We start from the raw sequence: 52,797 nt of genomic DNA, 5'->3' as shown, positions 1-52,797 counted from the left end.
TAATTAATAAACTCATTATTAATATCAAAATCCGAGATATTTTATTTTGATAAATATTTTTAATATTATATATGTAAATAATGTATCAAATAAATAATAAAAACAAAGAGAAATATCAAGAAAAAGCAAAAAAAATCACAAAATTGGAATTGTTTTTGCGTCGGTGTAATGTTTTTTTTTTTTAATTTTTTTTTTACTTGTTTTGTCGGTTGTGTAAAACGCATTTATATTTCGAATGGCTTATTTATGTCTTCTCTTAATTATTTCACTTTTTTTTATGTTATTTAAATTGTTTAATGCTCTCTATTTCAGAAATCTATGACAATTTTTCTGAAACCATGACGATAATTTAATAACTAAAAGTTACAAAGTTGATGATATATTTAATGTGGAATCAATGATTATAAAAATTATTAATTATTAATTAAATTCACAATAAAATGCTATAAATTAATTAATGATAAAAAAATCTAAAATTTGGTAAATAAATATTACAAAATTAATTAACAACAAAATATTTGTTTTATAGTAAGTCGAATCATATAGTGTGCGATTGGTTTGAGTTTGAGTTTCAAATGTCGAAAATGTCTGAAAGTCTTAGGTTCGAATTCAAGGACAACTAAAAATTTCTTTGTGGCATCGGATGTTTAGATGTGGTGACTCCGAGCTACCTACAAAACGGGTGGTCGTCATACGATTAATCGGTTTATATAACGGGTTATATATCCCGATTAATAAAAAAAATATGTTTTATTTTAATATTAAAAATATACGCGTTTTATTTTGTTTTCTTTGGAAATTATCTAAGGAAAAACATAAAAATGATATAAGCCATACTGGCCTACCGACACCCTTCGGCTATAATGCTTGGAGGTTAAGGGCTTTGGCCCATACTATATATCACACACTCTTCCCTTCGTTCCAAATAGAGATTTTGGATTGAAGGGTCTCTCTGCTTTGTGGTCTTCTCTATTTCCGTTCACACTCTCTCACAAACACAAATAGATCGAGATCGAGATCAAGATCAAGATCAAGATCAAGAATCATGGAGCTTTTTTACTTGCTAGTGTTTGGTGGTCTAGCTGTTGTCGTTGCAACAATGGAGCTCAGTAAAAGCAACAAAGATCGGATCAATACCTCTTCTGCTTTCAATTCCTTCAAGAACAATTACCTCCTCGTCTACTCTCTCATGATGGGTATCATTTCTTTCTTCCACATTATCATTTTCTGTGTATGTTTGATATCAATTGTTCTTGATTTGAGTTGATTACCACTTGTGGTTTGACATCTATGAGGAGGAATTAGATCTGGGTTATTCAAGATTTGTGTCAAATGTTGCTAAATTCTCAACTTTTATGGATCTAGGATACTATTTAGCTCTGTTGAATTTTGATATATGTTGAACCTTATCATGGGTTTTTAAGATCTCTTCTTCACATCAAGTAAAATAGTTAGATGTATTATTTGGATCCATAATGGGGAGCTGATTTGGGGAGAATCATGATCCATTACAACTCACTGATTACTTTGATGAGTGATTATGCTTTAATTGTGGATAATAAGTTGTTCTTCCCCACTTTGATCATCTTTGACATTGCAACAAATTTCATGGTGGTTGTAGCTGGTGATTGGTTGCAGGGACCATATGTGTACTACCTTTATACCACATATGGTTTTGGGAAAGGAGATATTGGGCAGCTCTTTATTGCTGGATTTGGATCTTCCATGCTCTTTGGGACAATTGTTGGATCCTTAGCCGATAAACAGTAATTTTCTTTCATCTTTTAAGTAAAAAATGTTTAAAGTTTAAATGACAAATGTTGTGACTTAACTTGTAACTTGTTGTGGTAAATTCAGTGGTCGGAAAAGAGCTTCGGTTACTTACTGTATAACTTACATTTTGAGTTGCATCACCAAGCATTCACCTCAGTACAGAGTTCTGATGGTGGGACGAATATTGGGAGGGATTGCCACTTCTCTCCTTTTTTCAGCCTTTGAGTCATGGCTTGTTGCTGAACACAATAAGGTGGGATGTAATATATATATATATATGTATATATACAAATATGCAAATTTCTTTTATCGTAAATACCAAAGATCTGTTATCCTATTGATGCTCGCTAACTAAGATGTTTAATTTGATCTGTTGGCTTTATATAACTTCAATGGTATCTAGTCTGATCCCTAGGTGGTTATACTTTTAGAGGTCAGGGTTCCCTTTTTTCCATTGCTTATTATAAAGATAAAGTGACAATTCTAATTCTTCTTGCCTCATCAGATTCAAGATTTATGCCATGAGATGATTACTTGATGGAAAAGAGGGAAAACTGATTGGTTCATATGATCATTCCATTGCATCGTCTAGTAGACCATAATGTGCATTTTTGTTGTCATGTTTTGTGTATGGTTCTAACTTATCTTCTATTTGTAGAGGGGTTTTGAGCAACAATGGCTATCGATAACATTCTCCAAGGCAATCTTTCTTGGGAACGGTTTAGTTGCTATATTGGCTGGTTTATTTGGCAATCTATTAGTTGGTTCATTGGCAATGGGACCTGTGGCACCATTTGATGCAGCTTCCATCTTTCTTGCCATCGGCATGGCTATCATTATATCATCCTGGACTGAAAATTATGGTGATGCATCAGAAAGCAAAGATTTAATGACCCAATTCAGGGGAGCTGCTGTGGCAATTGCTTCTGGTCTGTCTCTCCCCATCTATCTTACACACACACACACACATACACATATATAAGGGAAGATCAAATTGGAGTCATAAATATTTTGAGAACCGGTATATGCATTGATGCATATATAGTACATAGTCATTGATCAATATACTAATTGACAGATACATATTTATGCATCGATGCATATATACAGGGTTGGGTTCTTGTGAGACCAGCCTGTTTTTGTGACCCGTGAGACCACATTTTTACACTTGAAACTTCACAGCAAAATATTGTGAAGATGAAAAAAATCTAAACCTTCACAGCAAAAACACTTGAAGTTTCAAATGTAAAAGGGTGGTCTCACATGATCCCAAGTCTATATATAGGATGCGGGCACTCAAGCAAAGCAAAGGGCCCATTGCGCACAAAACACAAAATAAGGTGAACGGTAATATATATATATATATATATATATACTGCCTCTCACGGTTCTCAAAATATTTATGGTTCTCATTTAAATCTCCCCTAACATTCCTTCCTCTTAACTAAATTTTCACCTAATATTTTTTTATAAAATCAGATGAAAAGATAGCATTGTTGGGTGCAATACAATCCCTATTTGAAGGATCAATGTACACTTTTGTGTTCTTGTGGACTCCTGCTTTGAGCCCAAATGGCGAAGACATTCCACATGGTTTCATTTTTGCTACTTTCATGTTATCCTCCATGTTGGGAAGCTCTTTGGCTTCTCGGCTGTTGGCCCGTGCATCAATCAAAGTCGAGAGCTACATGCAAGTTGTTTTTGTCGTCTCTTCTGTCTCTCTGTTGCTTCCCGTCCTTACAAGTGTATGCAACACCTTCTTTTAACCTCATTTTTACATTCATTCGCCGAAAAAGATGAGATTTTTTTTTTAATATTTTTTCTTTCTTTTCAACAGTTTTTGGTGGCTCCTTCTCAAGAGAAGGGTGGAAGCATCAAGTTTGCAGGGTGTATTCAGCTGCTTGGATTCTGTGTATTTGAAGCCTGTGTTGGCTTATTCTGGCCATCTATTATGAAAATGAGGTCTCAATTCATTCCTGAAGAGGCTAGAAGCACCATTATGAACTTTTTCCGCATTCCTCTTAACATCTTTGTTTGCATCGTGCTTTATAACGTGAGTTCTCTCGGTCTCTTTCTCATTTTTATGCACATATATATACATTCGAGCTTTCTGTTAACCACTCTGTTTTACTTCTATTGAAGGTTGATGCATTCCCAATTACCGTAATGTTTGGAATGTGTTCCGTTTTCCTCTTCATTGCATCTATGCTGCAAAGGCGCCTCTTGGGTGTTGCAGAAAGATCAAGTATGTTCTATGTTTGCTTTTAGGGGCTGTTTGGCAGTTACTAAATGGTTTGGTGCAAAATGATTAAGTGGTCAGAATGATTAAAAGACTCTCATGATATAGTGCAAAATGAAATATAATTATCTGGTAATTATTTACAACGAAATTAGGGCGCTGAATGGTTAAGAGAGGCCCAAGATACAAAATCATCAAGAGGATTTTTAAAACTATCAAGAGGCAGATTTTGTTTTTGCCAAACAAAATTCACCTCTTAACGATTCAGAGGCTGCCTCTTAATGGAACTATTAAGAGGTAAATAAACAACCCCTAGTTTCTGCCATTAAAGATGTATAAATGTCTTAATAGACTACTTTGATTTATATACTTTTGGAATAAAATGTTCTACTAGCTAGAACGCTTTTGAGAAGTGCCTTATGGACACATTTTTGTAGGACACTTTTTAAAATAGTGTCCTAAAAAGACTATTAGGACGTTTTATTTCAAAATTGTACTAAAAAACTTGTTAGGACGTTCAAAAGCGTCCTATCAACTTATTGCAACACCTTTACATTGGACAGACAATTATTGGTCCTATAAAACAGTCTATTAAGAAATTTGGACATATTTGACGTCCTGTAAAACAGATTTTCGTAAGATTGGATGAATATATTTATTACCACAAGCGTTTTCTCTCCTTTTGCTTAAGTTGTTCATTTTGTATGTTCTGTTTCAGGGCAAGACAAGGTGAGGGAATTGGAGTCCGAACCACTAAACATCGAAGATTAAGAAACACATGGGGATTTATAGAAAACGGTTAAATTCAAGCTTCATCATTCTTGTTAAAGTTGTGTGCAATATAGTTTACGTATTGAGTTCTTGGAGATCGATGATTTCAAGATGAAGAACACGAAGAGAAAAGAATTAAAAGTTGGTTGAAGAATAAGGAAACGAGTATACTATTAAGATAGCGTAGTATGCGGTTTTCGTAGTCTGATACAAGATTCAAAAAAAATGGTTATTTCTAACTTTCCACATTTTGTAGTATCACAATGCTATTTATGTTTGTAATGTATCAACATTAATGGTATTATTCATTATGAAGCAAACATTGTTGGTTACAAATATGTGATTAGATCTTTTATTGTCTGAAAAAATATTTAGTTTTTGTTGTTGAAAGTTGGGTTAGGTTAGGTTATGTTTGAGAAACTAGATAGGGTCTGTTGGTTAGCAGTTTAATGAGGGTAATGAGACTTACAGCTTATTCAGTTTTTCTCAATAAGTTAAAAAATAAGTTAGCTTATGGTTACGAAACATGACATTGATTTTGTGAGCTAGAGATCACGTGGCTCAATTGTAGCATAGCGCGCGACCTAGGCTCATTGGCATAAGTAGTAATTATTCGTGAACTCTCGATGTATGATTTGCGACACAAGAAAATCGACCTCAAGACATGGGTATTGGTTGCACCCGCTCGCTTATTACCATTTTTGTGACTAGCCACCGATGAAAATCAGATTAACTTTTTTATCAAAAAAATCATGCTAACCTTCCATTTTTGGCAAGTTCATCATATTGGAGCCATTTTCTTGCTAATTTCTTGGATAAGTGATCCTCTGAGCATCTACAATGGAGGTTTTTGTGGGGTTTTTATAAGAACCCCAACTTTATTGTAGGACAAAGATTTTTCTCTGGTAACAGGTTCTTTTTGTTAGATTTTTATTTTATGATTCCTTAACTATTTTTTTTCTTTAATAGATTTATAAAACATACAAGTTATAAATGATGCAAGAAATATATAAAATAATTATTATAAATTTTTTTAATTTTGTTTTATTTATTTTTTCTTGTAAAATCTTATACAAATTTTTTGTATTAATAAGTTTAATTTTTAATTATCTCATTGTATTATTATGTTTATATTATACTTATATATATATATATATATATATATATAAATTAAAATAAATTTATAAATCGGAAATTAATAATTATAAAATATCTTTTCTATTTGTATAATATTTTGTACATTTTTAATTGTAATATAAAATTATATATTAAAAAACTACAATAAATATAGAAAAGTGAAAATTAATACAGAAAAAAATAATAAATTATATTTGAACTTTTTTTAAATAATTCTAGAATATATATTAAATTTATATATTAATCTATAAATAAAATTACATTTTATTACTTAAAAAAAAAAGACGAAAAGTGAGGTTTTTGATCACATTTTGCTAGACCCGTAATCATAAAAATTTGTTCACATTTTAATTCTGGTTAATATTTGGGATGAGCAATGCTATTTATATATAAAATTATTTAACAAAACATAAAAAAAAACCTGATATAACATTATTAATCATAAAAAAAAACAAATTTCTATTAGACAACTATATACAACTATAGATATAGATTTGTGGCATGCCTGTATGGATTATTCTACTCATGTCATTTATACTCTCAACTTAACCTTAGACCACCCTGGCGAGCCAATTGATGATCCATTGTAGAATAACCTTGAACTGAGTGATGTTTTGACCTCAATCGATGCATGCATTTATTCATTTCAGATGAGATACATTACTACTGTATCTAGAACTACCTTTTTTAAAGTTTACACGTAAATTTGAAAATTACACTTACGCAATTTTTTTCCAAATGGAGAGATCATACAAACGAACAAGTTCCCAAAGACCGATTTCAATCGCAACCCAGAACTGGTTTTAAAAGGTTCGACCTTTTAAGCATCTTCAATGAATTTTCTAAAAAAGATCTTAATCAATTGTCAAATGATTTTATTTTGTGAATAATGAAAATCTTATCTGATAAATTATTCATATATATTTTGTATAAGGGGTAGATTAAGAGGCCGTTTACCAAATGTTTACCCGAGTAAGCGTTTACCAAATCACATTACATTATTGGATGAATATGGTAATGATCAAGAATCTTACCCGGTAAGAGCAAGACAAGGACCAAAGAGTCTTACCCGATAAGTGAGGCAACGACTCTTATCATGGTAAGTGCTTATCTGGTAAATTGTTGCATACGATGTCGTTTTGATGGACTAAAATCTTACTCGATAAGTAAATGATTATGTTATTTTTTGCCGGTAAGCACTTACCAGGTAAGTGTTTGGTAAACGGCCTCTAAATGTACAAATACCAATTAATTTAATCCTTACATACATCGACATCAAACTTGTTTTTTACATATTTAATGTAGGGGAATTAACTCAAATAGCCATTCTACTCACCCAAGTTGGTTTTTCTAGCAATTACTCTCCTAGGTTGACCCAAATGTCACTACCTCTACATCCACGAAGACACATCTGCAATATTGCGGGCGCACCACGTGTCAGCACCCGATCATAAGCCACGTCCGCAATTGCAGTCGTAGGTCCGTCACATCATCGCCAGCGTAGCGGTGCTCGATCGTGGTGGTTTCACGCATAGATAAACATCAAAACAGTAACATAGAGGGAATAGCATTCAGTTTGATCGGGTGATGACACGTGGCACGTCCGCAATATTGCGGATGTGGGCCGCTTATGTAAAAAGATTTGTCGTTTAGCTAGGTCCACAAGTTACGAAGCTGGATATTGCTGATTTAGTGACATATGGATTAACCCGGGAGAGGAATGACCAAAAGACCAACTTAAGTGGGTAGAATGACTATTTGAATCAATTTCCCTTCAATATATTATTAAACCTAATTTTGATAGAAATAAGTATGCAATTAGCCTCCCCTTTAAGATCATTTAGTTGTATATATGGTTGACATTTTCTCATACAATCATTGTAAGTTGGGTTGGAATAACCGAGTGAATAAGCCACTGACCTAATGAATAAGCACTCATGTATATCTTACCGGATAAGTCTACATTTCCCATTAAACCACCATCAAATAATAGTATAATACCACATAAAACTTCTTAAAATCATTAAACAAACACTGATACATGACTTACCGAATAAGCTATACAAACTATTGAATATCAAAACTATCAATAAACCGACACAAACGTATCTCCAAACCCGGTTGGTTTAATACAAGACCTACCGACAGGTTGATAGGAACACGGAGAAATGGATCAAAAAATGAAAACGTGTGAGAAGGGTGATGGATAAACACCATCATAATTGAAAAGGGGGTCGGCAAACAAAAAAAGTGATTAGAAACCCACTTAAAATCCGACACTTCTCATCCAACTCCAAAACAACAAGAACCAAAGAAAACCCTACCATCTCTGTTTCATCATAATTCTGAAAGAAATCCAAATACCCACGTCACGGATTTGCAAGTTTCCGTGTAGATTAGCATTAATCAAACAAAAAGTCATCATTTTTATGCCATAAATATATATATCTTATATATATATACACATACGAATACAAGAAGTCGAATGTCATCACACCTTGGATCCTCATGTTCTTCACTTCAACTACTTTCAGTTACTGGGTACGCTTCATTTCCATTCTATCTTATGGTTTCTTCAGCTTAATCATGTGATTACTAATTTACCCACTTCAATTTTCATCGTTTTATATTAAAAAAATAATACTTTTGTTTAAAAGCAGATATACTTGGTCAAAGAACTGCGTACAAGTTACGTATCAAGATTTCTTGTTGATAGATGGTGCTTTTGATTTGAGTGATCATCTGATTTTTTGGGTCTTTACCCGATTCTGCCAACAGATTTGATATCGCTAGAAAGGTAGTTGAGTGAGATTTGATCGTCATCAATGGCGGAAATGGTTGGTCCGAGGTTATACAGTTGCTGTAATTGTCGAAACCATGTGGCCCTTCATGATGATGTCATTTCTAAAGCTTTTCAGGTGAGTTTTTTTGTTTTGTTTTGACAGAAGTACTGATTGAGTTTATTTAAGTATCTTTGAAATTGTTCATAGTTCAATTCTTGATTTTGCTTGTTTGATGATATATCAATGAAGTCCTCTCTATATCAATTGTGGGTTTTGATTTGTAAATCCCAAATCATAGTTTTGTGTAAACAGAAGATGTTTCTTGCTGAAAATAGAGTACAAAAAGGACATTTTCTTGATCACTTGATATTTGGGAATAAATCCTATTCTCAACTTTGTTTTGCTCTTCCTCAAAGATCAAGAAAAATGGTGGCTTATGTTGTTTGTGTTACTGAAATGGATGGTGGAAAGTGGAAACAAGTAATAAGAGACGAAAAGGGGGGTAAAAATGCTTAGCAGTAGATGAATTGTATGCATACAATACAATAGTGTTTGAGAGCTCAGCTCTTTAACAGAAGTTTGCATATTTATATGATTGTTATATAGAGGAAAGTCTACTTTTTCGATTATAACCCAGGAACTGCCCATAGCACACCACCTGTCCCTCTTCAGGATGAATATATATCATGAATAACATATTCATGATGAATATGGACGAGTTATTCTTCTTGAATCACACATTCATGATGTATATGTTACAACATTCATGATGAATAACACGTCCATATTCCTGATTAATATACCACGTGTCACGTTATGGGGGTGCCCTGCTTCTTAATGAAAATTAGGTTCCTAACAGAACCTACCCCTGTTATATGTCATACCATCACCTTAGCCATATGCGAACATATGGATGCGTATATATGGCAATTTCTATGCTTTTATATCAAGTTAAATGATGCATCTTTGTTCTTGATTTGGGTTTGTGGCATTAAGTTTCAAGGAATAATAAACCATGCTAAAGGCAGTTTCTTGATAAAAATCTATTTATATTGCAATGTGGGAAGATTGTTGGAAGCATGCTAACCACGTTTTAAGGTCTAGGAGGGGTCGTTCCTTCTACTCTTCTAGGATGTCTGTTAGGTTTCAGAAAGAGGGGCTTCTTGCTATTGTTTGTAGCATCTCTAATAATGCAGATATTTGAATTCTTATTCTGGACTATAAGAAACAACCTCTTTGTCTCTTGGAACAGAGGTAAGGTCCGCATATATCTTACTCTCAGACCCTACCTCCTGGTGGGATGAGATATAATCATATAAGGGTTTGTTTGGTTTGAGATGGTTTAATTGCGGATTATAAGAACCAACCTCTTGGGACAGAGGTAAGGTTTGCATACATCTTGTCCTCATACCCTACCTCCGAACGGGGCAGATATGCAAGGTCTGTTTGGTTTGATTTGGTTTAATTGCAGACTATAAGAAACAACCTTTTAAGACAGAGGTAAGGTGTGGGTACATTTTACCCTCGTACCCTACCTCTCTGGGTGGGATGGGATATACTAGGTCTGTTTGGTTTGATTGCAGATATAAGACACAGCCTCTTTGTCTCTTAAAACAGAGGTAAGGTCTGGGTACGTTTTACCCTCATACCCTGCCTCTAGGTGGGATGGGATATATTGGGTCTGTTTGGTTTGATTTTGTTTAATTGTGGATTGTAAGGGTAGTTGATTTTGCATTGAAATTGGGTCGTTTTGATTGATGTTAGGGAAGAAATGGTAGAGCGTTTTTGTTCTCCCACGCGATGAATGTCTCAATGGGACCAAAAGAAGACAGACACCTGATGACTGGTCTCCACACGGTTGCTGATGTGTTCTGCTCTGATTGCCGTGAGGTGTTGGGTTGGAAATATGAACGGGCGTATGAGGAATCACAAAAGTACAAGGAAGGCAAGTTCATTCTTGAGAAATCGAAAATTGTCAAAGAAAACTGGTAGTAAATAGTAATAACATATGCTGCAAGTGGATGAAAATGTCTTTTTTAAGTGTTGATGCTATCCAATAATTTCATATTGGTTGGAAAGTGTTTCTGTTGTTACGCATTGTCGATTCTGTCTCTCCCATGGAAACCTGCCTGCATTTAAGATTAATGGAAACTTATGAATAGCTTTCTTGTTATTCAGATGTCTTGTAAATCAGTTATCTCAGAATTTGGCTTTGTGATTCTTTATGTATGTAAGCTGTAGAATATTTGTTCACTAAATTTTAGATCTTCTGTTGGCTCCTGTGGTGGAGGTCATATAACAGCTATTCAAGCTCTTAAAATAACAAACCAAACAAACCCCAATATCGCACTCAAAGGTAAAGTCTGGAGGGTAAGATGTACACAATCTTGGCAATAAACCAAACAAACCTAGTATATCTTACTCAGAAGTATTGAATGGAAGGTAAAATGTACACAGACATTGCTATTAAATCAAACAAATCCAATATATCCCACTCAAAGGTAAAGAGGTAAAGTTTAGAAGATAAAATGTATATAGATATTGCCGTTAAGCCAAACAAACTCAATATATTCTACTCAAAAGCAAATAACTGAAGTCCAGAAAGTAAGATTTACAATGACCTTGCCACTAAACCAAACAACTCAAATGTAACTCACTCAAAGGTAAAGAGGTAAAGTGTAGAGAGTACACAAACCTTTCCACTAAACCAAACAAACACCTAATATCCCACTGAAAGGTAAAGCAGTAAAGTCATGTACGCAGATTTTGCTACTAAACCAAATGAATCCAGTATGATTTTGCTGCTGAACCAAACAAGCCCAGTATGATTTTACAGCAAAACCAAACAACCGTAACATGATTTTGCAGCAAAACCAAACAACCCCAGGATATCACACTAAAAGGTAAAGAGGTAAAGTCCCGTGGAAAAAATGAACATAGACTTTACCACTAAACCAAACGAACCCAATATATCCCACTAAAAGGTAAAGAGGTAAAGTCAGGTGGAAAAAATGTACACAGACTTTATCACTAAACCAGACAAACCCAGGTAAAGGGGTAAAATCTGGATGATAAAGATGTGCAAAGACCTTACCAGTCTTATGCTCTAATGGAAATGTATCAACCAGAAAGCACCTTCTATCAGATGTGGGATCCATATTCATTTCTTGCCACATCAAGCAACAAACACAAAGACACAAGGAACGATGTTCAAAAATTTGGAATTCAAGATTAAATCAATTATGGGCAAATGAATTCAGCATACACAAATTCTAAGACAATCATCTAAATTCAAAAGGTGAAACAAAAGAAAAATAGAACAGGTGAAATGAAAGAAAAAACTGAACAGCCAAGTTAAGAACAACCGCGACTCAAAAAACAGAACTACAACGAAAAAATGATTCAAATCTTAGCAGCTAAGCTTTACACTCAGTCAGAAAACCGGCACCTTCTTCTTTGAGACCCATCTCTTCTTAGCGTTTTCAATTGCTGCTTCTCTAAACTTCTGAAGTTCGCTACACCATTGGCGGTATTGAGCATCAATTGCATCAAGCTCTAGCTTCAAATCTTCGGACACATCTTTCTCACCTTTTTCAAGATTTAGACACGAGGAAGAATCATTAGACATGTTTTTGTTGCAAGAATCATTGGAAGAGGCTCCTGAGCTCTTCATCCAATCACCAGAATATGTAGATGATGAATTGTCTGACCCTTTGCAGCCATGATTCTTTGCTTCTGCCAATTCCTTTCCTAGAACCTTTGCTGATGAAACCAATGCAAATTGCCCATTTTGAGCCATTATAGAACCTTCAGTTGAAGTAGATCCTCCACTAGAATTAGATTTCACAAATGAAGGTTTCCAAGCTGGCACAAATTTCATGATCATATCATCAATCAGCTGTGCTATGACAGCAACATCTTCGTGCAACAGGTCAAGTTGTTCAACCATCTCAAGAGCTATTGAGTGCACAGTATCAATGTCCACATAAAATGTGAATTTAATGTTCCTCACTTGACCTGTTAAAACAAAACAATGGAATTGGAACAAGAAGAGCAATAGAACAAATAATAAAGAACAGGTTTACATAGAAACAAAGTTCTTACCAGTATAATCAGCTATCTTCAAGGATAGCAAGATTGAATTTTCTTGATCCTTCTCCCCTTTCAGTCTGATTTCGTTTCTCTCATTGACACACTGGATTTCAATTGATGGAAAACGGGGGCTGCTATTGTTGCTCCTCACACAGGAGCTACCAGATGACATCTTATTGTCATTACAGTCTATGTCCATGGGACATAAGTTGAGCTTTGGCAGGATGGATTTGGGCTCAGATACACGCTCCTTTGTACTTTCTAAGGCAAGAAATGGATCTTTAAGAAGCTCTCGTGCAGGCAATCTTTGAGACACCGGAACCAAACACTTCTCTATGAATTGCTTGACTTGTGGGTCTTTTACTTTCGAAAGACCAGCGGGCTTTATACCCTGCAACAAGGCAAGACCAAGAACACACATCAACATTGTGGCATAATACAATTCAGACATTTATCAGTTTACAAAAACAGTGTTACAATTACTTCAGCACCACTTCTTATCGATAAGAAGTGAAATAAGTCTTCAGAGTAAAAACACCTCTTCAAAAGAACAGCACTTAAGTAATAGAAGGTAGTTAACGGTCAGGAAACTTACTGAAGTAACCTTCTTATATATTTGTGCTTGATTTCTGCATTCACTATACGGATATTCACAAGTAATTAACTCTAATATACACATGCCAAATGAATATATGTCGACAAGTTCGTTATATTCCTCTTCATAAAGCTCTGGAGCCATGAATTCAGGGGTTCCTGCAATCCAATGAACCGATTCAAGTTCTGCTAGATTATGATTAATCAAAGCTATAACACTTCCAAATGCATCTAAATGAATTACCAATCAAACTTTTGGCAGTGGGACGCAGCATCAGAGTTGCTAATCCCAGATCTCCGATTTTCACTTCTCCGTGATTTCCGTTGACAAATATGTTGTCGCATTTCAAATCTCTATGAATAATAGGCGGGTCATGACTGTGGAGATAAGCCAAGCCTCGAAGGATCTGCCTGGCCCAATTCTTGATAGCCTTCAAATCAACACTCTTATGCTTCTTGCGGTATCTAAATACAAATGCAGATGGTTTAAACTTTATTCCAACGGAATTTAATTACAGGAGTAATAACAGGGACGTACTGTCTCAAACTCCCAGAGGTGAATAATTCGGTGATCATGTTAATGGTTTTCTTCTCATCATCCACCCAAGAAACATATGACTTGATTATGTTCTCATGCTTCAATGTCCTCAATAAGTGAACCTCAGAATAAACCCTCTCCAGATGTTCTGGAGATTGCATAGCATCATCTAATCTCACTTGGTTCCAAGCAATTTCAATTCCTTCAACTTCATCAAATCCCTTATATCTGTCCATACCAAAAAAAGAGCATAAATAAGTATCCATCTTATGTAAAAACAACGATCTCGTATAAGCTTAAATCAGTAAAATAAAGTTATATATACAACTAAAATATACAAATTTAAAAATAGGGAAATAGGGTGCAAGTGCAGAAAGCATACACAGTCTTGAATGCTCCTCTCCCCAGCATTTCATTATACTGAAGAAAAGAAACAGAAAGAACTAAGAAACCAGTAAGAACATGACTAGGGCCAATAAACCAAACAGTAAAATCTATACTAGTTGATATATGTGCAATGCTGATGAAACATCGTATTTTTTAAAAGACCAATGTATATAAATACACTGCAACATAACCATACAAAAATCAATTTAAGCAGAATTATCGTCTTAAGGCTTATTATGTTCCTTCAAATCTAGTGATATCATATGTAAGACTCCGATCTTACTCTGCAGGAGGGGTATCTTTATAATAACAATGCAAGCAACATAGCTATATAAACGTCAGATGATGAATATTTTTTCCCTTAAAGATAACTGTTTCGCAACAGATATTGGAATAGTATACATTGAAGTTTGAACTTACCCGGATGTAACGATCGTTAGGGCATCTTTCTACAGCATCAGCATCCTCAAGCTCTGGTCTTACTTTCGAACTCAGTTTCAATTTCGCAAGCAAATCATTCTCAGGCCCCAATAACCCCACTTCAGAAGCCATTAGTACCAACAATTACAAGGCGACGGATCCGAATAACGTAGAGGACAAAAGAAGCTACGAAGGAAAGAAAAACGAATGGAAACCCTAGAGTTGACAACGTTCAGAAAACGCTTCACAAGCAACGGAAAAAGAATCGATGGATGATCGGATCCTGAAGTAATTTCCAGCAAAACTCATCGGCAATAATGTGTGTGAATTATTCGAAAGAATCAAAATTCTATCGACCGTACGTACTTGTTGTCCAATTACCCTATCCATAACTCGCAATCTTCAGATCCCCAATCATGCATATATACATATGTGACGCAATTGCTTTAAATGCAAGCAAGACGATGGGGGCAAGAATTAAGGGAACCAAAAACCCAGAAACCAAGCCCCCCCTATGAAGGACGGAGAAGCAGGATTTTAGATCGTGTAGCGACTAGTAGGAATCGAAAGGAAGCAATGTTTGAAAATCGGGAGGCAAGCATTGACAGATTTACAAAACCCTAATTACAATCCTACGATGAAACCATCTTTCTAATCTTCAACAAAATAAACCTGCCTTTTCTAAGGAACCAACTTACATAACTAGTCCCTCATCTATTGCACAATCTTCATGTTATATCCAATTACTTTATTTCTTTGTATTTTTGTTTCAAAATAGTTGTTCTTATAACATTTTGGTCATAATTAAACTTAAATCGAGGGACGTAGAAAACAACTTGGCATAAAAGCTTCTTGGAGGGATTTATTTTTTGTAGGTTTCTAATAGAATTCAACTTCAGTTATTATATTATTATTTTTGTTTAATGTATAAAAAGAACATAAAAGTATAAATTTGAATATAAAGACAATACTATTCTTTATTTTTATTAACCTGGATATCCAACCTGTTATGAGAGCTGACTAATCTCAAGACGACTACCTGCTTTGCAGATAGTCCGGAGTCATCGCATTTGTACATTCGTGGTCACAAGAGGATTTTTATTCCTCATTGGATTCAATACTATTCTTTATTACGGTTGTATGTTTTTGCACACGTTACATTTAATGGAGCTCCAGTGACGTCATCATACATCTCGACTAAATTGATGGAAAATGTGATTGTTTTTTACTAATATTGCAAAAAAAATTGTTATTGAAAGAAATCAATGTGTTATTTGATAATGTAGGGATGGTTTTTGTAAATTAAAACCACGCCAAAATTAATTAACCGGATAAAGCTAAAAAGGTACGGTCATAATTTTATGATGATTTTGTGCTTAAACCACCCCATGGTTTAGTCTTATTTTTCAAAAGTGCCTACAAGTTCTTGAAATTAAAATTAACCCTTGATATTCTGTAAAACCTTGCATTTAAGTACGGTCTCAAAAAAATTGACCATGTTTTATTTGGAGATAATAGAAAAATTATATAATTAAACAAAAAAATACAAGTATGAAGATGCACAGATAGGAAAGTAATTCTACAAATCAGAACTCATAAATGTGATTGGTACTCAAAAATTCAGAAAATGTCAAGTAAATAAACATCCAGTAGTAAGACAAACATCTGTTAGATTTTTAACATGGTTGTGAGTGATAAAGAGCAACAGGATAGCAAAACACAAGTAATTACGGTAGTTGAGATAAATATCAGCTATCACCAATAGGTATACTAAAAGAAACAAACCAAACGAATATAATTACAGAGTTGTATTCTATTTCAAACGACAGAGTGTAGCAAAAGGTAACTTGGTTTTAAAAGACAGAAAAACAAAAACCATAAATTCAAAAACGAAGAATGAAAGTAAATAATAGAAGTGTGGTCTTTTTTGTTACATTTAGAAGTAAAAGGGTAATTTATGAAATTGAAGTAAACTTAAAGGGGAGTTTGTGTAACAATACCTTTCTCGTCATCAAAGGAATAGTACATCCGTGATTCGTGGGGGTTTGCGGCGGCGCAAATAGGCCAAAAGCAAATACCATCCAATTCACTTTATTTTATAATGAAACATAAATAAAATAATGTTTTTTTTATTTTATATTTTAATATAAATATAAGTTCTCGAAAACGTAACGTTTCGGGATGTCGTTCGACGAACATGTCATTTCTATAAATAGCAAATTCGTTATGATAATTGAAATGGGTATGTGTTGACGTTCAATATTGACGACTGGATTTGAATTTTGATAGAGAAGTTTGTAGTCGAAATTAATAATCTGATATAATTTTTTTTACACATGTACATTTTTATGAAATATAAAACCAAATCCAAGTATATGAACCAATAAATAAACAAATAAAGTTTTGCAATGTGACGTTTTAAGATGAAATTTCCCACGGTCATGAACAGCGTATTACGATGTTTAAATCTTGCTCTTCTTTTACGATAAACATAACCGCAGATCGAATTGTTGTTAAATTAGAGTTTTCAGTTATACTTAAATTGCTTTGATAACAAGATTGGTAGGGGCGTTAACCGTAGACGTAGGAAAATGGAGATCCCGCTTAAGAGCCATTTTTCAATTTTAAATTATCTTAAAACAAGATTATTGAACGTAAAAACGTTTGCGAGATTGAGAGGTTGAACATTGTTTGACTTGTTTATATAAAACTCGAATGGAAAATTCTTTTTATTTGCATTCTTAAAATAAATAGAAATTGAAAAGGAATTAATTTAAAATTTCATGGGAAAAGGAAAAAAAATATTTTTTTTACAAATATATCCTTATTTATTTTATGATAGAATGTAATTAATGACTATACATGTAATTTTGTAAATATTTTTGATTGTTTTAATTTTTTCCTTTTATTTTCTTCCCATCCCTTCCATTTTTGGAATGAAAATTTTGGAAGGAAAACAAATATTGTTTTATTTCCGTTTCCTCTTTAAAAAAAAGCTTTGAGAACAGAAGATATTTTTTTTCTCTTTCCTACTTTCCTCCCATTTCCCCTCTTTTCCTTCGTAAAACAATACCTGAGAACACAACTCAAGGCCCATCACATGAATGGTTACCCAAGGCTCGGAGACCCGACTGATATTTTGAACATGTTAACCGGTTACACTTTCGGCATAATCGGTCAGGCCTTAACCGGTTAGGTTTGCCCTTGTTATCGTATATGATGCTCTAAGGTCATATCGCATCACAAAACATAAAATGAAAATAAGATTTTAACTGCATATATTTATATTTCAAACACATTCGTATTCTGATTTAAAAATATAACTTAATATTTGAGGTTTTGTTTCGATATGAGAAATTAACAAAAATAGCAATTTCAGCCGAAAAAATTAACCTTTTATCCATTTTCTCCTAAAAATTCTAAAACGCCACTACCTTCACAAGTAAAGTAACAATCAAAAAGTGAAAAGAAAAGAAATTTCTGAACACAAGTCCGCAAGTACAATAACTAAATTTGTAAATTAGTCCGGTTTACCAGTAGTATTAAGTTTCGAGACTAATTTACAGATTTGATCCCTATACTTGCAGACCATGTTCAGAAATTATCCCAGATGCAGGAAGATGAAATACCTAAAACAAACTAGTTAAGGGATATAGCCGTTATCTCATAAAATGAACAAAGCATTCTGTTTGTGGGTCTGGTTTATTTACTAGGTCAATACATATCCAGACTAACACTAATCTGCATAATATTACATCGTTAACAATGAATATTTGATGACAACTTGGTCCTAACCACAGAATTGGTCTTCTTCGCTCATCAAGGTTAGATAGAAGACTTGATTAACGACAAAAACAAAATCCTATACCACGGAAACTGAACTTCTGTTCACCTCTATCATTTCTGCTCCACAAAAAGACTGGCTTGAGGATGTAATCCAACTTCTTTCAGTGTTAAACAGAGTTTCTCCGGACCATACAGAACACGAGGAAAATTGGTGACGAGAGTGTAGCTTCCCATTTCCAAGATACCTGAAGAATCAACAAAGTCGTATAGAGATTGTATTGTTGCACTACAATGGAACCTCCTTCCCTTTCGTTCTCCATTTGGTAGCCGAACCAATACCTACCATCAAGTTCAATACAATTATAAATTTATGAACATCCAAACTCGAGTACATTTTAAAGTCCATGTTTCCAGATTTCTCCTTCAGTAATTTCTCATGGTTTTGGTTTTAGCATGGCCCAACTAGTTTCGAATTGAAGACTTCTTGTTCTTCAACAATCATATTCATATAAAAATAGTCAAGTATCAACTCCAATATGTTCAAAAATCAAAAGCTGTGAATCACTGATTATCCTTTTTGGAAATGATGTTTTGGCCTATTTTTACCATTTAGTTGGCTGCCAGGACATCCTCTTCGTTGGAGTTCCTGTATCTCCCTAAATTTGTCGTTAGCTGCTGGCTATGCTTTTTATGTTCCATAATGATACACACCTCCAGATTTATCCTCAAAAACCAAAATTAGACATATAACAATTTACATTGTCTTCTCTCTCTCCAGATTGGTTGGTGATGAACAAATAATTATCATAACATATCATGTCTTACTTTAAATTTTCATTTCATGGGGTTTCCAAAATCAACAGGAAATAGATTTGAGATTTTTGTTATGTCATACTGGATGTATATTTCAGTATATAAGAGATAAAGGAACAACTTTTCATGCTTAGTAAACCAATATATTTTAATATACTGAAGTCCCTACCATTATAAGGCTTTTTGTTCGCTGGCTATGTAAGTTATTAAGAATTCTCACTGAAGCTATTGCACTTTATTTGAAAGTTATATTTTTCTCAAGAAAAGATTCAGACCTATACAAATAGAACATGTATTAGCATTAAAAATGAAGTTAAGATGACGAGCAGGGAATACCTGTGTAACATCAGGTCCCTTTTCAGGTTCAGGGCCCAAAGAAAGTGATTTTTCCTCACGCAGTTTAATTAATGCAGCTTCTCTTTCAGCAGCTTCACGTGCCGCTCTTTCACGAGCCTCTTCTTCTTCCTTTTGCTTCCTTTCAGCTTCAGCAGCTTCCCTTTCTAGTCGTTCTTGCTCTTCCCTCCTCTGTCGTTCCCTGGCCTGATTCAGCATAAAAATAAAGTTAAGCAGTCAAAGCATATGGTTGTAAACTCCTTCAATCACCATAAACAAAAAGCCTTTTATCCCAAACTAGTTGAAGCCATGCCAAAAACGTACGCAGCAGAACTATGAGGTGAAACCCAATAAACGTCATAAATAGGTGGACCTCAAGACATGAAAAGTGTCCTTCTACACGCTCCAATCTAAGACCATCTCCTTTGGTATTGTCCACTCACTCAAACATCATTCTACTACTTTCCCCCATGTTAATCTTGGCTGACTTCTGCCTCTCCTAAGAAGGCCATCTTTGGCAGCTATAAGGTAAATTATTTATGAGCTTATTGAAAAAATCTCCGTTTGGTTAGCCATAATAGTAACCTTTTGAAAAGTTACTTCCAAGTGGCTTTTAACAATTACATCCCTTATATTTTTCCAATTACTTTCTCAACATGCAATTTTAGGTCACTATACATTGTGGTCTAGTTTATCAGTTAGTTTTTACCAAACATGACTAGTTTATCAGCTAGCTTATCAACCAACAACTACTTTATTAGTCAACAATTAACTTACTAGCTAGTTTGCACCACAAAACCTCTTGGTACTAATCTCCTCAACCAAACTTTTGCATCTCAAGGTCAACGTTGATATTACCGAACCAACTCATACGGTCTTCACTCGGCATATTTTTCGACCAGTGTTGTCATAATTTTCTCCTGTATATCATCGTTTCTCGTACTAACCCTCATTATGAGTCACCTCTTTATCTCCGCATTCACGTATCTGCTATGTTCTTTCACCCAGCCACCCCAATGATACATACACATATGACAGATATATTAAATATATGTAGATTTATGTCTTTTCATCATCTACTCATCATTGGTGCTTATTTGTATCCAGCTCATTTTCCAGCTTTTAAATTTACATCCCCAGCTTAAAAGTGTAAATGAAGGTGTTAACGGCTCCAATGCTTCTCACTTATATGTCCCAGGTTAAAGCAAAGGAAGGGTGAAGTTAAATGCTTCCAGGTAGACGTAAATAGGGACTGTATGTGGCTTTGCTTCAACAAATGCTATTCATCTTGTGGGACCGTTCAGATTCTACTGTTCGGTGTTTAAGCATTTGCAGCTGCATGCTCATTAACTAGGTCCTAACCATCAAATGACAATACAAAAAATAGAATCAGAACATACTTGATCAGCTTCAAGTGCAGCTTGATATGCAGCATCTTGTTCTTCCCTCAGTCGTATGTTATTTCGACGTTCCTCAGCATCAAGCCGTGCTGTTACAAGAACTGGGGCACTTTCTTCAAGAACCCTCTGCAACACTGTAAGCATTTCTTCAGGTGATTTAGGTCCCTCAACCTACAATAAATAAAATAACATACTAATTACACAAATGATATACATTGTTACACTTGTAAAATACAAAAATACATTCACAAAGTTTAAAGATTGGATAGGCTCCAGGAAGGCCATTACATAATATGCATGGATGGAAGAAAATTAGGAGATCTCTACCTTTCACTCCTTGAGGTACTTTGTGTGCAGGAACTTAAATCAATGAATAACACTAGAAATGTAAGTGTCTGAGGATGAAAATCATAAAATAAACAAGACCCAGGCACTATTTAATTTATCTTATGGATGGTACACTAGTGCTAGTCAACAAAGACAGAAATCCCCACAGTATTTTTAGTTACTTGGTGTACCTTGTACCTGTCTGCCTGATAAGACCAATATGCATAACGATGTTGCCTCGCTAATGCATTAGTTTTTACACCTAAAGCCCATGCCAAAGCTTTCAGTCCAATAATAACTTGAGCAAACAACACCTAAAATATTCCAAACACCAATTTCCTAGTAAAAAAGTTATAGTCCAATTTCTATTGTTTAGAGCTATCCCATCTAAAAGATTATCCTCAACCTGTCTTATAACATTGACTGCCATGAACATGATATGTGAACTGTCACATTCTAAACTTTTAGAAAAATGAAAGTCATGCCTATGGTAAACTTATTTGTACATAAGTTAATGACTATTGAGACACAATAGTCTTCTATGTTCACAAGATAAGCAGCAGATACTTGAGGACTGAAGGTTCACAATCACACAAAAGTTAATGGCAGATTTCTAATACCAATAAGAGCACTTAATGATAAGAACAAGCAAAAATATGACATACCTTTGCTTTCCACATTGCTCCGAGTACAATGGTATACATGATAATCCATTAACTCTTGAAATTGCAACTACCCAAATTAGACACAGAGAATCATACTCGTTCAAATTGCATAAAACCAACCATCATATCTATTCAAAATGCTTGATAACTCAAGGTCCTAGTGAACACTGATACACTATATAAGTTAGACTACATCATACGTCAAATTAGGGAAGTCAGCAAGTATATGGCATACAGCTGTTGCTATAAAAGAAAAGCACAAAGAAATTTCAGCTTAAAAGTTTGTTATTCCGTGTTAATTTGATAAACAAGGTACTTCTCATAGAAGAACAATGAATTTCTTGAATCTTGATACACCACTCAACTCAAATTGGTGCATCTATCCTATATTGACATATGAAACACCATTAGTTGGAATAAATGCTGATTTTAGTTTGGGTAAGCACTGGTTTATTCTAATGGTTTAACACTCTTCAAACTCCAAAAAAGAGAACATTTTATTGGTCTACTTAAGAGTCCTAAGATAGGTTAGATACCTGCTGGAGCAAAGCAATTCTCTGATTAGTAGCTGCCATAACAACAGCACAGAAAGGAAACCTGGAAGCCTTCAAGCTGTTACTCATCTTAAACCCTTCACTTGCCCTGATATTTCCACCCCAAACGACAAAGTTCTCATTTACAAACGCTGACAAAACCTCGGAACACAGAGTGTCCTCACAGAAGGATGGTGTATCAGGATGATCTGGCGAGTGCAAGTACACAAATAACAGCTTGAACTCATGCCGCGACCGCTGTAACGCGTCCATAAAACCCTCGRAAACAAAATCCGGATGTCTATCTCCATACTCACCCTCGAACTTGGACACAAAATCCATCGCCTCTGATGCTGCCGTTGACAGAGAAACTAAAGGAGTCGAGGGCGATCCGTCATTACGTCCGGAATTAGTCAACCCGATCATGCTTAGGGAATAAGAGAGAACACCACCAACCGCCCATAAACCAAGCCCAACAGCACCGGAAACTAACCCTAGGCTTCCAGAAACGATGGAAACGGGAAGCGAGATGAGTTTCCATGCTAAACCTGGTGGACCTGCACCCTCGGCGGCAACAAATCCTGATTGTTCAAATCTGTCGGCTGCGATATTGTCGGTAGCGGAAGTGGCGTGATCGGAATCTGATGTTGAAGTAATACTAGAGATAGCTTGTTGAAGGTCCCACCCATGAGCAGAAAGGATCTCGGTGCACAAATCGGCGTCTTGGAGACCTGTAATTGCTTGAAAGTGAGCTAATTTATCAGCCGAACCACTCATCTCTCAGTCTCGTATCTATATAGGTTCAATCAATCTGTATACAAATATAAAGTTTACGAAAGATCAATGAAGAAACGATGGAATTAGGGTTTGAGAAACAAAGAAGAGAAGAGGGATGGTGATTTTCTTGACAAAGGGTTTGGTGTTTTGGGAATTGCTCGAACCCAAATGACGACACAGACACTACCTTTTTAAGTAAAATTATTGAAAACATACCAAAATATCTCCACACCAACAACTATTCAAATCGAGAAAATCTTGGATCTCTCTGCACAATAACTAATTACTTATTTTCTTTTCTAATGTCAGTTCGTAAGTGACTCGTTTTTGGGATTATTTATTTGAAATAATTTATATTTTTTTATAAAAATATTTATCAACTTATTATAAGTTAGAAGGGTTTAACTTTTTCAAAAACTTCTGTAATTGTTTATCCAAACACTCAAAAGTGTTTATTACCGGTACCACACCAGAATAAGTCAATAATTTGTTTTTATAAGCAATCTCAAACACCCCCTAAACACAGGGGCCTTGAAGAAGTTTTAGGAAAATCATTTAATGATCAGACTCGAACAAATAACCTATAAAAGAACCCCAAGGCATAATAATCAATTTTTGGTTCGGGCTTTTATGGTCCGGTTTGAATGATACAAAAGAAAATTCAATGTTTTTAATGACTGAATAGTCTTTGGGGCGAAAACTAGAACTGATATGATATTGGTAATCTAAACCAGTTAGGTTTTGTATTGTTCTATTTATTTTTGTAAAAAGCTAGTTATTGTTTTTGTTTTGGACCTTCAAAAACGGTTTTTGACCGGTCAAGTAGTAGGACTAATCGGGGCCCAAACGGCCATACCACCGATTCTATGATGTCCTTTTTTATCTCGTCTATGGTCCATGTCGTTGAATCTCTGTCTTTCTATAAGGCATGAGTTTTATCTCATAGGGAGCAAAGATGATCAGTGTAATACGTAATAAATTTAAGAGCATCTCCAATGGCTTTGTTATTTTAGAATTTTTGATGATTTGGAAAAAGTTTTTTTTAAGTATATAATATTTATATACGTCAAATGCAACAAATAAACTTATATACTATTCTCATCTATGGTGAAGTTTGAACTCCTAATCTCCTAGGTCAACTGCTACGAAACCACTAGGCCAAAAACTCTTTGGTATGATTTGAAAAAAGTTTGTCCAATAGTTATGCTAAACCATCCTCTGAAATAGAGAAAGAATGAAGAAATCCCTAAATATGAACATATAAGGTCAGGTTAAGGGGAAACCGCAAAAAAATGAACAACTGAGTAATATCCTGGTAACCTTTTATCTGGATGGTATGTACACATATGCATACAAGTAATTTGTAAGCAATTTGACCAGTATGCACTTATGCATAACATGCATAAAAATCAAGAAACAACTTAAATTACTTGTATGTACATGTGTATACCCATGCAGGTGAATGATTACTAAGTATTTTTTTCCATATATATATATATGTGTGTGTGTGTGGAGGTTCAAACGACAATACTCATGTTTTACGAGAATGTGAGAACATTTATGGGCCTCAAAATTATTTAACCCATAATTAAAATTTAAAGAAAATAAATTATTTAATTAAGGATAATCATGTTATTTCGTATTGATCTGTAATTTTGGTGACATCCTTGTCTCTATAATCACTGACATCCTTATCTCTATAATCACATACAGATAATATGTTACCTGATATCAAATAACTATCACATTATCATCACAGCAAAATCACATAATTAACAAACAGAACGATGAATGTAGACGTGATCATCGTTGGTTTTCGATTATCACAACATTATCACATCGCTATCACAACAAAAATCATATAATTATTAAATGATTATCACATCAAAATCAAATCATAAAAAATCTTCAACTTATCAAATCATTATCACATTATTATCATTTATCATGACAAAATCATCTAATTATCACAATATTATCATATCATTATCGACAACAGACGCATCAACAACAAAAAAATCTCTGATGATAATAACAAAGTTTAAGAGATAAGGATAAATCTAAGATAATAGAAAATTATGGATAAATACTAATTTATTTTTATTTATTCTAATTTTTGTTATATGTTAATTAATTTGGAGGCCAATAAGTGTTTTCGCATTTTCATAGAATTAGGGTATTCTCGTTTGAACCTTTCCCTATATATATATAGACATGTCTGTTGGAAATGCTCTAAAACATCATTTTGATATTTTTGTAACGACGCTTTTGGTATACGGGATGATATTGGACATGACATAACAAAAAATTGTTATCTCATATTTGTTGGGACAACTAATGGGCCGTTTATCCAAATGCTTACTCGGTAAGTGTTTACCAATAGGAATCAACATTATAATTTATTTTTATCGGATAAGATTGTAGTACATCAAAACAGTATCCTATGCAACAATTTACTCGGTAAGAGCTTACCCTGGATAAGAGTCGTCATCCTCATTTACCGGGTAAGACTCTCCATCATAATTATCGCTCTTACCAGGTAATATTCTTGGCCCTTGCTATGTTAATCCGGTGAGAAAAATTGTTCGGTAAGCACTTACCGGGTAAACATTTAATAAACGGCTCCTAAGTTAGAATTGGACTCGGTGGAATATTTTTTTTCTCTATCCCACTAGAATAGGTGGAACATAATTGAAAAAACTGTATTATTCATGTTAAATTAAAATTTTAAAACCTTCTACAATTCTTTTATCTACATATCTCACTCTCATCGGCAAACCCAATCCAGTTCAATATTTGTTTGTTTTCTCGATAATTTATTTGTATCGATAAGATATGGAGGCGACAGAAAGGATTTTAAAATCCAAACTCTCTTTGAACCAAATACACGACTGAAATATAATTTATATTCAAATGTTAGCAGATCCTGCAAATCAAACAAATTCTAAGGGAGCATTTGGTTTAATGGAATAATTTTGAGGGGTTTGAAATTGAATGAAATTGGATTTGAAAGAATTTTGAATCTGAGCGTGTTTGTTTTGTAGTACTAGAAGGATGCTCATGCAATGCATCGAGACACATTTTGATTTCAATGTTTCGTTTTATTTTTTTATCGATGTATATAATACGATTTTATGTGGTAGCGATAATGTTTTTATTTTTAAATAAAATATAAATTTGAAAATATCATATAAAATTTGCAAAAAAAAATTAATATTAGTATCAAATTAACTATTTACAAGTTTTTATTTGTGTATTTTTTTTAATTCAAATTTTTTGTTATAATTTAATTTATCGTAACAAAGTAACTTAATTTAGGTTTAATAATATTTTTTTATAAATATAATAATTAAGTATTTTGTTAGAGCTCAATAATTATCCCAATTATATTTTATATTTTAAAATAATATGTTTATCCTCTATTTGATTATGTTTACCCGCACTTAGTTACACAAATTCAAACATAAGACTTTTATAAGTTGTACTTATGCATAATTTATTTACAATCTTGAATTTCAAGTAATATGCATCAATAAACAGTATTTCATATATAAAAAATTATTTTTTAGAGTTTTTGTCAAATGTTTTATAATATAGTATAGATTTGAATTGAAATTGAATTCCAATTTTTTGTAAATAATTTATAAAAACATATTATAAATAATTATAAAAATAATTAAATTAATTTTTTTGTTAACGATTTTTATAAAATAAATGCTTTCAACGTATTTTAAAATATTATTACACACAAATCCTATGAAATCCCGTAAAATACCAAGAAGTTCCATGAAATTCCTAAATTCCATGGTTGTGGGATTTTTATGAAATCCTGGGATTCCAGACCCAAACAATCTTTCAAACGAAACAGAGATTGAAATAAAATTGAATTATAAATCCCACCAAATCCTATCCAATCTTATAAACAAAACGAGACCTAAAAGAATGTTTACATATGCTTATGATATAATCGTTCAACGGCACAAACAAACCAAAGGCGCAACACGTACGCTTGTCGACAATAATTTTAGTTACAACTCCATTCACTTGATCATTTAGATTACTCTTCAAAGGTCCCTAAATAAGATAATAAAGGCTCAGCTAGTCTAAGGGGCGGGGCCGTTTACCAAACGCTTATCCAGGTAAGCACTTACCAAGTCACATTAGCTTACCAGATGAATATGATAAGGACCAAAAATCTTACCCAGTAAGAGCGAAACAAGACGACTCTTACTGCTCACTTACCACGGTAAGCGCTTACAGGGCAAATTACAGGGCAAATTGTTGTATACGACTATTTTTTGATGGACTAAAATCTTGTCCGGTAAGTAACTGATAGTGTTGAATTTTATTGATAAACGCTTACCAGATAAGTGTTTGGTAAACAACCCCTAAGTCAAATTCATGTGGGATTCCAACATGCCCCTTGCAAAGGTTAGACACAAATTGTCAAGCCCCTCGAATGGTAGAACGTCACACCCTTTCTTACATGATAGTTTTAGTTTTAACTCCAAATCAAATATTTCTTCTTTCAACCTGCAAAATTGGGCAAAAATAAAACCACCACCACGGTGGCTTACTGGACCTCTTCGATTATAACCTTCCCCTTCGTTTCAGCCTTCTTCCGGCCTCTCCCACCACCATTTCCATTGCCACCTATGTAATCCATGGCGGCTTTCTTCTCGGCCACCACCAAGGCCGCCAACGATGACCAAGCCTCTGGTGGCTGTTCATGCACCCAACACATCAAAAAATAAACCTTCCGCTCACCAGACGTAAGTTTCCGCTTTACTTCCGTTCGCTTCATGTTTCGTCCCTTATCGAGATTCACTTCTCTCATACCACTTTTAATCATCCTACGCAGATCACAAAGCCCACAAACCAAACCATCACCTCCAAGAGACAATAAGCTCACAATATCATCAAGAAGCCCCAACCCGAACCGTGACCCACCCATGTGCCTGAAAGCCGGAGAGCAAGTTTGTTCCAAACAGTTAGACAGGGCTTCGGACACCGTTTCTGGTTGACCACCTTGACCCAAAACGAATGAAATGGTCAAAACCACCATGACCGACCCCATTGGATCTGATTCCCAATCTCCATTGTATAGCCGAAGGGTGAAACAGTAGCTATATAATATGTCGACAAGATGAACAGCTAAAAGCGGGGATGGTTCAGTTGAGCTGAGCTTGTTGATTGGAGCCAATGCGTTTTCAGGACCTGGTGGAACCTCGTGGGCATGGGGTGAGGAGTCGGGTTCCTGTTTTGTTATAGGTTGAACACGTTGGGTTCCTTCCCGGCTGAGAGATATTGTTCTAGCGGAGGGCTTTAACCACCATGGTTCCCATGGTTCAATCAATTTGCTTAGCTCTCCAGAAGCCACGGCTCTTTGAAAATGTTTCTTTTCTTCGCTGGATAAATCATCAAAGCTGATTTCAAGTCCTACAAATGCAAATAAGTTCACATACTTCCTCGGGTAAAAACCAAACGTACCCATTAGATCCAACACAGAGCAGAGAAGTTGTTTCTGTGAAAAAAACTAGACAAAATATAAAAAGAAACGATCTGCAAACATACCGGACATGATCTTTTGAATGGTCTCCTCGGACAAAGCTGACTCCGCCAAACCTAAAATCACAAACAATCCAGTGATAAAACCAAACCAAACCAAACCAAACCAAACGAGTACAGTATATCCCACTCGAAATTGGGATCTGAAACAATCTAGTAAATATAAACTTCTAAAATCTGGTACGAAGGATTTCCATCCACTGGCACAGCTTCAAGTCTTAATTGCAAGAACATAATAAGTAGTGACAATAATTTCTTTTAGAAGCAAAAGGGGAAAGTTGAAGCAAGAGATTCAAATTCAAATCAAGAAAGATGCAACAAATTTTGTCCTGCCTTTTAGCGAAACACCCTAATTAATAACTTACCATCATCGTCCAAGTTATCAGTCTCTTCCTCTGAATGAAATCGTTTCAGTATGTCCAGCATTTTCTGCTTAGTGTCATCACCAGGTTCCAGTTGCTGCATCTCCCCCATCACATTATCTCTCATAAACGATTCTGTGCATCGGAGACTGTGTGACTGCGACGATTAAACAAAACCATACGAACAGAAACTTTAGGATTCCAATACCATAATGAAATTGAAAACACAAAAAACAATATCAGCTTAATGAGCGATCCAATTCTCCATAAGCAAGGAAGAATGATTGCTTATAACCGATACTCTGAACCAAACCAAACCAAACCAACCCAACCCAATATATCTCACCCGAAAGTAGGGTCTGAGAGTGGGAAGTAGGTAGACTTTTCCTCTACCCCACATAGCAAAGCCAGAGCGGCTGATTCTGAGAAGACCCCTGGATTGATATTACCAGTACTCTCTCAACGCATAACCTAGTGCCCACTTTTCTTAAGAAAGCCAAAACTTGTATAACGGAATCCAAATTTCACATCTATGTTTTTAAGTTTAGAGTTGGAAAATTGTTCCATGTAATTATCATTTTTTTCTTTATGACCAAACGAATTCTAATGGATATGAATCTAAAAGGTACCTCCTTTCGCATTTAAGAATTCAATTGGTGTATCTTTGTTTTGGATGGAAATGTAGAACAAACACAATTCTCAAAGTGGACACCAGTTTGTGTAAAACAAGGAGAGTAAAGATAAGATTACCTTGTAACATGGAAGCGAACAATAACGGGTATTACATCTAGGGCATGTATATTGCGAAAATTGTTTTTGGCATCTGCATGTAAACACAAGAATATCACTAACAATCATAAATTCCATTTGATGGAGTTGCAAAATAAAATACGTATTGAAAACATGCAGATACAGTATAAAATTGAATTAGAAGGGTTTGAAGAACATACACACGACAGATAGTACGGGATGGAGGATCTAGTGGGGATGAACTGGTTGTTGCTTCGGAAGTAATGATTGAATCCGCCATTATTGCACTTCCTGGCAGACAAAAAACCAATCAAGAAGTTAATCACAGAGCAAGATTCAATTTTTCACGAACTTTACAAAACTTTGTCATGGGCTGAATTAGTTTACCAATTAGGACAACATATAACACAAATTTGAAGTGAAGAACAGAAAAGCAAGAATCCACACACACAAATGTACATAATACATATGCAGATTTCCTTGATAGCTCCTTGGTCTTGGTACTGATTATCATCAACATATCATCTATGAACATGCAGATACTGCTTGACAAAAGGTCATCAACTCACCATCGCTAAGACCCCAATTGCAAGTTGAATCATTTGATTCAATAAGAAAAGGAAGTCGGTGTGCAGTTCCCTTAGCACCAATCATTGTAATTCAGTTCATATGTTTACTTATTCAAGCATTCAACTTCAGCAATATTCTTACAACTGTCCAAACATATCTACACCGAAATAGATTATGTATCATCCCCAAATTAAATTTAACGACAAGTTAACTTGTATGATCAAAGAAATAAATTTGACTTCTATAATCAACAATCACGCAAGTTCGATGAAAACAGCTTATTAACATCACAAAAACTTTCACGATTACATGTACACCACATACTTCAAAGAAACATATACTTGCAACATTTGATTTCTTATGAAACTTTGAGATCAAAAGAGTTATGTTTGTCACAGCCTGTGGTGTGGCTTCAGTCCCACAAGATCAAGTTGCAAATGAATATGCAATTGAGAAAGAAATCTAACCCATTTGCCACTTCAAAGAAAAGACCCAACAGAACAAAAGCAATCAAACTTAACTTGTATATACAAAAAACGTATAAATGTGGTTGGTGTTTAAGTTGCAAAGAAATTTATATCAATCTTGCACCAGAAAAGTGCAAGTCCTTGACCTCAACAGTCAAAATATAATTTACCCATATCAGTAACAACTCCCAGTGACACTACAGCACACACAGACAATAACACAAACACTTGATGGGTGTGAAAGTAAAACAAAAACTAACCTACAAGAAGACAGGATATGGTGCAAGGATGGAGAAGCAGTATTGAATTTCAACAGATAATGTCATTACAGACTATGAAAAATAAGAGAACATGGGCGAAGGTTTACCTATTACTCAAGAAAGCAGAACAGGATGAGGGTGCGACGATGAAATCAGATACGAGAGCCAAGAGAGCAGCAATGAAGACGATAGGAAGGCAATCGTGAAACAAACTAGCCCCTGAATGATGCGGACATAACCTGGTAAATGAACCATTCAGACATGATTCGAGCATATGTGAGGGTTCTCGATTAATCAAGAAACATTCAGATGAGAAAACCCCAAAAGGGCAAAACCCTTCTTTGAAATTTAATTTTTGCTTCACCCCTTGTATTTTTAAGTCATTTTCATTTTAAGCCCGTAAGTTTATGTTATTATAAAATGTACCCTGTATTTTAAGTAGTTGAAAATCTTTTAAGTTGAAATTTATTTCCAAGATTTTTGTCAAGGTGTACTTTTAAAGTAAATCAAAAGGCCTGTAAAATCATTCGATGTGTTTTTAACCGAATCCCATTGTTTTGTAGCATTTTTTTTAAAGTTTTTTGGTTGATTTCGACTTTCGAGTGACATTTTGAGGGTTTTTTTGTTGACTTTTCTTGTATTTTCTAATATCCCGAAGCAGCCCTCAAATTTTAACGTATACATCTTCTGTACCCTTAAAAAAATCTAAATACGAAAAATTAATTGAGTGAGAACCCGATCGGGCCTTCATAGATCCCCCATTTGTGGAGCTCCGTTTCATCTCCTGCTTGTTTGAATTAAGTATACTAGTGTGTTTTCTCAATGCCTCCTTCTATCCTTGAGTGGGCTCTTTTACGCCTCCATGGGCAAGTATGTCGGGCTTGAATCAGGCTTTTCCAGGCTTGGGACAACAGGTTTTTTCAGCATGGGCCTCAGGCAAGAAATTCGACTCATCAAGCTTTGAGGTCTGGCTTAGGTTTAAAGGGATCAGGTTCGAACTTTTTTGTGTATCTCTATAAATCAACATCAATGTATTATTTTTAATTTTCAATACTATGATTTAACTGAAAATGATTCAAATAGTAAGAATCTCAGGAGCCGTTTGATTGGTTATTCATTAAGTTTTGTATGTATAAAGCTAACTGTGTTGATTAAAATATGTCTTTGTCATATATGGAAGGATTTTTTAACTTGGAAGGTCTTTTTCATATATGAAGAATTTTTTAACGGAGGAGCAGATTTGAAAAAAACTTGGATTTTTACGTAAAACTTACCTTAAAAGCTTATCGAATAAGTTACTTTCAATATCATTTACTAATCAATCATATATAGCTAATTGATAAGCTACGAGTCCTGTTAAGCTCATTAAGCTGTTAACGACGGGCCTTCACGGGTTAAAAAGAAAAGGAAAACTTATGGAACATTAACCAAACCTCAGATAGAAATAATCACAAAGGTGGCTGTCAGCCTACAAACTACATATGTTGTATCTGTTTGGTTTCCAAATATGAACATACCATGGAAACTTCTGGCAAGAAAATTTCAAACCTAAAACCAAATCCCAAAACGAAAAACCGCCGATTCAACGGCGTTAATAAATACTTTTTGTAAGGATGTCGACCTCCTTACCTGTTAAGTTAAAGTTTTCATAAATACTTGGTTATAAGTTTATGCAATATTCTGTCTCGGGCAAGCTTTGCACCAGAGACTGCTCATAACTGTCGAATAGCGGATTAGTTGCTTCGATAACCTTATTGGGAACCTGATTATCATCGAGGCACGTCACTTGTAGAAGCCGAACGAGAGCTGAAAACACCTCGTGCCTAGTAACATGCCTTTTCACCTGCAAAATAAACACGTTTTGTAAGAAAGATTTCTCTTTTACTGTTCACTACAACAAAATCGGTTTTACATGACGTCATATTATGTTTAAGTGTCCTAATAGACTGCTTAACAGGACTTGAGTTTATAGGACCAAATAATTGTGCCACATATAAATGTGTTACAGTAAGTTGATAAACGTCCTAAAAGATTTTTAAGACAACTTGATATAAAGGGTCTTATTAGTCTTTTTACATCACAATTTTTTCTAAAATTATCTTGTAAAAACAAATATCTGGTAAAAATACGTGTTCAGTAGACACTTTTCAAAAGTGTCTTGTAGGAAAGTTAATATAACACTTTATTTCATAAGAACTTGTTAGGATGACCAAATAAGTCCTAACATCCTACTGTAATACATTTTATATAATATGCAAAACTGTTTGGTCCTACAACGCAGTCTATTAAGACATTTAGGCATATTTGGCGTCCTATAAAGACGATTTTGTTGTAGCGGTGTGTTTTCGTGCTGTAAGTGTGTTGTTTATCCGTTTGGTTGGATGAATATGTTACCTCGGCTTCAACTATAAAGCGTGTCCATATCTTATCGCGTACTTCCATCACTCCGTTCAAGATGATGAGGCCAAAGCCTCGGATTACGCCAACCATCTCAAGAAAGAATCCTTGTTCTTCGCATAGCATCTGAACCAGAAACGCGAACAATTGGTCAAAAGAGTCATCGAACATATGGTGTATGAGTTATTACACATATGACCTTTTCCCTTACCTCTATAAGCATGTGTCCAGGAGTACTAAGGTCCTCAACAATTAGCGGGCAAACCATCGTTTGATTTCCCAGTTCGCAAGCCCATGTTGCACCGTTGGAGCTTGGATCCTTGTCTTTACAACTCTGAAATCATTTTGAAACCATGATTCTATATGTAACCGTTGAGCAATAGTATGCAAGTAGAATGAAAGGCTCAGTTTGGCTCACCTTTGGTTCATCGGCCTGTTTGACTCTGTCAGCATGCTTCGTGACACTTTGCAAGAAAAGCATGTGTTTGATGGTTCGATCCAACAAGCAATCGATACTCATCTGTGAAAATAGTCGAGTTATTCAACTTAGGAAGAGGTGGATGGTTCTTTTCCGAAAAATTCACTCCCAACAAATAGGCTTTATATGACACTAAGATGCATAAGCTCTTTGATAGAATCTTACTAAATGAGTCACTTTCTATATCATTAAGCCACTACCAAGCAATCATGTATCGCTTAGTGAATAAGCTGCTTTCCCATTAAGCTGCTAACAGATAGGTCCTAAGTCTTATAAAGCGGTCTTTTAAGATATTCTGACATATTTGAATCCCCTGCAAGTGTTATGGAATTTATATTTTGTGTTGGAATTACATACCTTTTCACCATTTGGAATTAGTTCCCTCAACTCAGCCATACGGTCCAAGATCTGCTGGCGGTCTTTAGGCCGTGGTCGAGTCCCTGGTTTAGCTTTCTTAACCGTGGCCTTATGAGGTTCGACTTCCTTCTTAGCTTGTGAAACCCGACTCAAACTGTTCATACTATAAGCATTAGCCATCCATAGACCTGTCTGCGACTTAGGCATGGCCTCTTTCTTTCCCTCGAGACTATTATACACAACAGGCTGTAACGAACTCATAAAATTCCCGGTTTTCATTCTTTTCACTGCTGAAGAAACACGATCGTCGGTGCAAGAAGGTGGCATTCCGTTTGAAGTACAAGAAAGTCCCTCCAAAAGCTTTTCAATCCCAAGTTCTGAGAACAATCCTTTCCTTGGACCAAGGGCATTAGAGTCATTACTAACAACATGCTTGATTGACTTGTAGGAATGGAAGTTAAGATGACTTCCATTGTTAACCGGCATCAAAACGCCTCCCCAGTTTCCTGTATTCCCAGAAACAGTAGAGCATATGAAATCGCTTGTTTTCGTATGAACAAGTTTTTCGGTTTGCGATATTAAGTCATTGGTTTGGACGGGTGACGGAGGAATCCATTGGGAAATATCGAGATCACCCGTTTGCAGGATTTCATCCGGGATTCCGAAATCTAACAAATCCTGATGTTTGTTTGTCAAAGGTAAAGAAGTGTTAGACTGAGTAGGAAAAGCATTCCAAGATTCAAGATTTCTTGATTCTGATGCTAATGATTCCTGGAGGGGAACAAGATTGTTTGGCTGTAACCAAGTGACGGGCTCATTTTGATCAAGTAACATGGCTTGAGAATTCGAGCTAAAAGAGCACGACTGTACCGAAGAACAAGCGGGTCCCAGTGAACCATCTCTAAAACAGGCATCTTCGTACGGAAACAACCCATTTGGAGGACAAGTTTGGCTGTTTGCAGAAGAACAAGATGCAATTTCAAGCATTCTAACATTTACAATTTCCCAAAACATTCTTTTCGTTTGATTTACAAATTCCGATGTCTCCGTAATCTGAATCATCAGAAGAACTCCATTAGATTTGAAATCTGAATTGGGTTTTTGAGGATCTTGTTAAAGAGTTAACCTTTTCAGTGGACCCAAACTGTACCACTCCGTGTGGTTCCACTGGGATTGCTGCAATTGTCTGCAAAAATGGACCAAAATCATTTAACGTATGCAACAGGTAAGTTCCTTTCAATCGATACCATCCAAAGATAGAGGATTAAACCAAAGAAACTACCTTTATACCAGAGGAAAACTGGCAATTAAATTCAGAATCATCCTGCAAATTACACATTAACTAGATTAAAATCACCATTTCTACAGTGTGTTTTGATGAACTGTAACAAGAACATACATCTCAGATCCAATTTGAAGAATTCATACCAGAAACATATCCCAGATCGAATTTGAAGAATCTTGTACACTTTTGTTGGGAATTTCTAAGGATATCCATTGGTGGTGCTTGGTAAAAGCAGCTTGTCCAATTACCCTTCAAATTTTCAAGAAAATGTTTATCACTACTAGTTTCGAATCTAACGTAATATACAATCATGCCCGTTTGGTCCGGTGGATTGGATTGGAATCGCAGGGATTTAGAATTGAATTTCATTTGAGTACATCTTTGGTCCGAAGGATTTCATCTCGGAATTTCATTGAAATCCCATAAACATAGAATTTTGAAATCCTTTTAGGAGGTGTTGTTATTGGGACTCTGTAAAGATTGTATGTACTAATATTTTAAAAAATATTAAGTAATAATTAATTAATAAAAATATAATTTAATTATTTTTAATTAATTTTTTTAAATTAATTATAAATAATGAAATTTAATTCCATTCTAAATCCTACAAATAAACATACATCAAAAGATTCCAAATTCTTATATATACAAATCTTTCCAAAAATTGAATTTCAAAGATATTTTATAAAAACAAATTATAATAATAATTAAAATTACCATTTTATTAATTAATTATTAAAAAAACACTTACTGTTAACATATCTTTGTAAAATAACCATGAGAATGTTTGTGTATTCCGTTGAAAACCCGAGTTTTTAATTCCAAACTTTTCTTTTACAGGATTGGAATGGAATCCAATTCCAAATCCCACAAACCAAACCTGCTCTCTAGTATTTTATATCGAGTAAATGAGCATACCCTCCTCCGATCATGGGTACTTGTAGGTGCAAATCTTCGATCAAACCTCCAAATTTCTCTTGAAAATAGGTATCTTGCATAGTCAAGAATCTAGTAGGCAAACAAGTGACAACACTCAAAGAATCAGAGCTCATGATCTCAAAGTTCACCATACAAAAAGAAGAAGAAAAACCCAGAAGAATTTGGAATCTTTTCACACGAAATAAACACGAAGATTAGGATTAAAACACATATTATAGACTAGAAAACTCATTGGGTATAAGAAGATCCAAGAAACCATAAACAGCATTTATGCAAGAAGGCGGCTTTTTGCCACTAACTGTATTTCAAGAAAAATGAAGGTCAACTATATGCATTGTATATACTATATATGATTCATTGTTTGTGTGTGTAGAGAAAGTGAAGGCATACATTGAATTTGGGTGGTCAAAACTCCAAAAAACACCATAACACCATCCATAAGAACAGCATAGATTCTTAAGCACATTCTTAACAATGGGATCCCTCTGTAACGTTCCCATTTACACACAAGATGAAGATCAAGAAACCACTCCAAGAAATGTGTTTAAATGGACTCTTTTTGGTGCAGGAAGCAGAGATTGAGAGAACCCAGTTATGATAAGTGCTTTGGGAAAGCAATATTTGGGGGTAAAGTGCATACCAAAGTTGAAAAAACAAGAAAGCACAAGTGTTTTTGAGAGGTTTATGGGTTCTGTGAGGGAGGGAGGAAGGAGGTTTTCAGAAAAGTGAAAGGTGTGGTATTGTTTTCCCAAAAATGAATGGTTTTGTGATGTCTTCTTGTTTTTTTCACTGCCAGAAACAGTACTACAGGGTGACGGTCTTTGAAGCTTTATATCAATGGAAAAACCATTTTTTAATTTAATTAAAATATCAAGAAAAAGAAAAAGGGTTCCAAATGTGTGTAGAAAAAGCTGAAAAGTTGTCTCTGGCATGAGACAGAAATTGGAATTTTGAAAGGGAAGTTTATATATATATATATATATATATATATATATATTTTTTTTTTTGAGAGAGAGAGAGATAGAGAGAGAGAGGATGGATAGAAGTATTAGAGGCTATATGGGGTTGATAGGGGAATGGTGTTTTGTCATTAGGAGGATGGCTCTTTTATAATATTAAGAATTGTTATCATGTGACACAAAGTTGTTTTTATAAGATGTTTGAGACAAATTTTTTATATTTGAAATTTCACAGTAAAATGTTGTGAATGTAACTTTTACAGTGTTTTACTATGAAAGTTCGGTTTTTTTTACTTTTACAGTGTTTCGCTGTGAAGTTTCAACTGTAAAAAACTTGTCTCATGTATCTCATAAAAACAACCCGGTCTCACGTGAACCCGATTCATAGTATTAATATAAACAATTATTTTTCGTTAATATCATTTAAATACAAAGCTATTTTTTATTCATATTGTGAACTATATGGAACCTCAATAGATTACTCTCGAAAACAGTTCTTTAAGGAAAGAGAACGTATGTTCAGACATATATAAAAGAGAATTGGTCAAAGTCTAACTAATGTAGAACTCTAACATGTTTTTTTTTCAACCGAGGTTAAAATGGCACATATTATTCCAAAATATCGAGTTTCTAGAATTATAGACCTTAGATCTAATACGTGTAATTCTATCATATTCTCATGTAAAAAAAAATGGTTGAAATTGAAGTGATGTAAGTGTGATGGAAGTGATTATGATGGGCTATTGGGTGTCTTTTAAGTGTTGTATGGCTAAAAAAGGGAAAACAATGTGATCTACAAATAGGTATAAAATGAAGTGAAGGAATTGAATGGAAACCAGCTGGTAGGCTAAATTTAGTTACATAAATGGCAGGGTGGAGGTGGTGGTGGTGGTGGAGGTGCAGGTGGAAAAGAATATTCCGGCGAGTAAGAAGGAAGGCAGAGTAATTGATGAATGTGTAATGTGTAGTAGTGTTATATGGAAAAGAGATAGTGGGGTTTGGGGTCCATTAGCTATAAGGTAAGGTACATCCTCTTCTGCTACACCTTCTTCCCACCCCCACCTATTCTTACCCTTCACCTCCTTCTCTCTCCCTCACATCTATGTGTCGTGTATCGACAGTAATTGAAAAATAATGGTGATCAAGGGTTTAGATTTTTTCTTACGTTTTTTTTTACATGATCTTTCATTTATCTCAATGTATATGTATTTATAATGTTAGATTTAGAGAGAAACCATAAAAAATAAAAAACTAAGAAACATTATAATAATCATTTATTTATCTGATATACACATACATAAAACAGTAAAAGATTTTGTATGCATATGTGCATAAAATGCACATACGCAATAAAATTAGAAAATATTTTTAATTGCTTTTATGCATATATCAATGCCGAATAAATAAATGATTATTAGCTATTTCTCAAAATTTTATGTGTATTACAATTTAGATTTTTATGTAAAATTATCATAGTCAATTTATTATTAACACTTTATTTCAAGAAATAATTGAGATTCTAATTAAAAGAGATATTTATTAGGTTACATCAACGAGTGAAATTAGTTTTTATGGGTTTATAGTTATGTGATTAGTTTGTATATACTAGAAGGGTACTCGCGCGATGCAGCGAGATAAATCTTGATTTTAATTTCGTTTTTTTTTGTCTTAGTCGATATTATAATACGGTTTTATGTGGTTTTGAGAAAACGATACTGTTTTTATTTTTGAATAAAATATAAATATGAAAGTATTATAAAAAATAAAAAAATATTGATATTAGTATCAAACTAACTACTTAAAATTTCTTCTTTTTTGTGTATTTTTTTAATTCATTTTTTTATTTTTGGTTTAATAATATAATTTTTTATAAAAATAATAATTAAGTGTTTTGTTAGAACTTAATGATTATCATAATTATATTTTAGTTTTTTTATATTTAAAATGAAATGTTTATCCTATATTTGTTTATATTTATATGAAGTTAGTTACATGAATTGAAACATGAAGCTTTAATAATTTGTATTTACGCACAATTTGCTTGTAATATTGAATTTTAAATAATATGCAGCAATAAACGGTACTTTATGCATAAAAATGATTTATAAGAATTCTTTTCAAATGTTTTATAATACATTATAGATATAATATTTTAAGAAATTAAAAGGTAAAATATAATTACTTCTTTTGGACACCATAAAGATCTCAGCCCTTTTGTCTGTACTTACTTAACTTTTTAATACCATTTTTTGGATTATTTAATTTACGATTAATGAGCCAAAATATGTTGTATCCCCTACCAACCGATCATAACCTAACATCAACGTTTAGGGGATCTTTGAGATTATTTATAAAAATAATTTATTAACTTATTCCGGTGTGACATCGGTAATAAACACTTTTGAGTGTTTGGATAAACAACTTATACCAATGCCAAACTGGCAATAAGAAGTTTTTGAAGAAGTTAAACACTCCTGACTTATAATAAGTTGATAAGTGTTTTTGTAAAAAAAAATATAAGTTGTTTCAAATAAACAATCCTAAACACTCTCTTTAAAAAAACTTAAAACCTAGCTTCAAATACATTATTAAACGAGTAAAACTACATTCTTGGTTTCATGTGGTATACTTGCATTTTGGAGAGTTTTTAAAACACATTATATATATTTTTGCGATACGTAATTTTGCCATGTTCAGTCTTTTCCAATCATGTATGCATACCAAACATTACCTCAAGGTTCAAACGCCCTTTGTTAACAAAACCAAAACTCTCACATCCAATTAGGTTTTCTTGGTTGAAGTTCCTCGTTACAAAAACGTAGTTGATCAAATATCACTATTTGATGTTGGTCCTTCATGGAATTATCATAACTGTCCATGATCTTCTTATCGTTTATTTGAAAATAGAAAAACAAAGCGATTGAACCTTGAGGTAATGTTTGAACCTTGAGGTAATGTTTGGTATGCATACATGATTGGAAAAGACTGAACATGGCAAGATTAGGACTTGACGGGACTGGTCACTGGACTAGATAGAACAAGTGTATGTCTGATGTTTGGTACGACTAGAACTAAACGGGACAGAAGTAGACAAATTACCTCCAAAAGTTATTTGATGATTTTAAATATTATATAATGGTTATAGTTAACACAAACAAAGTAAATAATTAAAGAATTTAATTTATAATTTTTTTTTAGCATTTGTCATATAAATGAATATATACATATATAATAATACCAAATTTGAATGAAAAAAGTTGTATAATTGATGGTAGTATTAGTGGTGGTGGAGGTGGTTTTGGTTATGGTGGAGGTGGAGGTGGTGGTGGCCGACGGTAGTAGTGGTAATGAGTGGTGGCCGATGGTGGTTATGGAGGTAGATGCAGTGGTGGTTGGTGGACGATGGTGGTCATAGATGATGTGAAGATGGTGGATTGTGGTGGTGATGGCGGTTGATAGGGATGACAATGGGTCAGGTTGGATTGGGTTCAGGTCCAACTAATTTATTAAGCATGTTGAAAATCTCAACCCAACCCAACTCATCTAATTAAATGGGTTGAGATTTTTCAGCCTAACTCAACCTACAGTGGGTTGACCTGTTTATGATTATCTTAACCTAACTTGTTAAATAAATAGATTCAACATGGGTTGACTCATTTAATTTTAAAATTTTAAATAAAAAATGACTAGACTATTTAATTTTTTTGAATAAAACACAACACAACCACAAATACAAACAAATTGCACAAAGTTTTAATAAAACACAACCACAACAAATATATTGTTCAAAATAAATTGGAAAATTTTAAATTATAAGTAACTAGACTTCCACTTTCACCAACCTCAAGTTCACTCTCGGTATTACTTTGGAGGCGATAATGGACTAAATGGTTTTCTCAGGGTTTCGTGATGATTAAGAGTAATGGAGGTGCTTGAATTTGGACTTTCATCTCACGACATTACGATTTTTACTTAAAAATAAAACAAAATTAAAAACTAGAATACAAGATATAATATTAAGAATAAAATAAAATTAGAATACCAAATGCAGCCTAAAGGACAAACACAACAAATAGCTGTGAAGGCTCTTGCCATGGAAACCACCGGTTCTTGGCCGAATTCACTACATTGCGGTATCTCAGGCACTGAAATATTGTCAAGCTGATTACATCCTGCTCCAGTTTGGATTACAAGAACATGAAAAATATAGACTGTTATCAAATATGTACAGGTTTTGCAAAATGTTTTTACATTATTAGAACTGATAAGATCCCACTTAAATCTCATGTATATTGATTTAAATTCCAAGTTTTAACAAATAAAGCTCCTTCAAATGCCAAAGAGAGAGGTGACATGTTGGCTTCTTGCTGGTGTTGAATCATCTGTATTTGAATTTTAAGGTGTTTTGGTTTTAATTTTAACTGATAAACTTCAAAAAACACATCTGTGAAGAAACCTCATTTGAGAAGGACGACGATAGGTTTATGAGAAGAAAAACCTAAATCAGTTTCAAGATTTTTCTTCTTTCTGATGATAGTGTTTATGTGGAATGAAGATACGTGCAAGTACTATGAGAAACCTTTTACCTAGTAGTAGTGATGGCCAAAAACCGGTCCTGGGCCGGTCCCAAGATTTCTCATAACCGGCCATAACCGGTCCCAGTCGAAAAAGTTGAGTCCGGTCAAGCTTTATTGTAACCGGTTATGGGTCGCCGGTCCTAGTCCCAGTCATTAAAAATTAATTTTTATTTTTTTAATGATATATATATATTTTTAATACATTATAAAATTTGTAATTGGGTCACACAAATACACTTTAAAATGCGTTTTATTATAATTAAAATTATATTGTCTTACAAAATATAGCGAGGAACCGATAATTGTGAACGTTTTTTTGCGAATCGAGAACGTGGTATGTAAATCCCTCAACCAAGACACTTATATATAGTGTTTAGAAAGCAAAAATTACAAAAAAAATGGGCCACAAAAGGGTTAGTTTTTTGGAAAAATAATGGCTACATTTTTTAAAAATCGGGCTAGGCCAGTCCATAACCGTCCCGGTCCCGCGAAACACCCCAAATTCATAACCGGTCCCAGATTTCGGTCCTATAACCGGTCCTTAGTTTGGCCATCACTACCTAGTAGTGTATGTTGATACCAAATTGGGTTATGAAAGAGTGTAATGTGTAATAGGTTGATATGTTAGTGGACTTGGATGGAGTTGATCTAATCCAACTAAATTTTCAAAGTCGATTAATACCAATGAATGAGTAAATGGTTTGGTTTCATTCAACATTTTGATCAATCATCGAATCATTTTAATCACATTTGTACACCCTGATGCAAAATACGAATATTACATAAAATAAGTTCCTTTTTATACTTCAGTAGTAATTAGATTAGATTGGATTGGTCATACATTCTTTTTGTCGATGAGCTGCAATTAGGACCATACAATATGTATCTACAAGATCTCAATTTAGTTCTGCCTTGTGTTCGATGATGCAGATTGGGAATATGCAACTAAACAATTTGTCAAGAAACCCTTCACTGTGAGTCTGTCTCTTTCAGATGGATTTAAATCTTACTTTTATAGCAGATGGATTGTAGCCAAATAGATGGAAGCACCAAGTATTTTCAATATTAGCCAGCTTTTTTTGATTGGGTTGCAAGAACTTTAGATGGATTTAAATCTTACCTTTCAGATTTTTTCTTTGTAAGAACCAAAGACTGTTATCAGGTCCAAGTATGGTTCTTGTGTCAACTTGTCAGATTTTCTATCAATAGTTACATTAAGGTTCTTGCAATGGAAGGTGAAAAAGCCTTGCCGTCATCGAACTCGAAGGTACCCTATGAAGTTAAAAATACACAAGAGTTGGAATGTTTGTTACATTATTTTCAATTTGTGATTTAACTTCGGGTTCCTTTTTTAGGTTTAAAATAACATTTAACATTAGGTTCCACTCTCTTTTTAAATGCAATTGTATTTTAATTACAAATTTTGGAGTTTATAATGAACATAAACTTCATCCTTGATTTATAAAAAAGTTTGATATCACACCGTATTGCATTTAAATTAGAAGATATTAGAAGAGTATTCGCACAATGCAGAGAGATATATCTCGATTTTATTGTTTCATTTTTATTCTTTATCTATTGATATAATACAGTTTTATATGATTTTGATAATAATTAAATATTTTATTAGAATTCAACGATTATCTTAATTATATTTTTTTATATTTTAAAATATGATGTTTATTCTGTATATGATTATATTTATTTGCAGTTATCTATATGAATTTAAAAATAAAGGTTTAATAATACTTACATATAATTTATTTGTGATTCTAAATTTTAAGTAATATATATTAATCAATTATTTATATATAAAAAATAATTTTTAAATTTTTTTTTATCAAATCAAATGATTATAGTATAAATAAATAGGTGTGATTTATTTATAAGGTATACGATAAGTATTGAATATAATTTTGGTTGGTTATGCGTTTCAATTATGTCTAAATTTGCGTGCTAATAATGACCACCACCACCATCGCCGTTACCAATTGCCATCATCATCACCAACACCAACACCAACACCAACAATCATCGCTTTTCTCTTCTTCTCTTCTCTTCAAGTCCACACACCCACCATCTATAACCACCTTCCCACCTGCTTCAAAATCATCCTTACACCATTCTGATTCTCCTTTTATACTATAATGGCTAACTTGTATGTCCAAGCGGTTCCGCCCACGGATCTCAACCGGAATACCGAGTGGTTCATGTATCCAGGTGTCTGGACCACCTACATACTCATCCTATTCTTCGCTTGGCTCGTCGTTCTATCCGTCTCCGGTTGTTCTCCTGGCATGGCCTGGACCACCGTCAATCTCGGTCACGCTCTGGTATGTTTCTTTTTTTCCATTTCACCTCCTTTGGGTTTTAATTTTGATTTTAATTCTACGTGTCGACATGCGCGATCACTTGGCTGTGATCGCGTTTATGCCAATTTCTTTTAATTTTTATCCATATTGATGAATTTTGATGTTACGTTATCTGGTGTTAGGGTTTTGAAGTATCAACATTTTGTATAGTTTGTTTGATCTGTGTTTTTGATGGTTTATATTTAATAATTGAACTCGATGCTATGACGAGCTTAGGTCTGTACTGGTAATTGCAAAAAAGTGGAGGGTAGAAGTAGCGGACCAGAGTCGGTTTGCTTCTAGTTGTTGCAATTATATAGTCTTGTTGGTTGGATCGGTTATTGGTGCCTAGAAAGATTTCTGATCTCTACTGAGGGTTTGTACTCTATGCTAAGCTGTTCATGAGCTAACGCTTGAAGATGGCCTGAGGTTGAACTATCAGTATGTGTTTGACTCTTGATGAGACAGTGCAAGCACGAGTCACGACTATAGGCCACAATATAATAAGTTGATTCATTTCTGAATATCAATCTTTTTATCTTATTGATTGTCGACAAAATGAGTATATTCCATTTGTATGAGAAGGGGCTTCCCTCGTCCAGCCTGATGTTTAGTTGGGACTTGGGAATGCTTGGCTTGCATAATCTGTTTGTTCCTAAGCTTGGCTAATGACAAACAAACAAAACATGAAATGCCCTAATACAATTTACTTCTCTCACTCATTTCATCAAGCATCTTGTGTGCATTATTCACTGTACCATAGCTTTAACACATCAAACATCCAAACACTTCCCTTTAAGAAGATAATCTCAACCAGTTAAAAGCATGAATTAAAGAAAGAAATTACTAAAGCCTAATTCGGTTGTTCCAAAAACCACATAAATAAAAAGAGAATGAAAAAGAAAATGAAAGAAATTACTAATTCAAGAACATAAATTGAAGAAATAAAATAACCAACAAGGGATTTTCTTTGTGTTTGTTTCTGCTGACGAAAGGGGGAATCGAAAAGAGATCAAAGAGACCACAATAGCCAAGCCTAGCTGATTTATTTGTGATTGTTGACGCCACTGATGTGTATAGACCGGCATGGAGGAAGAGAGGGGGGATAGCAGGAGCACAACAAACTAGGGTGCTCATCTTCATCGACGAGAGAAGATGGACCAGCAGTCCGCTGGAGAAAGCTGAGGAAGCAGCGAATGTAGACAAGAGCAGGGGGTAGGAGGTGGTTGATTTTTTAGAAGGAGGTGTCTTTCATGGAGGGGTAGAAGTTTGAAGGGCTGAGTGTAAATGAGAGGGGTAAATGGGCTGTGCGAATAAGCCCAGTCTTTTTTGAACAAGCCATAACCGAACATCATTAAATAGCTTACCAAATAAGCTATATAGGCTATTAAGCCCATTTTTTGGCTAGGTGTATCTTTCACCTAGAAGCTAATTTTTTAAAACCAACCTATTTGAGTGCTAATAATGAAACATGCTTAAATATTTATTCATCATTGATCATGTGCTTGTTTACTCTTCAAGCTTAAGGAGATACCTCTTGCTGTTATTTTATATGCCAAGCCTCTGAAAAGACGAGTATTTATGTCATATTCGCACACATCAACACCTTTCTCAACAAATGACTGATTCGTATAAGGTTCACAAACTGTCTTCGTAAAGTTTAACCAATTCATCATGCTCTATTTATTATCTATTCCTTGCATGCTTGATTGGCTGCAAATGTGTGCACTTGGCTAAACTTAAGTGCTATTCTTTCTTTTCCATCAGGTTACATATCACTTCTTTCACTGGAAGAAGGGAACACCCTTTGCTGATGACCAGGGAATCTACAACAGGTTGACTTGGTGGGAGCAAATTGATAGTGGCAAACAGCTCACTCGCAACAGGAAGTTTCTAACTGTTGTACCTGTGGTGCTGTAAGTTCTCTGAGTTTCTTAAACCTATAAGCAGGGTCTTAAAGCTCATATCATCACTGTTATTTTTTAGTATTTTTGCATATTGAATTTTGTGTTTTTGTTTTTCTTTCGATGAAGGGGATGGAACCCCTTGGAAAATTTCATATTGAGTTTTGTATGAAATATTTTGCTCTATGCATAATTGTAACTTGTAAGGCTGGCTTGCAAAAGAAATGATTTAAAGGAATCTGGACCAAGCTTTTGACAATTAATGAAGTGCCCAACAAATGCTTATTGCTTTGGAGTTGATGCAGGACTGTTTGTTGAAAGGTATTGATGTGGGAGAATAGAAACAAATGGTGTAGAAGGAACCGCTATCTTTTCATGAGAACGGCCATAAGATCCTAGCTCACACCATAACTTTTGGTATTCTGTGATTACATCAGTATTGTTAAGAGAAGAACACGAAACTGTAGATCTGGTAGAACTAAAAAACTGTCACTTACTAATAACTACAAATAAAGGTGAAGGGAACATATTGTAGAAAAAAAAATAGAATTATAAGAAATATATCTTATTAGGAAATAAATAAATATTGATTTATTTCCTATCGTATTACTTGATCGGAGTTGATCCCTTGCTTGCATTCTGATCATGGAGGTTAGGAGGTCATTTGGTGCTATTGCGTAATGATGCTTTCAATTATCAACTTCTGTCATTGTTGTCCAATACGTTGAAGATTTAACTGATATTTTTACCATGAATTCTTGTTAATATACTTTGAGTGGTCAAATTGGACACCTTTACCAATCTCTAAAGCATGGGTCTCTTTTGTTTTTGAGTGAGAATTATGTTCTTTTCAAGCCTTTATACTGTTACTCACCCCACATTGAATACAAAAAAGGTGGCCAATGGAAACATTTCCCCATCGATCACAACCATGTCATCTCGATCAATCTGTTGTGAAAGAAGTATATAGTAGTGTTAGGCTGTTAGCTATACGAAGATTAACATATGATCACTGAAGTCCTTGGTAAATTTGTGATTATGAAAAAGAAATGTTTTCTCACTTGATATGATGCATTTATTTAGAATATAGTAATATCATCTAATCATTACAGGATTGCTTGTCGATAGCAGAAGCCCATGAAAAAGAAGTTTGAGGTTGATTAGATGGGCTATCTGTTTTCTATCTTGGTATATTGAGTGGTTAAGACCTCCTTCAACTGTCACTCTAGGTGTGCTATGCTCTTTCCATTCTTGTTGTACAAGTCGTGGTTTAGTTTGTGTCTGCATATATATGCAATTTGGACTTTTACTTTACATGTCCATGTGGTTGGAGAACTCTTGTTTGCGTCATATAAGAATTTTGATAAATTTGCATGTGTATAACGTCCATGTTTTTTTTCAGGGAAGAATTTGATAACCCAATTGGATTTTGCATATCTGCCAACCTAAACATAGTACCATCGTCCCACTAATGATTTCCTTAGTTGTATTGAAGCATGAAACCTTGTGTGGCTTGCTTCTAAGTACCATGTTCTGCTGTCATTTTATATCCATAAAATTTGGTGTTTTTCTTTTCTATCAACCCCCGCAAGGTGGGGGATTGGGTTGCAAATTTAAGTTGAGTAATTCCCATGGTTTTGCTCTTGAATACGCTTATCTGTTAAAATTGCCAACAAAAGATACATTTGATTGTGAAGCTTGACAAAAATAAAGTTGATTGTTAAGGATTATTTTGTTTATGATGATCTATCTAGATGTAGTCTACAATACATTATTGAAGAGAATACATGATCTACTCTGTAGGAACATTTTAGGAACATCTCCATGCTAGATCAGCGTATTTACCCTATGTATTTTCCTTGCTGCTGTCACTTCTCCTTGGGTCATTTTTAGGTTATATACTATGCCATCTTGAATTGATATGTACACATAAAACAGCTGCACCACCACAATATTTCCTTAGTTATGCCTTTTTATTTGTAATAGAAAGGGGTTGTCAGGTGAAGCTTTGTGAACACTGACAATGAACCAGTAGACCCTCTGTCTTTGAAATACACACACTCAAGGTGTGTTTGGTACGCAGGACAAAGAGCAAAAAGTTATCTAACGTTTGATGCAACATTAGAGTGGGACAGGACAAGGGCTGAACTAGACAAAAATGCATATCTCATGTCAAGGACTGAGTGGGACCAAAATAGGTGGAACAAAAATCAGGGAGATTGGACAAGATGGGTAAGTTACTAAACTACCAATAGATTAATACAATAATTACTTGCACAATTCTTTCACCCACCTAGCTCACTCTAACCTGTTCAATCTCCAGTCCTGTTCAGTGATGTCTGCTTTCCAAACTGACCCTCATAAACCTTTTACACGTGACCAACCATCTTCAAATGGTAGCTTTTGTACTAGTCCTTGTAGGGTCCCAAACATTTTGAAGTATTTGAATTGGTTTCTTGGAGCTCCCAAAAGTTTGCTTAAATTTTAAATATGACCTTACTTTTAGCAAGGCTCATTTGTGTTTGATGTTTCAGTAGTGTACAGATTCCTCTATTATCCTACTCGCTTAATCCAATTGGTCGTGGAGCTTCTTGCATTCAAAGTTGTAAATCTGTTGATACAACTTGAACTCGTTTGGTGACACATCTTTTGACAAAAAAGAAAAAAAGAAATTGGAATGGTGATTGATTGATTCTGATGATAACTCCCATTTGTTTTATTGAATGTGATGATTTTATTGGATGTGAAGTGATTGATTGTTTATATATGTAGATGATGTTTGTACATAATACAGGTACTTGATAGCATCCCATACAACCGACTATCAGAACCCGATGCTGTTGTTGAACACAGTGGCGGTCTTTGTGCTGGTGATTGCCAAGTTCCCACACATGCATAAGGTCCGGATTTTCGGAATCAATGCTGAAGAGTGAGGGAGGAGGTGTCTGAGTAGTCGAGTTCCAGTTCCAGTACCATCCCATGGATATATGTGCATCCTATCCTTGTTAATTTTGACATATAACAGACATTTCAAAAAGGGTATATTAGCTTTCTTTTTGACATGTGTTTGGTGGATGATCTTGAAACTAGAAGGAAAAAAAAAGGAATCTTTGTGAAATGATGTATGTGGGTAAAGATCAAAATTCATCATATAAAACCAAGCAAAACATAAACAATGGAAGGAAAGAAAACGGAGAAAACCCGTTTGTGGGTAAGTGCGTGCTGATTACGGTAAGAATCAAATGTTGTGTATTTAGAGTGGGTTTTTTGATTCACAATTTGTAATCTATATCTGTGTTGGATGATTGAATGTTGAAAGGAAGTTGATGTCAAGTGGATAGTAAGTAAAGCTCTTTATCATATGTTTACATGCATGATAAGGAGGGATAGACAAGTCTGGAGTCGTATCGAAATGCAATCCTTTTCATGTTGTTACCAGTTTTTATAACATGTACTGCAAGGTGTAGTAGGCTAAAGAAAGAGAGCAACGTTACCCATCGAGGGTCCATGGAGAGAGGTGCACCTTGAAAATGATTACAAGGAGCCTTAGACCAACGTTACCCATCGAGGGAAAGTGAGGAATACTGGATCCCTTTCGAAGACGTGGTGACACCCGCTCAAAGTGAAAGTCCGGTTGACCACATTGATGCCGCTGTAACCTCATTTCCTCATAGTAGTCGTATTTATACGTTTACAGACTCGAAACGCAATCGACTCTGATCCAAATAAAAGCCTAGTCATATGTTGGGCGAATGTCATGCTAACTCAATTAGAAAATAGAGATGTTAACAAATAATGTTAACTCGTCGTTTTGCATAGAAATTTTCATTAGTTTGTACGTATTTAGGCGTGTTCGGGAAAAATAAACAGTATTCTTGAATTTTTATAGGTCGTTCACGTCAAGAAAAAGCTTGGTTTGGTGAACAAGATCAAGAAGCTGACAAAAGGAAATAATGGGGAAGCCATATATATTAGTACCAGTACAAGGTTTTCTCATTCTTTTTCATGATGGTTATTGTACGTGTTACGTATCTTGCTTTAAACGTTATTTTAATCCTAATGTATAACATAAGGTGGTACATGCCACTGTTTGTTCCTCCGTCATATGGTAAAAAAAATTAAAATCGTGAAAAATGGCGATGTATTATGATATTTGGTGTTATCATATATATTTTGAAACTACAATAATAACATAACTTTGTTTTGGCAGAGTTGGTTTGGACGGCTTTTCTCCCATTCCAGGCGTGGGTTTGAATCCTGTTTCAATCATTTTCTTAGTTTTTAACTGTTAATTTCATATTTATTATGTTTTCTAAAAAAATATTGTGAGGGAAGACTCGAACACAAGACCTCGTATACGAAAAATAAAAACTAACCAACAGGCCGATGATTTTTGAAAAATATCCATAGCTTCGTTCCCTATAGTCAAATGATGCTACCACTCAAAAAATTACCGGGTCCCAATTCTATCTATACTATATTATAAAACATTTAATAAAAACTCTTAAAAATCATTTTTTATATATTAAGTACTGTTTATTGATGTATATTATTTAAAATTCAAAATTACAAGTAAATTGTCCATATGGACAAATTATTAAAGCTTCATGTTTGAATTCATATAACTAATTATAGATAAACATAATCAAATATTGAATAAGTATCTCATTTTAAATATAAAAAATCTAAAATATATTTAGGATAATTATTGAGTTTAACCAAATACTAAATATGATCTTTATAAAAGAATTATATTATTAAACAAAAAATAAATGAATTTATTATTAAATCTAAATTAAATTATAATTAAAAATTTACACAAAAAATAAGAACTTTTAAATATTTAATTTGATACTAAAACCGATACATTTTTTTCAAAAATTTATGATACATTCAAATTTACATTTTATTCAAAAAATAAAAACATTATCGTTTTTTCAGTACCACATAAAATCGTATTATAACATCGATTGAGACAAAATAAAATGAAACATTAAAAACGGGATATCTCTCGCTGTATTACACGAATACCCTTATAGTATATCATGATATATCAGAGGTGAAGACTAATTAGACGAGATAATGAACTAAAGTCCTATTTATTTCGTTAATACTTAATATTAATTATTTTTCAATGATATAATTTTCATTCGCAATTTAATTTTTGTTGCTTCCAAGAGAAAATAACAGGTTCAAGTTTATATATCCAACGGCGATGTCGACGTGTTATTTATTTTTAATATAAATTTCAAAATTATAAATAAATTTGAAAATATTTTGATATCTTTTTTTATCCGAATACCCAACCAGCTAAGCAAGCCAACTAATTCTAGAAAATGACCACCCGCTTTGCGGTTGACCTGCAGTCACTGCATTTGAATCTTCATGACCACAAATGAATTTTAATTTCTTCTAGGATTTGAACCTGAGATCTTCATGTACTTTTTACCTTTCGAGCCCAAGTTTAAACCAATCAGACATCACCCTTGTAGTTAATATTTTGATATCTTAATGTCGTAATTAAATGTTGTTCCAAGGAAACTCATCATTGAAACACAAATATTTTGATCTCAGTAAAAATACAAATTCTTATTAATTTGTATAACTAAGTTTATATATTTTTAGGGTTTTTGTCTCTAAAGAAATTCCGATATTTATATCAGTACAAAATACATAAAAATGGAACGTACTTTGTCATGTTTCTTTTATTATGATCATTACGACAAGACGTATGAAATAATACTGTTTATTTTTAAAATAATAATTTTTTGTTTGCAAAGCTATAATATGTACACAAAATTATAAGATATTTATTTAACTGTTACAGTTGATGCTTTGGAGTAGAGTTTTTGAATATATGTTTAAGATTAGAATGAGAAAAGTACAATAAAAATCAATGGACTTTCTTGTTTGGAATGATTAAGTTCTTGGACTTTTTTTTGGAACAAATAAGTCCTTGGACATTCCAAAACATGTTAAATAAGTCCTTGGACAATTTTTTGGAATAAATAAGTCATTGGACATTCCAAAATATGTTAAATAAGTCAGTGGACAATTTTTGGAACAAATAAGTCCTTGGACATTCCAAAATATGTTAAATAAGTCCTTGGACATTCCAAAAAATGTTAAATAACTCCTTGGACAATTTTTGGAACAAATAAGTCCTTGAACAATCCAAAACATGTTAAATAACTTCTTGAACTTT

At 34.1% G+C, this 52,797-nt stretch overlaps 7 protein-coding genes across 12 annotated transcripts; 3 read left to right on the top strand and 4 right to left on the bottom strand.

Annotated features, from left to right (window-relative positions):
* The first annotated feature begins 933 nt into the window (after positions 1-933).
* Positions 934-5,116, top strand: LOC112521591 (molybdate-anion transporter-like). The gene is made up of 8 exons (XM_025130536.1): positions 934-1,196; positions 1,622-1,766; positions 1,858-2,026; positions 2,432-2,702; positions 3,253-3,518; positions 3,611-3,826; positions 3,916-4,018; positions 4,731-5,116. Exons 1-8 carry the CDS (start codon positions 1,046-1,048, stop codon positions 4,781-4,783), a joined length of 1,374 nt encoding a protein of 457 aa, XP_024986304.1. The 5' UTR covers positions 934-1,045; the 3' UTR covers positions 4,784-5,116.
* A 2,964-nt stretch (positions 5,117-8,080) lies between these two features.
* LOC112520702 (protein yippee-like At4g27745) lies at positions 8,081-10,933 on the top strand. 4 transcript variants are annotated; one of them, XM_025129176.1, is made up of 4 exons: positions 8,145-8,461; positions 8,581-8,608; positions 8,699-8,838; positions 10,468-10,933. In XM_025129176.1, the coding sequence occupies exons 3-4, from the start codon at positions 8,746-8,748 to the stop codon at positions 10,693-10,695; spliced, it is 321 nt and encodes a 106-aa protein (XP_024984944.1). In that variant the 5' UTR covers positions 8,145-8,461; positions 8,581-8,608; positions 8,699-8,745; the 3' UTR covers positions 10,696-10,933. The 4 variants fall into 4 exon arrangements, with proteins under 4 accessions (XP_024984941.1, XP_024984944.1, XP_024984943.1 ...); XM_025129173.1 differs by having other exon boundaries at positions 8,081-8,461; positions 8,581-8,838; XM_025129175.1 differs by lacking the exon at positions 8,581-8,608 and having other exon boundaries at positions 8,146-8,461.
* A 979-nt stretch (positions 10,934-11,912) lies between these two features.
* Positions 11,913-15,347, bottom strand: LOC112520700 (probable serine/threonine-protein kinase WNK10). Of its 2 annotated transcripts, XM_025129171.1 has the most exons (7): positions 14,735-15,347; positions 14,310-14,347; positions 13,928-14,155; positions 13,634-13,854; positions 13,391-13,548; positions 12,808-13,186; positions 11,913-12,720 (listed from the first exon to the last, which is right to left on the bottom strand). In XM_025129171.1, exons 1-7 carry the CDS (start codon positions 14,864-14,866, stop codon positions 12,137-12,139), a joined length of 1,740 nt encoding a protein of 579 aa, XP_024984939.1. In that variant the 5' UTR covers positions 14,867-15,347; the 3' UTR covers positions 11,913-12,136. The 2 variants fall into 2 exon arrangements, with proteins under 2 accessions (XP_024984939.1, XP_024984940.1); XM_025129172.1 differs by lacking the exon at positions 14,310-14,347 and having other exon boundaries at positions 14,735-14,809.
* A 3,034-nt stretch (positions 15,348-18,381) lies between these two features.
* LOC112521189 (plant UBX domain-containing protein 10-like) lies at positions 18,382-23,528 on the bottom strand. Its single transcript, XM_025129901.1, has 4 exons — positions 22,595-23,528; positions 21,067-21,237; positions 19,670-19,873; positions 18,382-18,859 (listed from the first exon to the last, which is right to left on the bottom strand). The coding sequence occupies exons 1-4, from the start codon at positions 23,366-23,368 to the stop codon at positions 18,632-18,634; spliced, it is 1,377 nt and encodes a 458-aa protein (XP_024985669.1). The 5' UTR covers positions 23,369-23,528; the 3' UTR covers positions 18,382-18,631.
* Positions 23,529-27,753: 4,225 nt separating this feature from the next.
* LOC112522086 (zinc finger HIT domain-containing protein 2) lies at positions 27,754-31,546 on the bottom strand. 2 transcript variants are annotated; one of them, XM_025131157.1, is made up of 6 exons: positions 31,453-31,546; positions 30,249-30,339; positions 30,049-30,121; positions 29,302-29,455; positions 28,943-28,993; positions 27,754-28,807 (listed from the first exon to the last, which is right to left on the bottom strand). In XM_025131157.1, exons 2-6 carry the CDS (start codon positions 30,326-30,328, stop codon positions 27,942-27,944), a joined length of 1,224 nt encoding a protein of 407 aa, XP_024986925.1. In that variant the 5' UTR covers positions 30,329-30,339; positions 31,453-31,546; the 3' UTR covers positions 27,754-27,941. The 2 variants fall into 2 exon arrangements, with proteins under 2 accessions (XP_024986925.1, XP_024986926.1); XM_025131158.1 differs by lacking the exons at positions 30,049-30,121; positions 31,453-31,546 and having other exon boundaries at positions 30,249-30,283.
* A 1,341-nt stretch (positions 31,547-32,887) lies between these two features.
* Positions 32,888-37,301, bottom strand: LOC112521760 (transcription factor bHLH157-like). Its single transcript, XM_025130755.1, has 10 exons — positions 37,192-37,301; positions 36,781-36,870; positions 36,006-36,111; positions 35,860-35,901; positions 35,704-35,763; positions 34,578-35,630; positions 34,148-34,262; positions 33,954-34,081; positions 33,740-33,868; positions 32,888-33,188 (listed from the first exon to the last, which is right to left on the bottom strand). The coding sequence occupies exons 1-10, from the start codon at positions 37,299-37,301 to the stop codon at positions 33,006-33,008; spliced, it is 2,016 nt and encodes a 671-aa protein (XP_024986523.1). The 3' UTR covers positions 32,888-33,005.
* A 6,930-nt stretch (positions 37,302-44,231) lies between these two features.
* On the top strand, positions 44,232-49,932 carry LOC112521255 (ORM1-like protein 3). The gene is made up of 3 exons (XM_025130007.1): positions 44,232-44,670; positions 46,456-46,604; positions 49,387-49,932. Exons 1-3 carry the CDS (start codon positions 44,485-44,487, stop codon positions 49,523-49,525), a joined length of 474 nt encoding a protein of 157 aa, XP_024985775.1. The 5' UTR covers positions 44,232-44,484; the 3' UTR covers positions 49,526-49,932.
* Positions 49,933-52,797: the final 2,865 nt, after the last annotated feature.

The sequence above is a fragment of the Cynara cardunculus genome (assembly GCF_001531365.2).
Source record: "Cynara cardunculus var. scolymus isolate 2C chromosome LG 11, CcrdV1, whole genome shotgun sequence".
In the NCBI taxonomy this organism is placed as follows: domain Eukaryota; kingdom Viridiplantae; phylum Streptophyta; class Magnoliopsida; order Asterales; family Asteraceae; genus Cynara; species Cynara cardunculus.
Note: the sequence above shows the minus strand (reverse complement) of the source record. Positions and strands in the feature narration are given on the sequence as shown.

What these genes read in the sequence shown, in the direction of transcription:
- LOC112521591 (XM_025130536.1), top strand. Translation starts at nt 1,046, where the DNA reads ATGGAGCTTTTTTACTTGCTAGTGTTTGGTGGTCTAGCTGTTGTCGTT. An exon ending in TGCTGTGGCAATTGCTTCTG is followed by an intron (nt 2,703 to 3,252) that starts GTCTGTCTCTCC and finishes TTATAAAATCAG; the next exon opens with ATGAAAAGATAGCATTGTTG. An exon ending in GGGTGTTGCAGAAAGATCAA is followed by an intron (nt 4,019 to 4,730) that starts GTATGTTCTATG and finishes GTTCTGTTTCAG; the next exon opens with GGCAAGACAAGGTGAGGGAA.
- LOC112520702 (XM_025129173.1), top strand. Translation starts at nt 8,746, where the DNA reads ATGGCGGAAATGGTTGGTCCGAGGTTATACAGTTGCTGTAATTGTCGA. An exon ending in TCATTTCTAAAGCTTTTCAG is followed by an intron (nt 8,839 to 10,467) that starts GTGAGTTTTTTT and finishes GATTGATGTTAG; the next exon opens with GGAAGAAATGGTAGAGCGTT.
- LOC112520700 (XM_025129171.1), bottom strand. Translation starts at nt 14,866, where the DNA reads ATGGCTTCTGAAGTGGGGTTATTGGGGCCTGAGAATGATTTGCTTGCG. An exon ending in ACCTCTGGGAGTTTGAGACA is followed by an intron (nt 13,855 to 13,927) that starts GTACGTCCCTGT and finishes ATTTGTATTTAG; the next exon opens with ATACCGCAAGAAGCATAAGA. An exon ending in TATATAAGAAGGTTACTTCA is followed by an intron (nt 13,187 to 13,390) that starts GTAAGTTTCCTG and finishes GCCTTGTTGCAG; the next exon opens with GGTATAAAGCCCGCTGGTCT.
- LOC112522086 (XM_025131157.1), bottom strand. Translation starts at nt 30,328, where the DNA reads ATGGCGGATTCAATCATTACTTCCGAAGCAACAACCAGTTCATCCCCA. An exon ending in GTTCGCTTCCATGTTACAAG is followed by an intron (nt 29,456 to 30,048) that starts GTAATCTTATCT and finishes TAATCGTCGCAG; the next exon opens with TCACACAGTCTCCGATGCAC. An exon ending in TGATAACTTGGACGATGATG is followed by an intron (nt 28,994 to 29,301) that starts GTAAGTTATTAA and finishes TTGTGATTTTAG; the next exon opens with GTTTGGCGGAGTCAGCTTTG.
- LOC112521760 (XM_025130755.1), bottom strand. Translation starts at nt 37,301, where the DNA reads ATGGGAACGTTACAGAGGGATCCCATTGTTAAGAATGTGCTTAAGAAT. An exon ending in TAATTCCAAATGGTGAAAAG is followed by an intron (nt 34,263 to 34,577) that starts GTATGTAATTCC and finishes CTATTTTCACAG; the next exon opens with ATGAGTATCGATTGCTTGTT. An exon ending in CTGGACACATGCTTATAGAG is followed by an intron (nt 33,869 to 33,953) that starts GTAAGGGAAAAG and finishes TTTCTGGTTCAG; the next exon opens with ATGCTATGCGAAGAACAAGG.
- LOC112521255 (XM_025130007.1), top strand. Translation starts at nt 44,485, where the DNA reads ATGGCTAACTTGTATGTCCAAGCGGTTCCGCCCACGGATCTCAACCGG. An exon ending in TCAATCTCGGTCACGCTCTG is followed by an intron (nt 44,671 to 46,455) that starts GTATGTTTCTTT and finishes CTTTTCCATCAG; the next exon opens with GTTACATATCACTTCTTTCA. An exon ending in ACTGTTGTACCTGTGGTGCT is followed by an intron (nt 46,605 to 49,386) that starts GTAAGTTCTCTG and finishes TACATAATACAG; the next exon opens with GTACTTGATAGCATCCCATA.